The 72089-nt window shown below is 33.9% G+C and overlaps 1 protein-coding gene across 1 annotated transcript; it reads left to right on the top strand.

Annotated features, from left to right (window-relative positions):
* Positions 1 to 31108: 31108 nt before the first annotated feature.
* Positions 31109 to 71491, top strand: COL3A1 (collagen type III alpha 1 chain). Its single transcript, XM_045846260.1, has 51 exons — positions 31109 to 31325; positions 41145 to 41347; positions 41608 to 41658; positions 42086 to 42199; positions 43478 to 43558; positions 45513 to 45566; positions 46031 to 46084; positions 46863 to 46916; positions 47681 to 47734; positions 47902 to 47955; positions 48563 to 48616; positions 49052 to 49096; positions 49233 to 49286; positions 49731 to 49775; positions 50319 to 50372; positions 50966 to 51064; positions 51604 to 51648; positions 51802 to 51900; positions 52098 to 52151; positions 52274 to 52381; positions 52603 to 52656; positions 53482 to 53580; positions 53882 to 53935; positions 54090 to 54188; positions 54523 to 54576; positions 54675 to 54728; positions 55057 to 55110; positions 55626 to 55679; positions 56007 to 56051; positions 56815 to 56913; positions 57009 to 57116; positions 57378 to 57431; positions 59179 to 59232; positions 59321 to 59374; positions 60058 to 60111; positions 61004 to 61111; positions 61436 to 61489; positions 61765 to 61818; positions 62016 to 62177; positions 62296 to 62403; positions 62849 to 62956; positions 63622 to 63675; positions 63765 to 63872; positions 64345 to 64398; positions 64989 to 65096; positions 65392 to 65445; positions 65542 to 65649; positions 66708 to 66996; positions 68040 to 68227; positions 68748 to 68990; positions 70366 to 71491. Exons 1-51 carry the CDS (start codon positions 31241 to 31243, stop codon positions 70510 to 70512), a joined length of 4398 nt encoding a protein of 1465 aa, XP_045702216.1. The 5' UTR covers positions 31109 to 31240; the 3' UTR covers positions 70513 to 71491.
* The last annotated feature ends 598 nt before the right edge of the window (positions 71492 to 72089 follow it).

The raw sequence follows: 72089 nt of genomic DNA, 5'->3' as shown, positions 1-72089 counted from the left end.
CTGTTGTTTTAAGTTCTTTGTATCTTTTGGATAGAAGTGTTCTATCAAATATGTGATCTGCAAGTATTTTCTCCCAGTCTGTGATTCATGTTTTACTCTCTTAAAAGTTTCTTTTACAGAGCACAAGTTCTTTATTTTAATAAAGTATATTTTTCTTTAATAATTGGTGATTTTGGTATTGTGTCTGAACATTTATAGCCAAACACAAGATCATATTTTCTTCTATTTTTATAGTGTTGCACTTTACATTTATGTCTTTTGTCTATTTTGAGTTGATTTTGTGTAAGTTGTGAGATCTGTGTATAGGTTCATATTTTTGCATAAGGATATCAAATTACTTCAACACCATTTGTTGAAAAGCATTTGTGTCAAAAATCAGCTATATCCATGTGGGTCTATTCTGGGGCTCTCCATTCTTATCATTAGTCAATGCTTGTATTTCTTTGTCAATATCAGACTGTTTTATTCCAGTAGCTTTATAATAAATCTCAAAATATAGTAATGGTAGTACTCCAAATTTTTTCCTTTTTTTCAGACTTGTAATGGCTATTCTCAGCCCTTTGTCTTTCCATATAAATTCTATAATGCTTTTTTTAAGGTTTATTTTATTTTCATTCAAAAGATAGGAAAGGGAAAAGAGACAGAGAAACATTAATGTAAGAGAGAAACACCAATTGACTGCCTCTTGCACATGCCCCAACTGAGGATTGAGGCCACAGCCCGGGCATGTGCCCTGACTGGGAATAGAACCAGCAACCCTTTGGTTAAGGGATGATGCTCTGACTAACTGAGCCATGCCAGCCAGGGCAGAATACTTGTTTTTATATCTACAAAAAAGCTTGTAGGAATTTTGATTGAGATTCATAAATCCACAGATCAATTTTGAATGAACTGGCATCTTAACAATATTAAATGTTTCAATCCATGTACATGTAAATAGTTTTTCTTTTCAACTTTTTTGAAATTATTTGGTTTCTTTCATCAATAATTTATAGTATTCCACACAGATTCTGTACTTACTTTGCAGATTTAAGACTAATTATTTCATTTTTTCTTGTTGGTGCTATTATGTTTTTTTTATATTAAACTTCCAATGGTTTATTGCTGATATATAGGAAAACAACTGCCTGTGTCTTTGTTGTTTTAAACCATTGAAATTTGAGGGTTATTTGTTACCAACTATCTTGATGCATATAAAAATTGTACCTGAAGCATTTTGATTCCCTTATAAAAACCTAAAATATGTCTTACTGTCTTAGGGATCTAATAGCTGGTGGTGGGGAAATGTACTGGAGACCAAAAAGATGGAGGAATTGTGCTCCACAGCATGGTGAAACATTTGCTAGGTCCTATTAAATCATGAAAGGGAGTTCATGTTCTCAATGCACTTGTAGCTCTAGGGGAATGTATTGGAGAGCAATGATGGTCATGTGTTTGGGTTTATTGATAGCTTGGCAATAAATTGCAAGAAACAAATAAACAAAAGAACTAGCCAGTTTCCAAAGCTGAGGGTAAAGGATATAGAGTAAGTCCAGAAACTACTTTTTCATCCCAAGCAGTGAAAGATAAGGATTAAGAAATACTTTGTGGAACAAAAATCCATTAAAACCTTTCAATTGGTTAAATTAGCTATGGGCAAGGAGGAGTACATTAAGGATGTAAAACTCCGAGGTCTTTTCAATGAGAAAAGAATCATTATTAGATTCTTACTGGCCCAAGGAGCTGACTAAAGGCAGAGAGATAATTATCTTACTGAATTTCTGAAGAGTCAGTCACTCTTGCAGACTTTAAGGGATCTCCAGGCACTTTACCTTATACTATAGGCAGGAAATGAGTTGAGAAAACAGTACTATATATTCCTCTGTGTCCACTTAAGATGTAGTCAAGAAATATAATGAGAAAAGAATACTTCTCAGATGGTGTAGCTAGTGACCTGAAAAACAATGAACACAGCAATTTCTCCCAAGGAATAGAATCAGGGCATAATCAAATGTTCACTCCATAATCCCAGGGTAAGGAACTCAAAGCATCTTCCCACTGAAATTTTAGAATTGCTGTGAACCAGTTTGTAGAAAGTTCCCCATTCTTTCCCTTTCTGAATGGGAATATTTATTGTTCTTTTTGTTCTTTTTTGTCATCATTGCATAGTGTGTGTGCATCTGGTTGGTAAGGTGGTGTATTTTAGCTCTTTTTAGCTCACTATTCTTCATATCAAAGGAAGACACATTAAGACATGATGAATAAACCAGTGTACATCACTCAGAGATCCTAGATTTAAGTTTCATTGCATGACTAGAATGGACTTTTAGATTGTCTCTTTTGAGTGGTGATGGGAAGAAAAATAAATAGAATGCTTGGTAATCGATAAAGCCAACTGTGACAGATTTTATTTTCCCAGAGATAATCCTCCTCTCCTCCAGGAACTTTCATTTTTAGAGTTACATGTAGCTGTAAGACTTGCTTTAGCCAATGAAATATGAGTAAAAGTGATGTGTTGCTCCTGAGCAGAAGCACTCAAGAAATTCAGTTCTCTGTGTTCTTGATGCCTATGGCCTGAAACCTTATGATTGGGACGACAACAGAGCCTTAGTTAATGTGCAACTGAGCAACTTTAGGAAACAAGTTGCCTTTTGCCTACCTGGATTACACACATAACATAACAAAGAAACAGATGTCTTTTATTTAAAGTCACTACTGAAAGGTGGTGGATCTTAGTTTTCTAGCGTAAGGTAATATATCTTGATTATTGTACCAGACAAATCACATAATGACACCTGACACTTTGATGGATTAAAACTTAACAACATTGTAGATAAACAACAATGTTCAAATTCTGCAAGAAATTCTCAGGGGAAAAAAAGGATTTCAGTCAAGTGTTTATATAGAGCCTTTCAAAATGCAGTATTCACAATCAGCATACAAGGACAAGGTATACTGCTCTGGATCAAGGCAACCTTGTGCAGTTCACTTTTGGAGCCCTGTGCCTTCCCTTTCTGTGGCTGCTCAGTCTTCAGAGAGCCCTAATCTCCACCCACCAGCCCCAGTCTCTAAATACACACTTGTACACAATTTAGAGCATGATGGTTTCAGAGAATATGTGAAAGTGGTGCAATTTGGAGTTAGTGCAAATTATCTCTATTATTTCGTTTAGAAAACTTGGAGAAAATGATATGGGGTGGGAAAAATAATGAACAGGTTTATCCACATCTACACTAGAAGCATATTTTCTCATATTTTCCCTCCTCTTCACTCTCTTACCTCCTTATTTTCTCTTCTTTTTTTCATAGCTTCTTCTTTTATGTTCTCTTTAATTTTTTGCCTTAAAAAAGATAGTTTAAAGGTAAAATACAATGATTTGAGGTGATATCAGAACAATAAATGTGATGATATGTTCATGTAAGTTTTTTTTCCCTAAGAAATCCATGTTTTAAGATGTCACATCTACATGTTAAACAATAATCAGAATAAATTCTATTTTAGGACTTGAAAATTGAAACACAGAGGACTTCATTTGTCTGAAGGTTTGTAATGGGGAAGTTCAGGTATGGCAGCTGGTGAAAACAAATATGACTAAATGGTAATGTATAATCTCAAATTGTATAAGCATAAAGTATGCTTACTCATTATACGGAGGATTTCCACTAAATGTTAAAGAAAATGAATGTTAGCATTTTATTCTACAACAAAGGCAGAAAAATATCCTAATTCTCCTATTTTCCAAGATATTATTAAGAATTATCCAGTAAACCATTTTCTTACGAGTTCTGTAACACCCAAATATGGTTTGAAATTTCTAATGTCCTTTGAGTATAAGAAATTTAATGTATAATATACTAATTTCCAGTGACAATAAATTTAAAAATGCCTATTTGTTTGCAGTATTTTAATATCATTTTAACATTAAATGGCGTACATATGGAGTTTGATAAAGCATGATGAAAAAGTTTGAATTTATAGAGCTATGAAGTGTCTTTAACACAAAATATACAGAACAAAGGAAGTCTGTCAGTGAAGCAGGCATTCTGATTCTTTCAGGAACATGTTCCCAGGATCAGACCACTGCCTGAGGGCTCTTTTCCATGACTGTGATGAGACTCAGCTGGGCTGCTAACAGTCCCCTACAGGGAGCTGGCAAATGGAAAGGAGATTGCTGCAACTGCCTTCCCTGCCCCCACCTCCACTCCGCTGCGCTGGGTGAAACTGACCGTCTGGGAAGACAAAAGTGTACAAACAGAGAATTCGACATCCAGTTGAAAGCAGTGCCAAAACCCACTTTATTTAATGTAGGCAGTGACTTTCCACCCACAGCTTCTATCTCCTCTAAACGTTCCAGTGCTGTCGGCTCATGAACAATCTTTTCCTGTGGACCACTGCCAGCTCCTTGTTTATTATATTTTACTTTCTAACTTTTGAACTGAATTATCTTTCACTGGTTGAAAATCTTTCAGAAATATCCCCCAGTAAAAGTTAACTCTTTTAATCTTTTCCTTTACTTGTGGAAAACTCAAGAATATCAAGCTAGCTAGCATTAAAGTGAAATTAAAGTTTAAAAAAGAAGAGTTGAATCTATGTATTTTGTTGTCATGGAGGAAACTGGTTGATGTAAGGGAAGTGGTTGATATTTGATATTACATATCATTTCTTCCAATGTATCCCTCAACGTCTGATGCCATACTTGCTTAAAAAACTTTTTGGATGGTTGCATTTAATCTATTCTCATATTCATTAGTATAGACACACAGAAGCTGCTTTTCTCCAACGTAAGTTTTTTCCTTGGCATTCTTCATTATAGCTCATCTTAACTTATGTAGAATGTACTGTATGCAACTTTATGTATAATTCAATATGGCTATGTTATAATAGAATGAAGAAAGTTTAACCGAATTCATTAAAATCTTATTACACTGACATTTATTTCCACCAAGTAAACATGAAAATAACAGGTGACAATGAGGAACTTCAAACCCTGGACATAATTATCAAATCAAGAGAAAATACATGAATATTCTTGAATTCTCATCTGCCTTAAAAAAGTATAATAAAAATAAATCACCAGGTCTAGTTACCTAGACCAACTGGTATTTTGTTCAGAGCATAGTCCACATTTTTAAACTATATTTCATTAGGAAGTAATTGAGGCTCAAATCTCATAAAGGATTGACAAATTGTTGGGTTCTTTGGATATGTGTATAAATATTGATCCATACATAAAATATCCAACCAATATGAAAAATAGCATAAGTTTGTCCTACCTTTTATGTAAAAATGTTTTATTGACTATATTTGACATATACATTGTATAAATTTAAGGTATACAACATGTTGATTTGAAACATTTATTTTGTAATATGCTGTCATACCAATATTTAGCAACTCTATTATAGCAAATAATTTTTTTAGTGGTGGCTAAGATGAAAAATTTTAAGACACAATTCTATAACAGTGAAGTTCTTTGGAATAAACAATATTTCCAAAAGAAACACTCTTTGTCACATCCCAATGACACATCCCATTTCTAGTTCTCGTGTAATTGCTTCCATTTCATTTGAGGACAGGTGCCATCTGAGGTCAAGAGGAGGGTGGTTAGAACACGTATTACACATTGGCAGTGGTTGACGTGACTTCTGGGTAAAATAATGAGAAATTAATGTATTTCCATTCAAAGTGTCAGTTAAAAAATCAGCCTCTGGTGGAGATGACGAGTGGGTGGAGAAGGCCTTCTATGGTTTTCTTTCTCTTGCTATGGTTTTTAGAATGTTTCAAGAAATATATCTATTGCTCCAAAATAAACCACATAGTTTTTAATAAGATAATTGGAAGATTTTGCAAATTTGAATGATCCTCCTTACTTTTATATAAAAAAATCTGCAAAGAAAAAGAAATGTGGCTCTCTATAGGTAACTGAGGCATGAAAATAGTAGAGGTAATACTAATGATGATGATGACATTAGATTTATTTAAAAGGAACACGTATGGAAACTCTAAACAAATTGCATCTGCCAAGGTGGCAGATCTCTGTTCATCTGGGAGGTGACAACAAGATTTATTTTCATTAAAATTTAAGACATTTTCTCATATTCACTAGAGCAGCTGTTGCCAAAATCCACCAAAACTCTTGAGCAAGGGCACTAGATAGAAATCTTTATTTAGTCAATTAAATGATTTTTGAAGTTATATTGATTACTTGTCATTTTTTGTCTCCTCTTTTGTTTAGCTCGTAAATTTTGAGATAACTAGTTTAAGCTTGACAAATACTGTATAAAGAGTATTTAGTTTATCATGTGATGAGGAAAACTGTCTTCATACATTCATTTATAAAACATAAAAGCCCAGGATGGTAATTTCTTGGCAGGCAGAGCCATAGTCTTTTACATTGATCAAAAGTGTGGAGACTGTATAAGATTTTTATAGCTGCTGTAACAAATTACCATACACTTAGTGGCTTAAAACAACATACATGGATTATTTTACAATTCTAGAGATTAGGAATCCAAAGCATGTCTCACAGGCTAATATCAAGACATTGACATGGCTGTGTTTCTTTCAGAAAGCTCTCAATGGGAATGTTTCCTGGCCCTTCAAGTGTCCAGAGGCTGCCTGTATTACTTGATTGTGGCTTCCTTCCATCTTCAAAGCAAACAATGGCTGGTCAACTCTTCTCCACATCGTATCACTCTGACACTAACTCTTCCACATTTAAGGATCCTTGTGATTACTTTATGCCCTTGCAGATAATCCAGAATAATCTCCTTATTTAAAGTCATTTGGTTAGCCACCTAAATTCCCTCCACTTCTTGAATTCCTTTTGCATTGTAATTTAACATATTCACAGGTTCTAGAAATTAGAATATAACATCTTTAGTAGTACATTTTGTAGATTTAGAGGTGGCTCACAAAAAGCAGATTCTTTATACATTTGTGAAACTGAGCATCTTAAGGAGGTGATTTCCAGTATAAACTTGGTTACTAATATATTTCCATGAACTTCCCCAGCAATTAAAACTATCTGCTTCTTTTTCTAAGGCCATATTTTCATTATATCTAGCATTTTTATTTTCCTTAGAGAAGTTATTTGCTAGGAATATATTCAGGCATGCAAATTAATTGACAGGTTTGTAGAAAAAGTTATGGAATTTCTCTCTTTTAAAAATGGCATGTGGCTCAGCAATAGTTTCAGTAGAATAAGTGATTCTATAGTGATTGATTTCTAAGGATCCTCCAAAACTACAGCTCTCACCTATAAAACTTTGTCTTATATACTAAAGTCCTTTCTTTTATACATTAAAAGAGGACATTGCATACAAGTATATTGTTTTAATATAAGAAATAGCAAATTTAAGATATGAGCAATTTTTTGTTTATTATTTATCTCTCAATATGTTGAACCTACTCATTCTAACAAATCACCAAAACATAACCATTCCCCCTTTGAAGATGAGGAAACAAGGAGCTCAGATCATACTAAGGATTACCTAACCACTCATTTAGAGAAGGATACAAAGCCAGCCTTCAGACACAGGGATTCCGATGATTCATGGTCAAGAGTGCTTTGTGCCATAGCATTTGTTATTGGGGAAAATATAATAGGAAACACTCATGTTGAAATAGAAATAAGATTGGCAGAGCCCATGCTCATAAGACTGATTTTATGAGCTTTTTAGTCAAAATGAGTTTACATAGGTAGGTTTTAGTTTTTTATTATAATAAGTTCAGTCATTTGATTAATTCTATGATTTTGTTTATTTTTATTGTATGTCCTGAATCTTTGTTATGAATCATTTTATTTACATGAATATATATTTTCTTATATTCATGGTTGGTATGAGCTGGGGTGAGAACATAGTAAAAAATAGCTACTGATTTAAAATTTAATTTCAGATAAAAAGACCTCACAATAATGTCAGTAAGTTTATGAAAGATAGCCTTAGTAAAAATTCTGAATGTGAAGGGAGTTTTTCTGAAGTCCTTCTATTTATAATGTTGAAAGCATTGGTAGAAATTGGTGAACCAAATTATCCCAATGTAAATATTTATGTTGAATATCAAAAATTTTGCCTAAGAGCTCAGAATTAAATTCTGTCTCTTGCTATGTTTACTTAATTGCTCTTTTCTCTATAACTGAATAGTCTTCCTTTATGTACCTAAGGAAATAATTCCTGCCAAGGTCACTCATGATCACACTTTATCCAAGCCCAAAGAGGGCTTCTGTTTTTTTCCTATATTATTTCTAGAGGTTATGGGTAATAATTATGACCTTGTCTCAATTTCTCTAGTCCTCTCCCCTCCTATTTTTGTTCTAATTTATCTCAAGGAAAAATTGAGAGAAGATCAGTTTGCTCATATAAAGTTTTTTTCTATATACCCATAGTATTTTTGTAGCACTCTTTCTGTGTATCATATACAATTAATGTGATTCAAAGTAGATATGTTATTTTAAAGATTTTATTTATTTATGTGTAGGGAAAGGGAGGGAGAAAGAGCAAGAGAGAAACATCAATGCGTGGTTACCTCTCACGCACCCCCAACTTGGGCCTGACCTGCAACCCAGGCATGTGCCCTGACTAGAAATTGAACCAATGACCCTTTGGTTCTCAGGCCAACACTCAAACCACTGAGCCACACCAACCAGGCAAAGTAGATATGTTTTAATAGGTCTATTATTTCTCCTGAACTCTTATCAGGATACTATAGTCCACAAAAGGATATTTACCTCATGTATACTCATTTATCTCATACATATAGTATATTATTATATATATGACTACCACCTTATGCCTTTGATAACATGAAAAAATTATACAACCAAAGCTAAACAAAAATAAGAAATAAACAGCTTGATCATTAATTAAAGCAAAACGAAAATTACAGTGACATTTATCACATGCACAATGAGAGTCTGTTCTGAAGATTAAGGAGAAAAACTGCAAGAGGGAGAAGTTGTGATTTTTTTTTTTGGTCAAGGCTATTTTATCATCTCTAGTACAATTTTCCCTTTTCACTCATCATTGCCTTTCCTCCCTTTAGGAGAAACACATATGTCACAAAAATGAGATATAGTACTAAAATTAAACACCAAGCATTCTTACCTCTCTTTACTTGCCCCCCCAAAAATGGGATGAATCTAGTATGACATTAAAACAAACAGTTTTCAAAGATATGATGATTCATTGTAAGTTACTGATTTCATGGCTTTAGAGAAATCAGTAACTTCAGTGTGCCTCAGTTTCCTCATTTATAAAAATAGAATATAATGTTTCTCACAAAATTCACAAGAATAAAAAGTATAATATGGTATTAAAATCAATAAGTAATGTAAAGATATACAGTGAACTTAAGATTTTCATTTGAGAAATTTCAAAATTTTTTCTGGAATTTTAAGTTATATTAATACATTTTTTTACTTTAATACAAAGTCAAAAATGAAAACTTATCCTTGTAAAATGAGAAAATTTTATTTCCCATTACCACCAGACTTCTTGTATTTTTCTTGATATAATCTCATTTGTTAGATGTAGATGATCAAATTTTACTACCTTTGGATTCAATTTTTTAAATGTCATCACAAGCAATATGTATAATTCATGGAACAACCCATTGTGTGATAAGAATGTATGTACTTATTTTTCTTTCTGTAGGTATAATTTCATATGCATTTAAGTATTAATGTGGTAAAACTAAATGTCTCTTTTTACTCCATTAGTTGCTCATAATCATATATTTTTTAATTGATCCATAACCTTTAGGTAGAACACTGTATATTTTGGGGGGAGGTTCTAAATTGCCTTCATATTTTTGTTGTTGACAAAAACAATGTACCCTCTTCAATCCCTAAATGTATGTTTTTTAAACAAATTTGCCTTGTTTTTCTGAAGACATTTCTTCTGTGACTCTTCAACACATGCAGCTGTTTCATATACAATCACACACACGTGCACAAACCTTGATTATTCTGCCTGGTATCAGCCCTTTATCACTCTGCTCTTTGTATCTGCAAGCACCAAATTTCCCTGGGACCCCACTGGACAATTAAACTCTGGTCTATCAATATGCACAACTCTATCCTTTGTATGATCTCATGCAGGAGAATAAACAGAGGCCCATGTAACATGTGGCAAAATATTTAAAGGTTATAAATTAAACTAGCAAACTGTTATTAAATTATGCTTTATTCTGTACCTTAACAAATATGTACTCAAAAATATAATTAAATATGTATAAAGATATGGCTAGTATATTACTGAATGTCAAAATAATACCAAGGATAACTGCATTCAGTTACTATTGTGCAGGTAAGCATTCTGTTGATGACCTGACATTTTTCTTGGAAGAAGAATACAATGAAGATGTAATAAACAAATTATCATACACATATATCATAGCAGTCCATAAAATGTGCTTTATTTATTTTTATTTTAGCATAATATTATTGTATGACAATGTTAAAAATACAAAATAAATGTAATTGTATTAAAACTGTAAGTAAAAAACCCCAAATGACTAATTTATATTTATACACTTTCCAAAGTTATTTTTATAAATTATTCAATTTTATCTACAAGTCTTTAGGGGAAAAACACAATTATAATTTATAAATATGTAGTAATTAATTCAAAGTTACTTAAATAAAGCCAAATCTATCATAAATCTTTGGAAGTTAAATACTGTTATATCATTTAATATCCATATAGTTGCCAGTTCAAAGAATCAATAACAATAGCACACTTTAAATGTGGTATATGTAGGCCCCAAAGAGATAAAGTAAAAATAATATGTTTAAGATTGCAAAAAAGTAATATAATTGTTTAAAATCACAAAATGTCCCTCAGCTGCCATGATCAATCCTTGTGAATATCATGCTAATTTGTGACAATCTCCAAAACCTCATATTGGCACATAAAGAAAAGCAAAATAAAATGGGTCTCGGAATCGGCACTACTGGTAAATGATACTTCAGTAGGGAAGAGTCTCTGGCAATCTTGTTATTTACTGAAAGGATGTAACACAATGAATTTGTCTTTTCTAAGCACTTCTGCCATTCAAATCTCTAGGCACTCCTAAACACTGTCCATCCCCAAATTTGGCATCATACAAAATTTTCACAGCAGTAGGACTGGATTGACTTGAGCTTCAAGAACACAGGGCAAGAAAAGCAGAATGTTCACTAGGGGTCTGAATAGTGTTGGTGTAGAGTATGGGTACTTAGAGTAATGGTTTGCTGTGCTCTGGTGCTAAGTGCTAGGTCTTGAGTGGCAGAGGAACTCATGGGTTACTTAATGTGTAGTGGAAAATAAACCCTACTCAAAAAGAGATCTGGTCTTTTTGTGAGCTACTGGGAGGTGATTCCAGTCCCCTGGAATGTCCTGCTTGATAAGCATGTCTTTGTTTACAAGAGGCTTTGTCCACCAGACACTCTAATAATGTAATCTATGTTGAGGGCTATGTTATTCTGGACCCTGGCATATTGGTTCTCACCTTCGAGAAGAGTTGGACACTAATGATAATAGCTGAACTCCTGGTGTGGGTGTGTACTGGAGGTTAAAGGACAGCCATGTGTATAGCATATGAGTGAACCCTAATAAAAATTCTGGGCACCCAAGACCATAGTGAGCTTCCCTGATTGAAATGCTCTGTGAATCATCACATTTCAATGCCAGGAAAGTAACATGTCCCAGAGGACAACAGAAGCTTCATGTTCAGAGCCCTCCTAAATATACCTTATGTGTCTCATCTTTAGCTGGTTCTAACTGGTATCCTCATACTGTGCTAAAGCTATAATTATAAGTATAATACCACCCTGAGTTCTTTGAGCCATTCCAGCAAATTAACAAACATAGGGGGATTCTGGGAACATCTGAATTTTTGGTCAGTTGGTCTTAAGTGAAGGTTGCGCTGGACCCTGAAATTTGGAGTTGGTGTCGGTCAGTATTTCCTTAGACTGCAGTTTGCCTAAACTCCATTGCATTTGATGTATTTGCTTTCAAAGAAAAAGTCAAATTTTATTTTAATTGGAATTTTAAGATAAATTCTCTTAATTACATAAGGGAAGAATGTGACTTGTCCTTAGGCTTTCATATTATAAACATGCACATTGATTTTTGTGGTTTGGGGAGGTCCCTCTGCCCCAGTCAGCTGTGGCTTTGTCCCCCAGATCACTGCTGTATGCATTTTGTTTAACCCATAAATAGTATTTATCCATATTCCTTCTTGCAAAGAAATCTATTGTCTGCTGTTCATCCATCACCCTTTTCTGCAATTGTACGCACTCTTTCACCTTTTCTTTGTTTAACAGTTTTATTTAGGTATAATAAACATAGACTATATACAATTTAAAATTGATAAGATTTGACATATGTATATACCCATGAAACCGACTCCACAATCAGTCACCCACAAAATTTATTTGGGTACCTTTATAGTCCCTCTCCCTGCCCTTCTCCACTGCCTCCATCCCAGGAAATCATTTAATTTCTTTTTGTCACTATAGATGGATTTGACAATAGAGATTTTCATAAGAGGGAAATATCATACATCATATACTCTATTGTCTGTTTTCTTTCACTCAGCATAATTATTTTGATATGCATCAAGATTTGTGAGTAAATCAATAATGTATTGTTGGTTTTTTTTTAAATAACTGAGTAGGATTCTATTGTATACCAAGTTGTATGATTTGTTATCCATTCATTTGTTTTTGGAGATGTGGATTATTTATAGGTTTTGGTTATTACAAACAACATTCATGAACAAGCACAGATATATGCTTTTATTTTTATTGAGTAAATAGCTAGAAATAAAATGACTGGATCAAACACTATGTTTAACTTAAGTTTTTCAAAGCAGTTTATCATTTTTCATTTGGGCCACCAGTCTGTGAGAGCTCTGGTTGTTATACAACCTCATCAACACTTCAACACCTTACCAACATATTAATTTTAGGCTTTCTAGTAGGTGCTATTTAATCGTTGTTCTAATTTCTATTTCTCCAGTGACTAATGTTGATTAACTTTTCATGGATTTATTGTCATCCATACACTTACTTTTATAATATACCTGTTCAAAAATTTTGGGTATATGTTGTTTTATTATTGAACTTGGATAATGATAAATTTATTGCAGACTTAAGTTTTTTATTAGATGGGCAGTTTGTAAATTTTTTTCTCATGTGTGTCTCTTTGTTCATTTTCTTAACAGTGTTCTTCAAAGAGACAAAGTTCTTAATTTTTATGATGTTATATATACCAACTGTTTCTTTGATATGTTGTGATTTTGGTGTTATGCTAAGAAAACTTTACTCAATACAAGTTCAAAAAGGTTTTCTCTCACATTTCTTCTAGTGGTTTTATGGCTTTTTGATGTTATATTTAGGTCCATAAACTATTTTGAGTTTATTTTTGTATATAGAGAAAGGTATGAACAGATTCATTTTTTAAAATAAGTAGATATCCAATTATCCAGCACAATATAGAAATCTATTTTTTCTCCATGGAATTGACCTTGCATTTCTGTTGAATACCAATTGACCATGTACATTTATGTCTATTTCTATAGTTTCTATTCTGTTCCACCAATCTGTTTGTTTTTCTTTACACCATTATCACATTATATTGACTACTATAATTTATTATATACTCTGAAGTCAGATAGTGTTCATAATTCAATTTAATTTTCTTTTTTAAGTTGTTTTGTATATTCTAGGCAATTTGTATTTCTATATGTGCTTTAGAATAAGCAAAAAAAAATCCTTCTAGGATGTTGACTGAAACTGCATTAAATCTACTGTTAAATTTTAGGAGGGCTGATATTTTAACATTATTGTGTGTTCAAAAATAAAATATATATATTACCATTTATTTAGATTTTATTTGAAGTCACTCATCAGAATTTTATAGTATTCAATGTATAGGCCTTATATAGAGTTGTACAGATTTGTTCTTAAGTTTTATATATATATACATATGTATACGTATATATATACACATATATATGTGTATGTGTATAAATATATCTTCATTGTAGAATATGTGTGTGTTTTTTGTTATTAATTGTAGAGAAAGAGGAAGGGAGGGGGGTAGAGAGAGAAGGAGAGAGAGAGTTTGGTAGCCGCCCATACGTACCCTCACTAGGGATCCAACCACAAACTTTTTGGTATATGGGATGATGACCCAACCAACTGAGCACCTTGCCAGGGCAGTATTTTATATTTTAATGCTATTGTGAATGGTATTTATTTAAATTCAAATTTCCAATTTTATGTTATTACCATATACAATACTATAATTGATTTTAATATATTCATGTTTTCTTGCAATGTGTTAAACTCACTAAGCAGTTCTAGTTTCTTATTTTTCAAGCAATATGCTTTTTTTTGCCTTATTGCACTGTCTAGAATTTTCCCATTTATATTAACTTATATTTAAAAATATGGACAATATTACATGCTTTCAGCTGTCAAAGTTATACAAAAGCATATACTCAAGAAAGTGTCACTTTTTCTGCCTTAGGATTTCTACCTCATTCTCCCTTCAAACTTTCCTATTACTCCTGTCTTTTCAAACTAATGTGAAACTTTGATTCATGTATCAAGTCATGACAACATTTGAACTTGGGGAAAATACAACATTGATATATTAATTGTTAACTTGACCTCTGCTGTTTTTCACTGTCTATTAGCTAAGCTCAATTAGAATAGTTTTATATGGCACCAAAAACCTGTAAATACAGGGACTATTGTTTGGTATTACTTGATTATTGAAGGGTCATATGTATTTTCCAGCATACACATAAGTGTGCATGTGGGTGTGTGTTTATCATGAAAATGAGAACACAGAAATATAAAATCTTATAAGAAACTTACTGACCTCTGGGTATGTATCTAGGCATTCAAGTACAAATAACGTGTGTTTTTCCCATTCTTTCTTATGCCTCATGCCGTAATTCAGAAAGAAGAAAAGAAAAATGCTGTCACCTTTATTAACTTATATATAAGCCACTGTTTTTTTCCTCTTCAACAGTGGAAAGTGCTTCAATGGAGAGTGCTTCAATGGAGAGTGCTATTTTGAAAAATTTATAATACATGTAATATATGTAATATATGATGTAATATATGTAGGTTACAGTATATACAATGTATACATGTTCTTAATGGTATGAATGGTAAATGTAAGACAAAAACAACTGAAAAATTATTTTTTTCACATTTTTCATTTGAGTTTTGGAGGGAAGTGTACTTCATTATAAAAGGTTATTTATTAACTGAAGATGAATAGAGATTTCATGATAATAACTATCTTTTCTCTTATACCTTTCTTCTTCCTTCTATTCCACTCCTAAGCCAGTCATCACAAGGGCTCCTAAATCACAAAATTTTTCAATACTTTTTCCATCCCAAAATCTCAGTACAATCAGTTCCTTTTCCAAGTTGTGTTACATGTTAATTTCTTTCCTCTTGTGTCTGTTCTCCCTTAACATATCAAAAATTGTTCATTTTATAATTCTAGATCTCACATTATAATAAATTGACAATGTTGTGGTGAATATATCCAATGTGGTTTATATACCCAATACATTATAAAATCATTTTGGTAATTCCGGATAAAGCTAAAAAACAGTTAAGTACCTAGTATCAGTATTTCACAATTGTCTTTAAATCATAAAATCTGATGAAATCTTAGGTTAATATTTCATAATTTAAGTCCTCTTCCCCACATTTTACTCCTTTATTCTGTTAGGAAATGGTTGACATAGTCATAGTTGTCTCGTAAGTAGAATTAGAAGAAAAGCATTACACTAAAATGTGTGTTGGAGATATTTGGATGAACTAACAAAATTCAAAGCACAATAAAACAAATAAGAAATAAAATATTCCTCTGTAAAAATTTCTCTGTAATATTTTTAATTTTGTTGTTATTGATGTTTTATTTTTTACTGTGTATATAATTTTGCCAATATGGAATGAAAAGAAAGTTCTATAAAATAACACATGAAGGTCCTCATCAGCATACTTTCTTAAGCATGAAGACTGAGTTTAGCTCTCTAATGATACCAGATGGTGTTCTATCCTACAGTATTTGCTCATGGTCTGAAGTGAGTAGTAACACATGGCAGAGTCAGTTTAGAGATGGATTCCAAACTCTTAAGAGTTCTGAAAGATAGCAATAATATTTTGGCAAGGAAAAATCAATATTCGTGGTCTTGGCAGTGTTTTCTCAAGCTCAGACTGGTCCCACCCTTTTTCCTCACCTACCTTTTCAACTTTATTTTAAAATGGTTTCCTGGCTGGTGTAGCTCAGTGAATTGAGTGTGGGCTGCGAACCAAAGCATCGCAGGTTCGATTCCCAGTCAAGGCACATGCCTGGGTTGCAGGCCACGGCCCCCAGCAACCACACATTGATGTTTTTCTCTCTCTCTCTCTTTCTCCCTCCCTTCCCTCTCTAGAAATAAATAAATAAAATCTTTAAAAAAATCTTTAATAAAAAATAAAATGTTGTGGCAGACTTGAGAGAATTGTACAAACAAAAAGCCTCCAGTTAGGCTATCTGTTTGTGAGGGTCCACCAAGCCTTATCGACAGCAGCACTTCTGGGTCCAGGCAGAGTGATAGTTGGAAATACTTGCCTCTACATTGTTGAAAGAGAGGGGCAGATAAATAAATTTGATCAAAGTAAGAAAAATAAGAGAGAAGCTAATGGTTTGGTGGTTTTGAGTTTTTTGAGAAGTCTGAAAGACATTAGAAATATTGGGCATCCTGGAAAGTTTTTAATCCTGAATATATAGTTTTAAAACAATTGAAAAGATTAATAAACACAGTGATTAATAATTTGTAAAACTTAGTTGTCTAAGTTGATGCTCCCTAAAGATGTAACAATTTAATAGTGATTTTGAGGAATATATAGATAATCAAATACAACTAGTTTAGAATTACTTGATTAAAAATCTGTCATATAGAGATGACCTCTGAGAGTCCCCCGTCCATTTCTATCCATGGAGTTACTTAGTTTCACGCTGAGCACTAGGTTGAATGAGCCATATCCTGATCAGCAGGACATTTTGAATGTTTTCACTAAAATACAATGAGCTTACTAACTATCTACATATATTTACACATATTACCTTCTATCTGGCTGTAAAAAATAGGTATTTACCTAGTGCCAGGAAAGGCCTAGGGAATATACTAGGTTAACAATCTTCCTCAGTTTCCTTATTCCATTTGCCCTGGCTCACTGGCATGTCTCATTGGGATAAAGAATTCCTAGATTACTCTAAAATTAGATATTTAAACATAATTCTTTCTCAAATGAACTACAGAATTACCTAACTGCTGTTACAGAATATAGTATGTAACATCTCTTGCTGGGAAGCACTATTGACTTTACCATGAAATAGGGCTGGTTCAGGGACTCATGGCTTTTGTGGATGTGTTTGCTCTGGCTCTGAATGTTCTAAGGATATTGGGATATGATCTAGAAATAATAGAAATAACTAATCTGCCTTTTAGATTTCTTCTATCTCTCCTCCACTTTATCTCCTAAAAGAAAAAATTTGTCTGGAGTACACAGTCTGAATGAAACTCCTGCTCCTATGCAGGAAGGGAAGACGTATTATGAAAGCTCTTTGCTTTTCAGAATGTATCATTGCCCAATTTCACATTCATAAGACTGTTCTGGATGGTTAAGAAAGATAAAAATGGTACCATGTTCAGTCTTTTCCATATAGTATAGAGGAGGAAGAAAGGTAAAGGTCACTACAGAACGGAACACATTTGGGATCTAGATGTAATAGGATGAACATCTCTGTGAGATCGGTGGATAATATAATAGGTATTATTTTTATATCACTTCCTTGGAAAACCTATTTACCCCTATAGACTGAACATATACCCTTCACATATTTTTGTACCACCTTTATCTTAGAATTTATCACTTGGAGTTGAATGTGCTTCTTGTCAGTCCTGCAGACCAGACTGTGAACTGATTAAAAATATTAATGGGTCTGCTTCATCACAAGCTCTGTGCTTAGCAAAATGCTTGGTATGTAATAGGCACTGAATAAATATATGTTTAATTCTTGAATGAGGTCATGGGCCAATTCAGCTGCCATACTTCCTTGCTAGAATCAGTTAAAACCTACCAACCATTATATTTTTTCCTCCATCAACTACTACTATGAAGAGATATTTCTCCTCTCCATATTCTTATGCAGGTTTTCACAGGTGCCTTTACCCTTATCTTTTTACACAATGCTGTTATGTAGCCCACTATCACTATATTCTGAGATTTTTACTTTAATCCTAATGCTATCATGCAATGTCTAGCTTTGTATCACCTACAGTTAGATAAAAATTTCTGCTCTACTAGTCATTGAATATTAGTCAACCTGATTTCACACTTCCTGTTTTAATATTATCCTACCAATAGGTTTTCATTTATCCAGCAAAGGATAATATGAGAAATTTTGCCAAAATTGACTAACATGAACTTTGCAGTGTCAGAAAGCTGAGCATCTTGAATATTAGTCCCAGGCACACAGAACTGTCCAATTTTAAAGTAGTAATTTTGAGATTTATGTCCTTTGCCTTTAAACATATTCACTATTCTCTATATAAATAAGGGTTGCATTGTTGTCAGCATTTTCCTAAGTCAGAGTGCAGCATTTCATTAGAAATGTTAGAAGAATGCATGCATGCAAAATCTTGGGCCTTGTATAGGACAATATGAATCAGACTCAATTGCTTCTACTGAAAAATAAAACAATATGACAGGCAGATGAAAAATATGTCTGCCATAACTCAACAAGGCAGTCACTAATGAGCTAACCATCCCACCTCTGGATCATGAATATTAATAGTTCCAATCATTTATTATAGAGCTTATAACTAATTTTAAAAACCCTATATGGATTCAATGTGAATTTCTTTGATCTTTTGTCATAAGAAACATTATAATTGTTGAGAAGGTAAACTTTGTTCCTATTTTTCTAGGTTTAATTGACTAATCTGTACACAATTAAAAAAAATAGATGTAAGCTACCATTCATGAGAATTTGTAAACACATGACCTTAACCTGAGGCATTGTATTCAAAATTAAGAAATATCAATTAATCAGGCCACTCCAACTGAAAAAAATGAACTCAAGCATAATAAAATAACAACAATAAAGAATTAATCTTGAGAATGTTTAATCCTCTATTTTAAGTATAAAAATGTTTAAGTGAAAAATACCCATACATCAGCTCCAGAGAGAAAATAACATTTGAGAAAACACTTCATGTGCAATTAAAAAAAAGTTTGGTTCTCTTTACCTGTATTTTATAATAATGTGCACCAGGAACAAAGATAATATTCTGTTACATCCAGAGAACAGATGCATGTATTTCTGTGGGAGCTAGTGGGGTGGCCAAAATGTTCATTTAGTCTTTTCCTTAAAATAAACACTTTCCATTTTCAGCAATAACTTTATTGATCTGGATATTGTGAATATGTCGGTTATCTCCCGCTATTGGCTTCTAGTGGGTAGAGGTCAGGGCTGCTGCTAAACATCTTCCAATGCATGACACCCCCACAGCAAAACATTATTTGACTGAAATGTCAATAGTAACAAGGAAATTCACAAACCACTTTTGATACTTTTGATCAGTCATGGCAACTCTTCTATACACTGCACAAATCTCTTATTTTTGCATTTCAGTTGCATTTTCACCTTTCTTTTAATAATAAACCCTAGTATGCTGAAAATATTGCAGATCTTCCATTTTCAATATTAAAATGGCTGTACAGAAATTCACCAATTTTGATAACTTTTTAAAATTTATGTTGATATGACAGTTGTTACAACACAATCTAACAAAATTATTTAGAATGAAATTAAAGACACCTAAGCACTATTAGGGTCATTATATGGAAAAAATAAACAAACTTTTTGGTAAGCCCCATGTTTGGAAAACAGAAACATGTCAATAAATATAGAACACATCACAGAAGAGATAAACAAATTGAGAACACACTTGAAATTTTAACTGGGGGAAAAAAGGCTTACTATATGATTTGTTAGAAAACTATTGAGTGTTCTAACTAAAATAAGCCATAATCAGATTATATTTAACTTTATCATTTCATAAATAAATGTATTCCCAGTGGCCAAATGAGTGGTTCAATATTAAATGAATTATATTCTTTTTAGAGCAAGGGGTTGTACAATACTTTTTGGTTTATACCTTACTTTCCACACAGTAAGTATTTGAATAGCATAATGAATTAATTGAATGAAAACAATTTTAACTATCAATTAGATACCATTATTCACCTAAAGGCACTTATATGAATTGTTGGAAAGTAATTTAGAGCCAAAAAATTGTAGAAAGTGTATATTGTCCTTGAAAATCAAAATCTATAAAGTGAGAACAAATGAGCACTTTCATCAAATAATTAAAGTGAAAAAATTTAAATTAAATAACAATTAGAATTGGGTTAGCTGCTTAAATTTAACTGTTAACAATCCACGATGTCTCCCAATCCAACTGTTTTTCATGTTCTTTGATTGTTTTTTTGACACTGACTAAGGATGTACATGAAAATAAAAATGAGGAAAAATTTTTCTTTCAAATTGAAAATTAATCAAGCTCTCTTTTGAAAAAAAAAGTGGTAAAAAAAGAAAATGATTAATATCAAGCCAAGCTGAGAAATGTTGGAAAATCTAGGGAATAATGTTGTAAAGAAAAGCCTATGATCCTTTTGGAAATATTTGTCTAAGTATGTCATTTTGGGACAGCTCCCTGCCACATATGTGAGTTTTGTTGGAAACTGTGTTCATTTCTGCACTGTCAGGATGGAATCATTTTGTACAGTTTATAACGTGGACAGGTCCCCCAAGGGAGGGACAGCCTAATTTTTCACTTTCTGGTTGCTTGGCTAATCCTTGCTTAATATTGACTACAGTAAAACTTGGATTGACCTAACAGATTCTGAGAAAAACAAAAATAGGATTAAAAGTATAATTTATAAAAATGAGATTCTACTCACATAGACCTGGATCTTCCAATGGGCCTTACATTCTTAATTCAAGACAATAGATTTAAAGAACCCTTCCACTGACTTTTAAATTCTATAGAGTACTGAGGTTTTTCTTTTCCACTCTTTTCTTTTTACTAACACAACAGATAAACGCATCTTTGGTTATATCCTTGCATTTTCAAAAAACACATTTAGATCCATTCTATAGATTGTCTTTAAATAAGAGATTGCAAGAAAATTAGAATCATTATCTTATATTTATATTTTGGGTTTTATTTATGCAATGTCAACCTTGTTTAATTCTATTTATTCACCAGACATTGTAATAAATTATTTTTGGTAGTTTAAAAAATTAAACCTACCTTCGATGAATCTACCAATGAAAACATTCAAAATAATATGCTTTGAGCAAATACGTAATTGAGAAAAAAAACTGAGCTAAAAATACTAACCCCAGTTTTTTCATTGAAGAAGAAAAGACCCATTTGAACATAAAGTTCTGATCTGTTTTAAAGCATTTAGGGCTACTATATCCAACATCATACATGGTGATTTAAAAAAATGGATTTCAGAAACTTCCTGGATTTGAATCTTTGCTTTGCCAGTCCACTAACTGGGGAATTTTTGGAAGTAATTTTACTCATTAGTAAAACAGGTATAAAATAATACATGCTTATAAGATTACATGCTTATGAGTATTACATGAAGTATATGTACTGTATTTTTACATATTTATTTTATATATTATATTAAATGCACACATAATTATTATATTTATAAAGCTTAGACTAGAGCTGGCACATAGAAGTACTACATAAGAATTTCTATTATTATTATTATTGAAAGGCTTTGTTTATTATATTAATTATGGACAATCATCTACAATTATTTTTCCATGGCAATAACCTTCTTCATACTAATACAACCAAAACATGGAAACCTACTTCATAATTCATTCACTAAACAGATAGTTACTGGTGGTCACCTTATGTGCCAAGAACTCCATCAGGCATTAGATATTTAATATTGTTCAGGTTTTATTTTGGGATGACTGAGGTTTTCTGTCTAACACTCTTCGGGGCTGAGTGCTCAAATGGCGTAGTCAAAACACAATTTCTGAGAATATTTTAATTGGAGGACATTCTGCTTCTCTTTCTTACTCAACCCAATTCCTTGCCTTTATCTATGCAAACTAACATTTAAAGGCCAGTTTTTTTTCTTATAAACTTTAAAAAAATTATCTCTTGCATAGTGATCCAAAATAAACAATTCCAAGATATGCTTTGGGAAAATGTTAATAAACTTGCCTCTGGCAAATTATTTAAATTTGCTTGTATTTCTTTCACTTGGCAGGGACTTTATTTTGAGATTTAAAAAATATAAGGAACTAAGAAAAATGTTTTAGGACTTTATATGTGGATACTTTTATTCTAAAGGGACAATTTTCTTATAAAACCATTACCAAAGTTGAGAATTAAGAGGCTTTTAATTTAATTTAATTGTATAGATTAGACTGGAAAAATAATGAAATCACCAGATACCTTAGACTCATTGGTATTGGACTAGATTCTCAACATCTCATCAGCCAATAGGTCCTTACTGAGTGCCTGCTCATCGGGACTCACACACCTGTACTGCAGAAACAATAGCTGCAACAAGCACAACCCTCTCCCAGTGGGTTTTAAAATCTTGCAGGAAATACAGAGTGATGATTTTGAGTAATGAAGTAAATTATTGTAATAAATAAGTAACTGCCAGAAAATAAAGTAAGCTTCTTTGGAATGTGGCCATTTAATATCGCCCATACTTAGGAAATCTTTTTAAGTATTTTAAAATCCTGTGAATTAAGATTTCCTCTTGTCCCAACATCTTAAAGCCTAATTCCCCAAATTCTAAGTTGTTGAGAAGAAGAAATGAGAAGCAGTTTCTTTATCATTTTTAGGCAAAGGGGAGAAAATTTACACCAATATAGTGCTGGGGAGAACAACAAGGAAGAAAGCTAACACCATGATGGGCACACAAGGGCACTGAAGGTGTCGACTGGCCATCATTACTGCTGTTGTTTCCTTTCCTTCACTTGCCTCCTTCAGTTCACTTGTCTCCTTTAGTTCACTTGTCAAGCTTCCATTTTATTAACAGCTAGGAAGGATTTTACTAACAAGTATGGTTGCAATCATTAAAAATTTGGTGAAATTCCAAAATCTACAAGCCCTAGAAATTTTCCTGGATCCCCTACTTGGAGAAATACTGCAAGCAACTTACGACATACTAAATCAGAAAGGTTGGACTGGAAAACCATTTATGTAATTTCTCTGCTTTTGTTTTGGGGAATCTTCCAAAAGAAGTGTCTAGAGAATCCGATATAATTATGAGCAGGGTCTGCTAACGTGGCTTCAACAATGATTTTACTTTTCTTGTAACTTTGCACTCAACTCCACATCATTTTTTCCAATGGTGTGTCATGCTGTCCCAATTGACTGTCTGGCCATATTCTGCCCTGGTGTTGGCTATAGCAAAAAGTGTGGATATAAAATTTCCTTCTTCAACTTGAGATTAATTTCAGTGAAGTATCCCAAGATGTATCCCCTCTCCTTTCCTCCCACTAAATCCATATGATTTCAGAATCCATCAGTTTTTAATTCCATTTTAAATAAGAAATAGTAATTTTGATATTTTAAAATAATCCAAGAGCCTTATTTTAGCTATGAATTTCCTCTTAATTAGTCATCATAACTAGTAACTAGTTACTAGCAAACACATTTCTTTCTTTTTTCTCCCCTCCCCCATGATAAAAGTAATTGCTGGAAAAGAGGGGAGGTCAGGGGATTTTCACACTATCCTACCCAGTCTATCAGTGCCGCCTCAAACTAACATTCAGCTGTTGGCCTCCCACTGTCAGTCACACCCTAACTGAAATGTTAGGAGTGACTGTTTCAGCTCACCCCAGACAGCAATCAAGAGTGAAACAACAATGATGCTGAATCTAGGTCAGTGTGGCTGCCCACTTTGCAGTTAACCTTGCCCCTAACAAGCAAAAAAAAAAAAAGGATCCCAATTTTTACATGCAGGGGGTCTGTCAGTATATCTTGACTTCTATGTATGCATTGACATACTTCATTAAACAGACAGAAGTTTCTGCAAATGTCCAGGGAATTTAAACCAAAAAATCAAGCAATGCAAAACAAAGCTTTAAACATTTGTCTTACATTATGTGTGTGGTATTTATATTTGTGGAAGGGAAGGGAAATTTCAGTATTTTGATTTGATACTGTATTTTTTCCTTTTTAAAAGTCCAACTGCAAGGAAATGGAATCAAGTCAGTTTGAACACAAGGGGTGAGAACTTGTCTTGGAAGCATTTTGTTCTCATGATTCTCATTTACTTGCCACTTTATTTTTACCTCTTAAATAAAACAGACTAGAATTGTGATGCATTTTGATTTCAGTTATTTATACTTATTTTGAAATTAACTTTTGACTTTTCTGTTATTCTCTCTTATAATCCTTGGTAAAATACCTGTTTCTTTCCATTTTATAATTTTTTTGTGTAATCCTTTATTTGTGATCTTGTGGTAAACACAGAGTTTGACTGCTTTCAATTTGTTTGCTAACCAGTTCTATTGTTTATTTTTTCTATTTTAGAAATAAATTCATAACATCTGGAAGTTTTAAAAATCCATCATAAATCCAAAGACTTCCTATGCTGGAGAGAGTGACCTCCCTTTTTTCAGAATGATGGAAACACTGAAAGTAATTAACTTACTGAAAATTACACGAGTTCTAAAGGATACAAAAGAAATAGATTACTTTTTCATATTTTGCTAGATTAAGTGTTTCATATTTTAAATCACATGCCATTTGATATTTACAAATTGTCTACTATATGCAAGGCCATGTAATAGCAACTATGGTGCATAAAGTGAAGAATGAACTTAAATGTTGCCCTCAACTAGCTTTCAGTCTAGTAAAGGAGATAAAAGCTGTAAGTGAAAAGAAACTAAGAGGCACAAGAAAGGCAAAGGAGATTAGAAGAGGAAGAGAATGATCCCAAAAGGGAGGATCCAACAGATTTCCTATATTAGGTGATCTTTGGGCTGAGTCTTGAAAATCATGTAGGATTTGAGCATGTAGAGGTGAGCAAAGATAGTTTCAGATAGAGAGTCAGCATAAGCAAAGGCATGGAAACAAATAAATATGTTAGGTATTGGAAAAAGAGAGCCACTCAATTTATTAAACAGGTAGTGCCTAAAACAGGATGAACTGCATATCAGAAATTGCTTAAAAGAGTCTCTTGTTGGCATGAGGGTAGAAAACAGAGAGGATGGCTGGACATGGAAGAGTAGAAATAAAGTAATAGTAATCTATTCAATATCACTCAAAGATGAACATTTGAATAGTTAAGATGGCATAATTTCTATGTGGAAATTTCCTACTTGGAATGGTTTGCTTTCATTAGTCAGACTTAATCAGTTCATGAAATGTAGCTAACATCTGTAAAATGGTGAAGGGTAGAGGCAGACTCCTGGTCTGGGTCTTGTAAATTTTAAGAAATGCCTATATTATTAAACACCTAATTTTCCCCCACAATTTTATTTATTTGCTTTTCAATAAGTTGAAATCCGTGAAGGGTACATAATCACATGGATTCTGTGTCCAAAGGCCTTAGCAGGAAGATTGATTCAGAATTTGGCACAAACCATGCCTCTGTTTCCATGGGCACAAGTTTGTTACCTTTCCCTAAATTACTCTGGTTTTATTCGGTTTGCCACCAGAAGTCACTCTGTTGTTCTTTGCTATGTACACATAAACACATTCCTTGCACAAATAGAATTCAATTTTATCTCAAGCATAAGCATATTCAAGCTTAAGAAGAACTGTGTGTTCCTTCTGTTTTAAAGATGCTACTTAAGCCAACAAAAATGACTTTGGACCATAGCCCTCCAGACATGTCTGCCATTTGAGAAGTCCTGTTTCCAGCAGGTTTCCACAGGCCCCAAGATGGCAGAAGGAGAACACCTAATATTTTAAATACTCCATTTCAATCCACTCATTTTTTCACATTAATATCTATTATGTACAAGAGACTATGCTTGCTACTGTGTATGATTTTAAAAAGGATGTTGGTATAAAAAGTAGGAATGGCATATAAGAAGGAATAATATAAACAAATAAATGTAAATATAAAGCAAAGCTGCTACAATGGACATTGCCGCATGAAAATGAAGACTCCAGAGGGCAACACCTAGATCCCTGGGAACAAAAGGAACCTATTTGCCATAGCCTCCTTTTACCCCAAATCTAATGTTGGTGTGATTCCATAGACCAACAGGGTACATAGATATAGAGATTTTTCAAACGAAGATGATTCTGCTAAATCATCTAGACAAACATAAAATCTTCAGACAATTCAGCAGAATATTTTTTCCATGAACATAATGCTGATCTGAAGAGGAGTTAGTCATATAGATTAATAGTCATGATAAGCAAAACATGGAAAAGCCACATTTACTTTCATTTATTTGGGGGGAGAGGGGCTCTAAACCTCTGTGTCCTTAAGAATTACTTGTACTACAATAGTTCCAACCCCCATTGAGTATATGAATATTAAAAATATTAATAGGAAGTAAAACCAGCCTCCATTTGAAGCATGCAAATCCAGTAAGTCGGGCTTTGGCTTATCTCACGCTCCTATCAGAAGATTATGATTTGGGCTTTCTTTTTATCTGCAGACAGAATTGGCTACATTTGAAAAGCTATTGCAGCTGTGTTGGATACTGCTGAAAATTCCTAAGCATGACTCAGATGACAAATTATATTTGATGGAGAGTCTAGTGGGATGTGCAGAGTGGAGCTTCAACCCTGAGAATGATTAAGTTAACGAAAGACCCAACAAGCAACTCCTAAACTCCTATAAAATGTATGCCAGCCTCTGTGTCACCTTTGTGGTAAAATTTATAGACTAATTACCCTGTTCGTGGATGAGTCAGTATGTTAGGTAATGAGATGAATTCCAACTTTCTATGAATTTTCAAATATGATTACAATAATAATTATGATAGAAAAGCATTATCATTGAAACATAAGTATATAAAGACTTCATTCAGGAGGACATAATTGTAATACATCAAAAACTTTTACAATTCAAACATGTACATTAAGGCAATTTGCAGGAAATTTTACTGGCTCAAATTTTGTCAACCTTTAAAAATATATATGTATATTACATATATATATATTTATATATCTATATAAATATGCATAGAGCCACACAAATAAACACACACAAACACATGTAAATTCTCTTGCTTCTCCTAAGAATGGACTTCATTGGTCAGTATAAGTTAATGAGTATTGGCTCAATTTTTTTTAAATTTAAGCAGTCCTGGAAATTACTTAAAAATTAATGATAAGCCAAAGATCAGATGAATAGTGTTTTTTAAAATTGGCCATTAACTCTATAACTTCACCCTTTTTCTTCTTTCTATCCTTCACAATCCTCTATTAGAAAAGAATACAAGATTAAGTGTCAATTTGTATTCATACAATTCCTAAATTGTATAAAAATATTGTTACAGCAATCAGTGACTAATCTAAGTGAAGAACATGGTGAAAAAATTTTGGAAAGTGTGCTATTAAGTTTCAATCCTAATGAGTAATTTTAAGAGTCCTAAAACCTTTTTGAACTTTCTGTTTAATCTTGGGGTAATTTTTAGCTGAAAAATAACAGGAAAGAAATGCAAAGCTTCAGGCTTAACAACAAACTATTTAAAATATAAAATATATATGTATATATAGCAAAAGAGATATTTCATGTTTCCAAAATGATTACATTGTAGCATGCTTTATTTTACTAAATGTCAAGGAAATTTGAGTCTTGCCCAAAGTAAAATTTCTAAGCTCAAGGGAAGTGGTTATCAATATAGTTTTATAGCAACAGGGGGCAACTAGTTAACTCTACTTGGGAACTAAGAGGGAATTAAAGAAAAGTTTTGAAAAAGACCTTTTTCACTCAAACACTTGCCTATCACATCCCACTACCAATGTCATCACCTCAATCTTGGTTATCTATGGTTAGACATGCCTAAGTCCTTCAACTACTACATGACATCTAACAACTATATGTCTGGCTCTACTAACACACATATTGGTATTTGTTCAAATTCTTCTAAGGGGAACACAATTCTCCAAATGTGATTTTATCCATGTAAACTAAGTGAATTGATCCACTTCTCTAGAAATAGTGAAGAAAATATGCATTCTATTTTACAAATTTTTTGTAAGTTATCCTAATTTAGGTGACTATTCTGCTCTGGATTTAGTTTATTTTTAAGTGTATCTTATCATAAATGCATTTTAAAGGGGCTTACAGTTATTTAAAAGCATACAATAATAATGCATCTCCTTGGCTAAAGAAAGAAAACCACACATGAAGCAGTACGATGAGAGAGAGAGAGAGAGGGAGGAAGAGAGAGAGAGGGAAAGAGACAGACAGACAGAGAGAGGGAATTTTCTTCCATGTGTTTTCCGAGATGGAGGTGATTGATTTTCTATTGCTATTGTAGAGAGCACTGCTGACATTCACTGGCCTAGTGAGTTCATCACAGCTGTGCTTATGCATCTCCCCAAGCTCTGTTTTTTACTGAACTGGAAAAGATTTGAATTTTTGGCTGATAATTCACCACACCCTTGCTTTGCCTCATCTCTCCAGTCACTTTCTTTGTTAGGGGAGAGCCTTAAGATTAATCAAAGCTTTAGCTGGTGCAGGTGTTTAGAATTGTGTTAAAACTCGAAATGTAATCCAGAGAGCAAACTGGAATGTTTGTGTCAGCTGGTTAATGTCAGTGAAGCTAGGGATGTATAGAAAGAAATGTGTCTAGATTCACCACTGTGTCAACTCAGACACACACCCATCTCGACACCAAATTAGAAAACGCATTGATATGACAAAGGAGATGAGGTTCTGGGACAGGGGATGCAAAGGATCCTGATGCAGGACCTCTAGATATGCTTGAGGTATCGAAGAATGTTAAATCAGAAAATCTGGAGTCTGAGATTTCTTATCTGTGGATCTCCCATGGATGCCTTAAGAAATCAACAACACTGTTATGTGCAAAATATCGTCTAACTTTGCTTAAATGAAGATATCAGTCATGAATTTTTCTTAGAGTATAAATAAGTACAAAAGTTTTATTTGAATAGCTAAAAACAAAAATAGAATAGAAATTATACACACAATGCCTGAAATAAAGCATAAAAGCATTATTTTTAAAATATCTATTTTTCACAGTAGAAAATAATTCTAATAAAGAAATTCAATAAATTTCAACTTTATTAGCCATCTAAAACAATAAGGTAATGAATATACATATATGAATTTTTATGCAAGTGTCAAACACATCAGGAGAAAAATAAATCATGTTTCCAAAGTGGTTTGAACACAAGGAAATTTTTTAAGGATAAAATGAAGATGGTTGGAAGATAGGAAGATGTAACAGTCTTTTCCCTCAATATCTTCTGTATGATCCAGAAGAAAAGCTTATTTTTATGACCATTCAATAGTTAATTTTTCCCCCTCAAGTAGTGACTCTCCAATCTAAAATCAGCAGATGCAGAATGATTGGTCCAAGCAGTTCTCTTTTTCTGTCATCAGATGATGTCATCTACACTGGGACGTCTTTGTGCTTTTGTAACTGAGCCTGTAGGGAAGCCAGATTTCCACTGTCCATGCTTGTAGAATAGATGCTTACCTGGGACTATATATAAACATATGAATTGAGGAAAGATTAAGTAACAGGAATTGGGAGAAAGAGAAAGATGAAATAAGTTTAAAGGAAAAAAGCTTTGGGCTGGGTCTTAAAGAAGTGACTTCAGTATATTGGTGTGATGCAGGGAGCATGTTATGTGCACATATGTGCATGGATGTGGGCCTGGTTAAAGTTAACATGGAAAAAAATAAATGAAGGTGACCTTGACTGGAGTGGAAAAGCCTGTGCAGAATATGGAGACAAAAGAAGGAATAATGGACTGATGACTAGGGTGTCAAGAAATATCTTGTTTATTAGAAATATATTGATTACTAGAACTATTTTGATATTTTGGACAGCATAACTTTCTTGCAAAGAGTTATTAAAGAACTACAAATGGCATATGCCCCTTTTTCAAATATGTCCCAGAATTATTCCTTAGATCCAGAAATACACTGAAAATCTATGTTAATATGACTAGAACTTCATACATATGAAAGTCTAAATTTGGAAATATTTATCTTTATATGAATTCAGATGAAATGACAACTTCTCTTGATATTTCATTTGATAAGCTCTTTCTTTTCCTGTTTCTTAAAAAGAAATCAAGACATGTAAACGCTAACTTTTTCTCTAGAAAATTCTGTTCTGGCTTTCACAAGCAGCATAAAAATTTTATCTCTCACAAGAAATCACCCTTTGGCTACCTAAAGAAATGTGTGAGAAATAGAAACTGCAATAGATAAGTATTTGACTCTTAAAATGCCATTCAAACATAGCTCAGATACTTATCTTTTGACATTTGCCTGAAATTAAACTTCCAGTCCCCAGGGTAGGTGGGTGAGTAAAAGGAACAACAGGCTTTTCTTTCAGTTAATCTTTACATTTTCCTCTTTACATTGAGTTAGAGTGGAATCTGGCAAAATCCATGTATGTGTATATATATATATATATATATATATCCACACACATGCACATATAAAAAACTCCTAAGAAGATAAGGTTTGCAAATTAGCTATGTGAAAGCAAAGGGCACCAGGCATTTTCCCAAAATTATGCAGGTAATGTTACAAGGGAAAAATTTTTTAAAATGCATACATTTAATTATTTTATTAAAATGCAAGGCACAGCATTTTGATATATATTCTTAAGTTATATAAACATATATGTAACAAACTTATATGTAAACAGATGCACACAAGCTCCAGATGTGCTGTTTTTCTCTGTGGCTTGTGTCTTCTATAAGGGAAAAAGACATATTAATCATTTCTCTTTCTGCTAAGGGGATGGGTGCTGCTCTCATATTTCAGAAAGGGGCTGGAAAGTAAGGGAAGCCAAACTTTTTCCTATTTAAGGCCAAAGCAAAGGAATCTCAGTGGCTGACTTTTATGACGGGCCCGGTGCTGAAGGGCAGGGAACAACTGATGGTGCTACTTTGAACTGCTTTACTTTTCTCCTTTTTGCACAAAGAGTCTCATGTCTGATATTTAGACATGATGAGCTTTGTGCAAAAGGGGACCTGGTTACTTCTCACTCTGCTTCATTCCACTGTTATTTTGGCACAACAGCTCGTGGAAGGTGAGTAGATACTGACTGAAAAAAAAAAAGCAAACTTTATGGGCTTTTTTCTTTACTTCTGCTTGCAAAAAAGTTATCAAGGAGACATTAGTCTCCTAAATGATAATTTCCTCTGTAAGTTCCCAATTGTGAAGCATAGAACTGACTATGATAGTACTTTTTTATTACATTTGCTCAGAAAGTATATTGTCATTTTTGTATTTAAAAGTTCGCTGGTTGTTTAAGATAAATATGTTTTTGTACTAATTTTTTTTTCATGTTAATGGCACTGGAAACTCTTAAAATGGCCTTAAAAAGTTCCCCACTTGTATTGTTAATGTCTTGGAATGCTTCCCTAGGCAGTCTGGAAGTTATTGGTCTCCTGCAGTACGTTTATGCTTTCCTTTGTATGCTGGGCTCTTTGTAAGGACAAAATATTGAGCATTGTTTTTCCAATAAGATAATGCATTAAAAAAATAGCATGCATTAAGAATGGTCTAAAAGAAAATACTACACATCATTAGAATTACTGAAGAAATTTCTGTAAAATGGCAACAAGATAATAATACCTCAAACCTTTAAATAAGTTCAAACTGCTCAAAATCTTTCATGGTTCCTATCTCTATTCTGTTTCAAGCACTTACATGGTTGATTAATACCTATTTTCTAATGGTTTGTTGTTAAAAATCTAGTGTTTTATGTAAGTTCTACGTTTTTACCTACATTTGTATTAATAAAGAGAATACTTTACATCATATCTGCCACAGAAATGTTTAACTTCTGAAAACAAGGTAAAGACACTAATACTGTTTGACTTCAAACAGATTAATTTGTTGTATTTTCTAATAAGTACAATGATTTTTATGCTCCAATTTCCCCAAAACCACATTTGTCTCATTATTTGATTGTTGAAAATATTCCTCTTAATTCATATGTTTCCCTTAGTCATAAAAATACTAGGCATATTGGAATACAAACTTAAATACAAATAAATACTTAAATGTCATGTTTGAGGGTGCTAGAGGAAGGCATTACACATCAATTTCTATTTTCACATAATCAAAAATGCCTACATTTAAACCTATAGTTTTTGCAAACATGGTATCTGAAAATGGTTTTCTTTGTTTTTAGTATCAAATATTTTTGATGTCCTCACAGGTCATATATGTAGATAGAGGGAAACACCCAATGACATTTCTTCAGTGATATTCGGTCTATCTTCACAAAAGAAAAGAAACACCCATTATTTCTCGCTCCTTTCATCCTCTCACCCCCCTTATTCCTCTTCCCCCTTCCTTTCCCCCCTTCTTATCACTCCACCCCTTTTGGCTCCTTTGCACTTCCTCCCTCTTTTAATTCTTTCACTCATCACCCCACCCACTTCCTAGGGAAGCCTGTCTCTCCTCAACTCTCCCCCTCTTTTCCCTCTCTATCACCCCTCCCTCATCATCACATGTCCTCCCTATGCCTCCATCTCTTCTCTTGTCTCCTCTTGCCTCCTCCTCCTTTCTTTCCTAGAATCCCCAGTCCTCCATCTTCTCTTATGACTCTTTTCTTCCCCATTCTGTCTCTCACAGAAGATGCTACAACTCCCAGTGCTTGGCTAGATTACCAAGTGACTATTACCACACCCCCATCTCAATAAAGACTTTTATTTTTTCCAAGCTCTTAAGTTTTTCTGATTTCTGAAAAAAAATCATGGAGTTCCCATTTATTGGAAAGTGTACAAACCTTTGGTGTTAAGTTTAAAGACTAGACAAAATATTTGTAATTGCCTAGTAGTTACAATTTTTATAAGCACTATGGCTATTTTTCTTCTAAATCCAAACTTAGGGAGCAAAAAATGTTTGATACCTACATTATGTTTATATCACATGATTTTTTAATTTTCCCTTTTCTCTTTAGCTGCTGAAAATAACAACTATAAAATTTTGCTGACACACTTGTATGCTATTAAGTTCAAAAGAAGTTTAAAGGGATTTTGTTCAGCTTATTGTTTTTGTTTGTCATGAAAAAAAAGCTTAGGTATTTTAAGATAGGGCATCTTATGTTCCTTATAGGTTTTACAAGAAAATTCGGCTGGTGGATTAGCTTTGAGAAGGTTACAGGAGGTAGCTGAATACACAGCATGCAAAGAACAGTCATATCTAGCTCTGGGATATGGGTTTCTTCTGTATGCCCTGAGAATCTCAGAAAGAAACAGCACAGCCCTGAGGAATGCTTCCTTCTAGTCTACTGACATGAATTTCCTGGAGCATAAAACACAGCCTCACAAAGAATTGTAATATTTTTATAAATTTGTGAAAGTTCTATTTAATTCATGTATTTCATCCCACCAATGGAGAAATGTGGTCTGTTTTATATTTCCTGTAGTTTATAAACACGCCAAATTTTAAGCACAAAGAGTCACCGCCTAGTGGCTGACAGGCAGAGTAGCATAACCAATGTCAACATAAATGTTACAGCTGGGTTCCTTATTTTATAATGAGATTTAAAAATATTACATGTATGAATTTTAAATACTAAATACTACTTTCCTAGGAATATAAATGTATTACTGATAACATATTGACAAATACATATACTTACACACAATAGTAACAATATTTAAAGACTATTGGGAAATGAATTTGATATTATGGCCATTTTCAAAATTCCACATATAAGTGTTCCATGTATAGTATATAATGACTTTTTAAAAAATATTTTCAAATTTTGAATGTAGCCCTCATTTGTTATAAGTATTTTAGTATCACTTATTAGATAGATAAATGGAAAGATGTTACTAAATAATAATTCTTCATTAGAGCAGGGAGATAAACTATATTTTAATTTAAAATGTTCTAACTTTTGAGTTTATATTTTTATATTCTTATAATACCACTGTGAAAACAGACTGTGGGCCTTCAATTGTTTTATAATTATAAACTTGTAAATGGACTCAGAGAATCAGTTTCTTACTACAGGTTAGAAGAATCTTACAGAATAGAATCTTCTAACCTGTAGTAAGAAAAAGAGATCTTGTAACAGATCAAGTAGAATTCCTAGAAAATACGTGAGCTAATGCATTTCTAAAGGTACCAAAAAAAGGTAGATTTTTCTGTTGTTAAGCACTCCACTTTGAATTGGTAAATCTATTTTTTAAACAAGAGACTTGCTTATAACTTAACCAGTAAATATTCAATTCTGTAATATAAATTCTAAGTAAATAAAGTACTAATACAAAATATTGTGTTTTTCATTTATGACGACTTGCATTTCCTTATCACCGCCAGAGTATTCAATATCAGATGATCTAAAGCCCTGTAGGTAAATAGATACTCTGATTAAATTCTGGAATTAAACTTCTCAGTATTGTAAGAGCCAGCACATCCATTGGAAAAATTCTGGGAAAGACGAGTGTGATTATGTGCCTTTTAACTACTGAAGTTTCTTGGATCGATGTATTATCTACAGTCTTATTTTTAAAAATCTAGAACCATTGGCTCTTTTTTCCAGTAAAGCTGAGACTTTAGATAGCTCCTCAGAATAGCCCCTGTCCCACACCTACAGAGCTGCATGCCAGACCTGGGATTGTCACGCAGAGAGAAGAGTGCCATCTACTGAAACCCGATGGTTTTCATTGTGGATGATGATTCCTCTTTGGTGCAGAGTTCCAAAGGTTTTGTAGCCCAGTTCTTTCATTCTGCAACATCAAAAGATATCATCGTCTTGAAGTGATTAAAGTGGATTGCTTAAGAGTTATAGTTTAAACATGAAAGATGTTATTGCCTTTACTGGACATGAAGAACATTTGTAAAGTTTTCAGGTCTACAGTAACTTTCTGGAAACGTCTCAGTGGACTGTTTCTTGTAAAACAGTTTTCCCTGGAAAAAGTTCAGTCCCACGGTTTTCCAAATTCAAAATGTGGGGGGCAGAGGGAGAGGTATAGTGTAAAAAAAAATCCAGAGTTTTGAAAAGGGAAACTTTGTCTGTTTCATGTCAAGATGACAACGGAAAAAATGAGATAGCTATTCTTACACAAATCATTTGTTAACTGCAGTTTGGGGAGTTACATTAACCACTAGAATGTCTGTCTGTGCTTAATGAAAACACAGCAGAAGTGGATTCCTTTCAGATTAACTAACAAATCCCTTGCACTTTCCATAACTGAGGTCAAGAACTGCCATTTAAAATGTAATCTTAATGAACAAAAGGAAAAGTTCAAATAAGAGGGCAAAATTAAAATGCTCAAGAGATGTAAAAATCAAAGATAAAAGATCCAGAAACTTAAAAATTCAAATTGCTGTTTTAAAACTCACATTGAGAAATAGCTGCTTCAGTAAGATAGCATTTACTTTTCTGAGACTTTGTTTGCTGTAGTATTTGGTGTGGAGGATGGCAAACAGATTGGGTTTCTCAAGTTAATGAGAATGAGAGAGATTCTCTTTGGAGCTGCATCTTCAGTTCATAATGTCTAACTTAGAAGGGAAGCATCTAATGAAGTTAGCAGTTTATTAATAATAATTATTTAGTAAGTATTTTCTGAAAATCAATGTCTTAGCATGACATTCTAACAATGTTTTTGACATTGGATACAGAAGTATTATTGTCAGTTTGTTGTTGTTGCTGTTGGAATCCTACTTTTCTGTATATAGCAAAATATATGCTAGGTTTTCCAGTCACATTTAATCTTGGTGGTGGTCTGGATGTGATTAGGGTGGCCTTGGAGATATCATTCTTTTTCATAAGGTCAGGAGAAAATAAACAACGGAATTTAACTCCAGATGTTAGCTTCTTGGTTTGAGACTAGACAAGAAAGATAGTCTGCGGAAAACTGGTATCCCTTTGTTAAAAAAAAAACTACACTTTTTAGACTCTGATTTAAACTTGCAGGGTTTGGAAACGATAAAGAGACAGAGCTTTGAAGTTGGCACCGTTAAGCCTATCCTGCCCTGGAACCTGCAGAAAGGGAATGGAACACAGTAGTTGAGAGTATCAAATTTAGAGACAGCTTTCTGGGATTCAAATCCCAGCTCTACCCCTTACTGTATAATGTTGGGAAAATTACTTAATGTCTCTGTGTCTCAGATTCTTCATCTGTAAAATGAGGATTATGATAGCATTTGTATCTGAGGGCCTTTGGGAAGAGTGGGTAAATAGATAGGCAAGACACTCAGAACACTGGCTACAACATAGGAGATACTGTATAAGCTCTGTCTAATGTGTTTTACTATTACTGGAAAATAAAATTACTGTAAGGGAAAAATTAAAGCACTTAGTGACTTGGTGGTAATAAAGGTAAGATATAAGATTTTGACTATCAAATATAACATTTAAAGATATTTGAAAACTATGATAAAAAAGTAGTATGTATTTTATTAAGAATTATACAATTTATCACTAATCCAATGATATTGCAATACCATTGCTGATTGTCAGGTTTATGATGCCTTTCATTTTAATTTTCTAATTATTTTTATTTTCTCAGGACAAAATATTAGTCACCTAAAAGGAAATTTCTAATTGGAGATACAAAAATCATATGTTTATAAAAGTAAAATGAGAAAACATCTAGGATTGATGATTTATAAAGTTTCTTCAGTATTTTTGGTGGGAATAAGAATAAGCAGAATCTACCTTGTTCATGCAAACATTTTAAAATTAAAGTTATCCATCTATATAGGTCTATAATTTTGTCCTTCAAAGCTCTTTTTGTTAACTGACATATTTAAAGATAGTCCAACCAAAATATAAGCAGCAGAAACATATTTAATAAAATATATGTTCTCCAAACATTAGTGTCATTTAAAAGTCAAACATTTCAGTTGGAAACTATATGAATGTCATATATTCACTTACAGAATGTTCAACCTTCTAAAGTAACAGAAAAACATGTTATGATAACTGACATACCTCATCTATCAGTAAAAAAGGAAGACAAAATATTAAACTTGTCATTCAAGCTAAATTAATAATTTGTATGCTTTTAGGAAATATTATTTTACCACAAAAAGGAAGTTTGACAAACAATTTGCATTTTTTCAGTCACAACAATAAGATCAGCATAAATTAACATTTGAAGAATGAAAAAAAAAAGGAAAGCTTTAAGTATATCTAAAAATATTAGATTATGTTACTTGGTTTTATTTTTCTCCAAAGTTCCAAAACAGAGAGCTAGGAAATAAAAGAAGCTACGAATCAATTATGTCATATATTAGCTTCATTTTGTTTTGTAATTTAAATCCCAGTAAGAAGGTGATTTTGACTAATGAATTGCTCATGTGACCATAAATAAATTTCAGGGCTGTACTTGGTAACAGGAACCAGAGACATCAAGTAACATGAGAGGTGGAGTTAAAAATTAATTACAAATTGGAACAGGGAGAATTAGCTTAAGCAGGTACAATAAGGAAAGCAACTGGAAAATCTATTACTTGCCCAGCAGTGAAGATGGGATTATTTGATTTTTTACTTAACATTTTTGAAAAAGTAGTTAACCTTTTTTTAATCAAAGTAGCTCTGAGTTTAGATGTCTCAGAAAAGAAGGGAATGCTATGAGACTATTCTTTATAGATTTAATTTTGTATTCGCCATTTCTACATGCTGCAAGTGGCTTCCTGGATTATTTTATCCCTCTTGAAAACAAAACATTTTTTCCCCTTAACTGCTATGGTTTCCCCTTGTAATTACTAGGCTACAAGACTAAAACTGAGGGCCATGAGACATCTGTGTGAGAGTTTTAGCTTCCGGGAGAACATATTGCCAACCATATTTTGTCATGCGCAGAACAAAGAATTAGAGGAAACTGCAAAAACCTCACCATTCTTTAAAAAACTACCTGAGGTAATGCAATAGAGAAAAGTCTGACTTTCAGCCACACGTTTCTACAGGAACTAACTCTTCAGGGGAGCCAAATTTCTTTCAAATGTCTGTGAAATAAGTTATGGCATACATAAAACTGCATTAATTCTTAATTTTAAAGCATTCCAACTTTCTTTTATTACTAAGACCAGCATCACTTTTTAAAAAAAATATATATACTTTAAAATAACTTAACTTTTATATGGAGATGTCTATCTTTTCAAAAACATAATGCACATGGTTTTTAATAAAATTTGGAAGCAGGAGGTTAAATAACAGTTTTTGATTATATAACATTGCATTTAACTGAATTCTAATAAATTTGTTTACAATTTTAATAAGTTGATCATTGTGCCCATTTATTTAGTAGTTTTAGATCAAATGGAAGATACTTTCTAGTGATGTGATGACACTTCAATGGGGCGTAAACACTGGAAAATGTATACAAAAGGGAAAAATTATGTCAACTTTAAGGCACTTTAAGAACACAGGAAGAGAAGATATTTAAAATATGAGCTACTTGATCCAAGTGTAAACTATTATCCTCATTTGTTTTTAATGTCATTGGAATTCAATGACTAATTTTTATAACAAGTCCTGTGTTAAACATAGAAAAATATTTCTGATCCAGAGACAAACAGCTGAAAGAATCATTAGTATAAATCAGTAGTATTTTACTGAGCTTTAATGAAGTATCATTGACATATAATTGTATATATTTAAAGAGTACAATGTGATGATTTGATATACATATACATTGTGGAATGATTACCATAATCAACTTATAAAATGCATCCATCACCACATATAGTTACTTTTGTTTGTGTATATAGTGAAAACACTTAAGATCTAGTCTCTAGGCAGATTTCAAGTACAAATACAGTATTATTAACAATAGTCGATGTTCTGTATTCTAGTAGTATTCTCAAGGGAAAGGGAAGCCTGAAATCCACATTATTAATGGGGAAATATTGAGCTAAAACTAATCTATTGGAACATTTCATAAAGTTAATTTAGAGAAAAATTTTAAATGATTCATTTTAAGAAAAAGAAGCCAATGCAAAGATCAAAGAAAGTATTTCATGCAATTTTACTAAACAGGCTTCCATCTCATTAAAAACTCTCAGCTCTTTTCTGGAAATACAGTGAACTTAGTTCTTAAAATGTCAGCTATGTTTAGAGAACAATGAGTTTAATACTTAGACCCTCTTATATTATTACTGTTCATAATAATATGAAAACTTGTGTTTGTACCTCTCTTAAGCATATCCTTCTTAACACTATTTAAATAGGCCTCCTTCATTTGCAGTAGGTAAGTATTTGGAATTCAGCTTTTATGCTTACTGAGTAAAAGGGAATGATCCTTTAAAAGCTTAGACAATATTTCTTCCTAATAGTCCCATATATTTGTTTCAAACATGAAAGAAGAACTAGAGTAACTTTTCCTAGTTAAAATTACAATAAAACAATTATGCTTTCCTATATTAGCTGTAGACCACATTGGATAATTGTAACACAAAGAAAGAATTTTTAAACTTCTTGAATCCATCAAGGGTATTGCACAAAATCATGAAAGCTGAATCTGCATGCATAAATGGAAGCAGGAGTGGAGGCAATTTTAGGAGAATGTAGAGTCCACAGGTTTTGAAAATATCCTTTGCTGTGGACTTTTACCAAACCAACTAAACCTGTAAATCCAAAGTATTTTAGCATAAACTTAAATCAGTTACTTCAGATATGGAGGGAACATAGAAAAGGGAACTTAAAAATGTGATATGTATTTATGTGACTGTATATAGTATTCAGATACAAAAATCTCAGGACCCACTCAAAGGCCTCTTGGGACAAGGCAGCAAAGTGTGGTTGTTAACTACTTACCTACTCCAGGGAGGCCTCTTTCAGCAGACATTTAAGATCTTGGCTCTTAGAAAATAAGATGAAAGTTCACTTTTTACAAAAATACAAATACTCAGCAGTAAGTACATCCTTCGTTGTTTGCAAAAATTTTTGCAGATATTTAGAAACTTCTTACTTATTTACTCAATGCTGGCAAGCTATCATAGTAATCCTCAAGAACTAAAGTTGTACTTAACCACAACCACAACTAATGCTTTAAGAATTGAGACCAGGTTCTCTTTTGGCAACCCCTAAGCTGATTCATTGGTAATAGCTGCTGAAACCATCTAAAATTATGGTTGAAGCAAATTTTTGACCATTTTAAGCTTCAAATACATGGTCGTGATTCATATTTTTCCTATTATTTTTACTTATTTCTTACCAATATTTGCTTATAAAAACACCTCCTTTTTGTAATTTGGAAATCTTTGTGCATCCATATGTGATATCCAATATATTATGTTATATCATGTTGACCTAAAAGCTCAAAAGACGTGACAGCAATACTCAATATACACAATGAGCTTTGTTAATGCTTTCCCAGGATTCTGGGAGAGTGTTATGTTGCCTAGAGCAGCTGAGTTTTCTCCTGAATTTCTCAATGAGATTAATAAAATCCAGAAAGTCTAAAGAGGTGGTAACAAAATTATCTTATAGTTTAATGCTCCCATCTACTGTTAAAGTAAAGAATAACAATTGGGTCAAAAGGTTTGTTTTTGATTACACAATTAATAAATAAATGTTTGTTAGTGTGATTTTCATTGTTGTTAAATTCTTACTGTGAATGAAATTAGAATACTTCCTGCCTTAAGAAAAACTTAGTATGGTGTGCCAAAGTGATGTTAATAAACAGATTTGGTATTTCAATCTCTTACTACTTAGCAAATTATGAAGGAAGAATATGATATTCTTGGTAATTTAATTTGTGGATGTTTTTTGAATAGGCATATTCATAAGAAGATGCACATTAGTTCAATAAAAATATATTATGTGTTTCAAATTGTCTCTACTTTGCCTATTAGAAATAGTCATGATAACATTTTTAAAATCAAATTTCAGTAAAACATGAGAAAATATAATACTATCTTGTTTATTTTCCAGTTATTGACGGAGGATGTTCCCATCTCGGTCAGGCTTATGCGGACAGAGATGTCTGGAAGCCAGAACCATGCCAAATATGCGTCTGTGACTCAGGATCTGTTCTCTGTGATGACATAATATGTGATGACCAAGAATTAGACTGCCCCAACCCAGAGATCCCATTTGGAGAATGTTGTGCAGTTTGCCCACAGCCTCCAACAGCTGTGAGTGTAAAGAAAATGTATAGATCTTCAATATTTATATTTAAATATATGACTGGTTCCTATATTTTTAAGGTCTAAAAAGAAGTGAAAGTAATGTCTGTCAAAAAATCATGTCATATTACAAATAAAAGGTGTATGTTCTGTTTTAAAACTAGAGATTGGATGCAATTTAGGATAAGAAATAAATGTGCAAATTGGAACACACTTCATGGAAAAACTGATCTTATGTCTTTTTCATCTGTATCTTTTCCGTTCACTAGCCTCCTCCCCCTACTAATGGTCATATACGTCAAGGCCCCAAAGGAGATCCAGTAAGTAAACATTTTTCAGTGGAATGAAATTAGTTCCTTAAGTGGTTTGTTTTTTTCCCCTGGTAGCTTATTTATATTTCAACTTTCATTATGTATACATTTCCTTTGGTAGCACATATTTAAATAATGATGCAAAGTAAACTAATAATCCATGATTGTACATATAAAGATTCAAGTTTCCCAAACTCTACATAATGTCTTCATCTCCATTATCAGTTTGAAAAAATAAAATAAAGGTCAATGACAATGGAATAAATGACAGTGAAAGTTTTCATATGATTTGGTTTAAAAGGTATATATTCCCAAGAAAATGTATTACTTATATTGATTCCTCATATTACAAAGCAGAGGAGCTACAGTTTGATAATGATTCTGAGACACTAGGACTTTTCACTGTTTCATTAATTTTTATCTATGATATTTTTAGGGCCCTCCTGGTATTCCTGGGAGAAATGGTGATCCTGGTATTCCAGGACAACCAGGTTCCCCTGGTTCTCCTGGCCCCCCTGGAATCTGTGAATCATGCCCTACCGCTGGTCAGGTAATAAATTCCTGGATAAAAAGTTTCCCTGTGTTAAAATACCCACTTATTTCCTTTTCTTTAGCCTATATTACATCTCACTTTTATGGGTTCCTTATATCTATTTTCTGATTTTATATATTTAACAAATTCTTATCTAGTGCTAATAAGTGTTGGCCACTGTTCCAAGCATCTTATAAATATTTACTCTTCCTTATAATGCTAATGTTATTGCTACAATATCCTTGCAAAATTTCCAACTTCCTAGCAGTTGTATAATGTATGCACCATGTTTGAAAAATGAACCATCAACTTCCAAAAGAATTAACCTAGAGAATTTAGGAATTGCTGGAACTGTGCCCATTTTCCTTATAACCGCCACAGTAAACCATCTTAAACTTTGATCAAAAATCAGTTGAAGAGCTGTGAACACTCCTTATTGACTTCAAATCAATGGGATTTTTCATACTATGCATTTACTCTTGCCAAGCCTTCACAGCACAACCTGCTTCTTGAAAGCATGCCAGTGAACTAACTCTGCATGTAAAACAAATAACCAAACAAATAAATGAAACGAGAGTTCATTGTGCTAGAGTAAGGAGAAATTTAAAAACACATACAGAAATTACTACAAGTTGTAAAAAAAAATTTCAAATATCAACTTAACAGGAAGCAAAGGATATCATCTAATTATTCTTATCCTGGGATCAACAGAACCCAATGCTTAACCTAGAATTCAAAATAGAACGATCACTCCAAGGAAATTCAATAAACATATGAGCCTTTCTTTTATTCATCTGCTTATATTCTATGTAGATGTTTGTTTTGGGGTGACTATGTTGGGCACACTAACCAAAAGCCAGGGTATATAAATTTTAGTTATTAACTGTCAGGAAAATAATATGACCTTATTTTTCTGCTCAAAATGAGGTCAGATTACACATGCTCTGAAACCTCTTTCAGCCTCAAACAGTCTATGATCTTATGCTTCTAATGCTGTGGATATAGCTTAGAAATAATATTTTAGGTAAGTGCATATAGAAACAAATTATTTCAGATTAATATTGCATGTAGTAAGTTGAATGATTTGTGGAATACAAAGCAATGATTTCTGTAGAATATCTAATGCTACAGGGAAACAAGATAAGCAAGATAATTAAATAATACATATCACATCCCCTGGCATGCAGAAAGTTCTTAGTGAATGGTAGGTGTTGCATTCACTTCTAAATACTTATGTAAAAAAACACGTGATTTACATATCAAAATGATTGTGTCTGTCTGGTCTTTTTGCTACAGAACTATTCTCCCCAGTTCGAATCCTATGATGTCAAGTCTGGAGTGGGAGGAGCAGGGATCGCTGGCTTTCCTGGACCAGCTGTACGTACAAGTGTTTCTCAGCATTTTAGAGCATTATTTACTCTTCCATTTGGTTAAAACTTGAATGTTGTTCTAGTTGTTCTAGTGATATAGCATATAACACAATTGTAGAAAATAGCTTGTTCTCTATTAAGGCTGGGGAAGAAAGTGGTAGGATTATCATGATCCTTCCATCCCAATTTTCCCCTCATCACCTCTCATTTCATCCTGTTTGCCCCCTCATTTCTTCCTTATACAACCACCTACACTAGTGAGCCCCACCTACCTTCATGCTTAGATTTCACACTAATATGTTCTTAATTTCAACCAACTCTTGTGTTTTTACTACTTCCTCTTTTTCTCTTTCTCACCTCAGTTTTTTCAGAATCTTCTTTCAATGGCTTTTCATTAACTAGTGATGAATATCCAATAACACAATCTGTCTCACTTTAAATCCTGGAATCAAATACAATTACTTCCAGAATTCATCAAATCTTTAGGTTCACCTACCATAATAATAGCTTTTCCCATTGCACCCAAAGGATTTATAGAAGAAAACAGCAAAAATCATTGAAATCTGGACACAGGGATGTGATGCATGGTGTCCCACATACAGGACCCTGTTGTAGACAGCCTCTCAGGAGGAACAACGCTAAGAAAGGTTATCATTTTACTTCCAGGAAAAGGTACATAAGTATAAATAAAACAGGATGCTGTCTTCTCAAGGATTATGGAAGACTGTTGCTCAGATCACTGGACCCTATGTTTGTGACTTCTAAAATGAGAAAGGACAAAGTCTAACTAATATATCCAAATGAGCAGTTAAGGAATGAACAATAAAATTCACACAAAGTAAATTGCGAAAAGAATTGTACTAGTCTCTAAAGTTTTAGGGGCTGTGATTTTTTATGGGGATATCTTTCAAAGCCAGAAGAATTATATTAACTGTGTTAGTATCTGGTCTTACTCAGCTATATTCATATTATGAATCCTATTATTAAATCAGATACACAGTTTTTACTTTAAAAGACCTAAAAAGCCACTCCAGCTGGTGTGGCTCAGTGGATGGAGTGCCGGCCTGTGAACCAAAGGGTCGCCAGTTCAATTCCCAGTCAGGGCACATGCCTGGGTTTCAGGCCAGGTCCCAAGTAGGGGGCACATGAGAGGCAATCACACATTGATGTTTCTCTCCCTCTCTTTCTCCCTCCCTCCCCCTCTCTCTAAAAATAAATAAATAAAATCTTTACAAAAGAAAACCTAAAAAGCCACTAATTAACATTCCATAAAAGTTGTTACAAGAGAAAATTTAATTACAGCTTGGTTTTATAAATTTAATAACAGTCTAAAAAAATAGGTGACAACACTGAACTCGTTTCCTAGTTTATGGTTCTGAAAAATAATGGCAATTGATTATAATTGCAATTCATTATGTTGATGATTCTCATATGCCCATTTAATCTTTATGTCTACATAAATTAGTTATGTAATTAAGAATTTTGGGGTTAATTTACACCATTATTTTTAGAACCTAGGTTGTGTAGTATGCAGATAACTATTTTTCCACAATGTGTTGGACTACCAGTCCAAAGAGAAAAAATGCTTCTTCACTTCTACCAGCATCTTAACAATGAAAAGGTTTTCATAATATTTTGCATGTATTTTTTCAGATTTTGAATCCCCATTTGGAGGGTTCAGGCCAACATTTTATAATATTTATGAATAATTTTTGTTGATTGTGTGGGAATTTCATTTAGAGTGACATTTTGGTAATATCTTTATTGTAAATAAGTACAATAAAATACAATAAAATGACTATAATAAAATAGCCATGAATAGTTATTATATAATAAGGTAGATTGTTCACATTTTTAGAAGTATTAGTATCTTTCCTAAACAAAGGCCTCTCTTTGATGCTCCAATAAGGAGTATTTCAGATGCATTTACTTTGTATTTATTCTTCAAATTTACATTCCAGGGCCCCCCAGGCCCTCCTGGCCCCCCTGGTGCGTCTGGTCACCCTGGCTCCCCTGTAAGTATAGCCATCATTGGTGTCTTCTTCTTCATGCACATTATATAAATCAAGTTTAATGCAGAGCCTGCCATGATTTAGCCATTCGAGCATGCGCAATTCCAACTGAGTACAGAAGTCACAACCAGGAAACTCATTCCTGCAAAGATGTTGGAATTTCATATGTAATTCCTTTCTACCAACAACTACTAGATCAACTAATTAGAAAACTTCTATAAAGTTAAATCACATGTTTCATTTGCAGGTAACATGATTAAGTTTGAAACAATTCAGTTTCAATGGACTGAAGTAGATGAAATAACTTTATGCTGATCTGAAAAATTTTTATTTTAATCATTGTAAACTGGAACAAACTTTGCTTGCTACATGTAAAAATATTGATGTCATACTGTCTTCAAAGTCTAAATGAATTATATGAAGGTTAAGTTACTTTAAAAATATTTACATATTATTTTACTCACTAGGGTTCTCCAGGATACCAAGGTGCCCCTGGTGAACCTGGGCAAGCTGGTCCTGCCGTAAGTAACAATTATATCTATATTTAATAAATTGAAAATTCTATATAGAAACCACCTTCATTTTCTAAAATATAACTATAGGTTCTACAAAGTATAGATTAAGTTTATACTTTCAATTTATAATAATAAATGGTATTTTAATGATAGTTGAATGGGTTTCGCAGATCTTTTGAATTCTTTTAATGGTTTAAATATCTTGAAGATACTATTTACTCTAGGAAATCTCTGGCTAATTAACTATCACAATAGTCCACTTACTAGTGTGGCTACAAATCCTCTGTCTCTTAAATATAGATTTAATTTTCTTATAGCCACTCAGTTCACCTTTTTATCTACTCTTCTGATATATAATTTTTAAAACTTAATTGAGTAGAAATAAGCATAATTTAATAGGCTTCTCCAAGAAAACATGCTGTGTAAATAAGCAAGTAAGGTGAAGTTTTTTTAATATTTCAAAAATATTAGAAAATACTTATATAATTAAAAATTCAATATCTCAAAAATGTAGAAGTGCATCTAAGTTTATAAATACACACATATGATAGAAAACATAGATGCACAATATTTTTAATTTTTATTAAAAAAATTTAACAAACAGTAAAAACTTGATATAATATAGGTACAATACTAACTTAATGTGTTATTTTCTTGATGAGAAATACTGAGAGTATTTTCTAAAAGGAGGTTGTTTCCATTAATACATATAATGTGTCATAAAAGATTGACCATAACAGAAAAATCTACAGATTTATTTGCTTTTTTATTTCCTTATTTTCAGGGCCCTCCTGGACCTCCTGGTGCTATGGGTCCAGTTGGTCCTGCTGGAAAAGATGTAAGTTTTTAAAAATTGAATGAGGATACAGCAAAATCCAATTTAGAATATTCTAAACAGCATATACCATATGCAATAGTTTCAGAGAGAAAACCCTTACTCAAAAGTTGTTAATATCTTAATGGCATTTTAGCTCATATCAATTAATCTTTGGATATCTATATAGTATTTGCATAATTACATACACCATTTAAGTCCCAAACTAGCAGAACCCACAGAAGTGCTTCTTGACTCTGCTGAGAACATATATCCAGTGACTATACTACTTAATGGGAGAAGATAAAACTTTCTTCTCTTTGCTTCTTGTAATGGAGAAATTAATATCAGTACTTCATGAATTTCAAAACTTATAAACACCTTTATTTACTATTATGCTTTTTCTTTCCCATTTAATTTTCTTAATTTTAATTTTCTGTTTATTTTTATTGTATTTTTTTCCCATTACCCTTCCTCCCCCCTTACATCCCACTCCCCCCACAATCACCATCACATTTAATTTTCAATTGCCAATTCTTCTCAATAGATTGAGAGATGGTCATATTAATTCAGTGATGAAAGATGCCTACATTATTCATAAGTTTACACCAAGGTGGGAAAAGCCCTCCTTATTCCTTCTGTTAAGAAAGTTGATCTCACTGTCATGTTTACCCCAACTCATTTTCATGAGTTCTTGGTGAGAAAAGTACAAATTAATCAGTTTGTTAACTGGCTATAATGTGTTTTCACTTATACAAACACTATGTATTGTTTATTTCTCTGCCTAGGGGGAATCAGGAAGACCCGGGCGAACTGGAGAGAGAGGACTGCCTGGGCCTCCGGTAAGTCTTCAGCATCCACTGAATTAGTTGGAGTACTCACAATGGTCTTAGCTTGGAAATTATTACATAGTTAAATTATACTAAACTTTAAAATAGAAGGCATTTTAGTACTGGATTGTGATTCTCTTTGATGCTTCATTAAAATCTTTTGTATTCATTAATTTTAGGGTATGAAAGGTCCAGCTGGTATGCCTGGTTTCCCGGGTATGAAAGGACATAGAGTAAGTAGAGTTTCTAAATTAACTATAAGCTGTTTCATTTGGCAACATGTACTTGCCTAACCAACACTGAATATGTGCCAAAAATGGTTGACTCAAACAACAAACTAGTTATTTTATAAAAAGTAAGTAAGCTGATTTTAAGTGCATAAAAGACTTAGGAAAAAATAATTTAATTTTCTTATCACAATTGTCAGACAAAAATACAAGAATGTATTACTTATGTGTATCATGGACTTAGTCAATATAATTTACAGATAGAATTAAGCAGTTTTATTCTATGCAAAATATTAAGCAGATCCAACCAACTGAACCAAAAATCTATCAACTTAATATAAATAAATATCTATGAAACTGATATTTGCTACTCTACAGCTAAGGCAACATCTTGATTGGACTAAATTATAATTTCTAATTAGGTCAGGTTTTTTACTATAAAATCAATGTCAAATGTCTTCAATGTAATTAAAGAAGTTTTAAATTATTTATGTTAATGTTGAAAATATTGTTATGTGGAAAACTAGTAACAAAAAACTCAATGTAAAGTTTTCAAGTATCATGTAGTATTAGTAGATTTTTAATATTTTTACTATTTTTACATATTTCATAGGGCTTTGATGGACGAGATGGAGAAAAGGGTGAAACAGGTGCTCCTGGATTAAAGGTGAATTACAACAATATCATATTTTCATAAGTAGTAAATTTATTTAAATGTTATAACTAAATTTAAGATTTATATTTTGGGATTTAACTTTTTCTGAAAAAAGTTAAATGAATTTTGCATTATAAGAAGTGCATAGTAGTGACTAACCAAGATGTTCTATTGAAGCTTTCATGAAAGTTGTAACTTGAACTGTCTAGATTAAAAGTAAATGAACATCTCTGAGTTATCATTAATTACTCCTGTTTAGTGCATACATTTTTAAAATACAGAAACTGAGATTTCTGGTAAGTACAAAATGATACAAAAATTTAATATTTTTAAAATGTGTCTCTTTTTTTTCTTGGGTTCCACAACATTTTTCACAACATGCTGTGATTAAAAAACTAAAAATTTTCTTCCTGTTACATACAGTGGTAATACATTTTATGTTTCTAGGGTGAAAATGGTCTTCCTGGTGAAAATGGAGCTCCTGGACCCATGGTAATTATGTTCCCTACATAATTCTCAGTCTTACTCTTAGCCTCTATCGAACCCCAAAGTTGCTTTGCTCTCTCAGCAACTGTTCTTTGGCATCTCAGGTTTAGCGTATAACCATACTTTCCATTGTATTCTGTAGGGTCCAAGAGGGGCTCCTGGTGAGAGAGGACGGCCAGGACTTCCTGGAGCTGCAGTGAGTGTTGTTAGCAGCATAGCTATCACAGCCCAGAGTCACAAAGGGTCTCAGCCAGTTTTACAGGCTGTGACAAACTGCTGAAAAACTGCTTTTCTTCAGTATCACACTTAAAGTTACCTCCATAAAATTCTAGTCCTAATTATAAGGAAATGAGTGTTTTATAGTTATTATCCTTGTTGAGGATATTTTTTAAGTATGAACTTTGCATATGTTACAGAAACATTAACTTAGTTTGTAAAATATAAAATCCAATACTTCTTTTAGATCATTGTTTTATGTATGGGTTTTAACAATTTGACTTTTAAACATATGTAACCAGTAAGCAGATTTTAATATATTCAAGGAAAATTAACTCAATTGAGTGAGAATTTTAGTCGAAGTATTACTTGGCACCAGTCTCTCAGAATTTAGAAGATATTTAAGGCAAACTTCTCTTCTTAGGGGGCTCGAGGGAATGATGGTGCTCGAGGAAGTGATGGACAACCCGTAAGTAACTTTCTATCTAACTCTGATTTGCTTCAGGGTAATGAGCGATTACCCTGGGTTGTGGAATATTGGAATACGGATTAGAGACCCAAAACTCAGCATTGTTCATAAATATTTGATTCAAAATGACACTAAACCCATAAATAAAAAATCTAGAACCAGTTCATTAGAAATGCTAACCCCGTAACCAAACTTCTGATACTCCTACACTTAGCTGATGCTAGCATCCATGCAGTACTTGCAGTGCCTGTGTTCGCTCTGCTTTATCAATGAGAGCTCAGGGCGAAGTGACCTGCCTTCAGTCATAGAATTTGGGGCAGAGGTCTGGAGCAGGGCGAGATTCAAATTTTCTAACTTTAGAATTTACTCCCTTTTTATATTACCACATTATTTCTCCACATAATATTCATTCACAAGTGATAATTATGCATGATTTTTACATGCATAATTGTCTTTCATACTGGGTATATTGATTATTCACTATTAGCATTTGTTTTTGTATACTTGATTCAGAGGTCTTGAAATGGTATTTAATGTTTTCAGGGCCCACCTGGTCCCCCTGGAACTGCTGGATTCCCTGGTTCCCCTGGTGCTAAGGTAAGCATGTATTTCTATAGAAGAATATAAAATACACCTTGTAGACAACCAAATTATTGGGTGGCTTCTTGAAGATAATTTTTTACCAGTCAAGTGGATATCTTCTATCTATACAGATCTTTAGAGTCCTATTCTTTCTTTAAAATATTAAACTTATTGGGGGTAATATTGATTAATAACATGTAAATTTCAGATGTTCAACTTTATAATATGATATCTGTATACTTTATTGTGTGCTCACCATTAGAAACCCAGTCTCCTTTTGTCGCTTTGTGTTTGTGCCCTTTTGCTCTCTCTTTCTGGATTCCAAGGTGTCTTATACCTGGCACTCAGCTATCCTGATATCTCTTCTGATGTCATTTCCCTTTGCCCAGTCATTTCTGGAACACAGAGATAACACAGTCACACACAGTTACTATTTTTCTCTGTTGTTATTATTAATGATTCACAGAGTATATATAGACGTCCCTTAGAGCATGTGTAGTCATTCTACTCTAGCCTTTGAGAAATGGGTTTAAATAGGACTGAAAAGTAATTTGGCTAAGAAATTAGAAATGGCAAGGGAAATTAACTATTTAGGGCTTATCCCTTAGGGTGAAGTTGGACCTGCGGGATCTCCTGGTACAAATGGCTCCCCTGGACAACGAGGAGAACCTGGACCTCAGGGACATGCTGGTGCCCCAGGTCCTCCTGTGAGTAGCAGACATGGCTATTGACAGGGAATGTGTTGCTACACTCATATCATGAAAGCATATGTTCTAATACTGCTATTAATTGAAATTGCTTTTTTGAAAAAATCTTGCTTAATGCTCTGCAATGACTTTAATGTTACAAATGCTGATTTGATTGGTACTGAAAATGGTAGTTTTTCAGGTTTGCACTCTTCAAATCTACAAATTTAATATTTATAAGACACAGAACAAATTAGAAGATAGTTTTTTGACACTTAAAAGCATATGCCCCAAACTAATCATCAATAAAAAATTCAGAGAAGAAACTAGACTAAACCTCTTCTATTTGTTCATTTAATAATTCAGAAAAATTCACATTATCTCTAATTTATTCAGGTAGTGATAATATTTTTCCTACATTTTATGTGTTGTGCTATAATTGGAGGAACCACCTATAAAACACAACACCAACCAGTAAATTTATTTTGGAAATATATAAACAACTTCTAATACATATGCACTATTGGCATTATTATCAATATGCATCATTTCCCCTTTAGGGCCCTGCTGGGACCAATGGCATTCCTGGTGGTAAAGGTGAAATGGTAAGATGCCCCCACCCCTCACTTTCATCTCACCCAACACATGTTTTGGCTTCCATTATTTTGCATGACAATACATTTGTGGTGCTTAAGTTAGCTATTCAGAAAAGAAAGTTCTTGTTTGGCTAAGGCTTGTCTTTTTTGGGTTGGTTTTAGGGTCCCGCTGGTATTCCTGGAGCTCCTGGACTGTCAGGAGCCCGGGGGCCTCCAGGACCAGCTGGTACCAATGGCATTCCTGGGCAGCGAGGTTCTCCAGTAAGTTACCTATTTTTCTTTTGTCACCTGAAAAGTGTGGCTTTATTTTAACAATAAGAGCATAAACAGCAAGCTTTTTACTCTTGTTCAGTTGAGTTTATGTTGATTTCACTCTCATTTTATAATTGAATGTTACTGGTGATGATTTTGTTAGTCTGTTCTCCCTGTTTTTTAAACCAAGATTTTATTTAATTTAGGGTGAACCCGGTAAGAATGGTGCCAAAGGAGACCCAGGACCACGTGGTGAACGTGTAAGTATTACCCCAACAGGTTTGGCTATCTCTTAGAAAAATAAAACATACTTAGAAAGTAAACAGGTAAGAATTTTGCAGTCTCATTCAGTCACTATTCCTCTGTTGGCTTCCTTCCTTAGGGCGAAGCTGGTACCCCAGGTACTCCAGGAACTAAAGGTGAAGATGGCAAAGATGGTTCGCCTGGAGAACCTGGTTCAAATGGACTTCCTGGAGCTGCAGGAGAAAGGGTATCTTTTCCATGGACATCTAAAAGGAAAACAGCATCACTATCACCCATATAGAACTTCACCTTCAGGGTGAAGCAACCATGATTTTCTTTATAATGAATACCCAGTCCCATATATTGTTTTAAAGCATTTTATAACATGAAAATATCTCTATTGCCATTCAAGAATTATGAAAAGTTTTAATGCTTTGGACTGAAATATTTGCCTTTCACAATTTTCAGGGTCAACCTGGATTTCGAGGACCTGCTGGACCAAATGGCCTTCCAGGAGAAAAGGTAGAAAACTTGACTTTCTATTTTCATAAATGCTAGTACTGCAAATAGGCATATTCTTCTATATAGTTTCCCATAACTAAAACCTAAATATCTCCAAGAAATATAATAGAGTTTAAAAAATATTCCCAGTATAAAACAATGGCTCCAGCCCTTGACAAGCCATCTTTCTACCTTTGTAACTAAAGTCACTTAATCTCTATAAGAATCCTTTAACTTACCAGTCAGTTGGGAACTATTTATCTCAGCCTCATGCCTAAAAGTTCTTTGAACACTTTGTATAGCATACTTTCATATTGCTATGCAAATATGATTTCATGCCATCAAAGATATTTACCTTTATATTCATAGAAATATATTGTTAAGCCACTAAATATTGCTTTTTAAAACATGTGATGTTTATCAAAGTTGCCTCAAAATATTTCAAATATAACAATCCAATTTATAGTTAACAGTGATTTTATACTGAACATGTCAGCAACACATCTGCTCTTTATTTTTAAAGGTTTTATTTATTTATTTTTAGAGAGATGGGAAGGGAGGGAAAAAAAGAAGGAGAGAAACATGGATAAGCTAGAGATACACCAACTAGTGGCCTTTCACACACTCACTACTGGGGACCTGGCCTGCAATCCAGGCATGTGCACTGACTGGAAATTGAACTGGTGTTCATAGGCCAGCATTCAGTCCACTGAGCCACACCAACCAGGGCTGGCTAGCTCTTTTTAAGAGACCAAATGAAGTTCTCTAGTTGAAACCCAAATATTGTCAATATCTAGGTCAACAAAGGCTTTTTTGACATATTTGTTGATCCCTTTCACCATGTAGGGTCCCGCTGGGGAGCGCGGTAATCCAGGCCCCGCAGGGCCCAGAGGAGCTGCTGGAGAGCCTGGCCGAGATGGTGCCCCTGGACCTCAAGGAATGAGGGTAAAGAGAAACACTACTACTTATTAAGAAAAAAAAAGGCAAATTAAGAAGATTCAAAGTCATCTTAATCAGACTACACTTTTTATAGGCTCACAACAAAACAAAACAAAATTTTTAAGAAAACTTAAGCTAGTATAGATTTTAAAAAACAGAAAATAGAACACTTTGACTAAGACACTTTATTGAAAGGAAAAAATGTGCATATATAAGGCTTCTTATGTAAATGGAAATCTCAAAATTTTATAAATGGATATATGTTTTTTAAATTATTTTTAAAGTACCTGAATGACTTTCAATTTAGGGTATGCCCGGAAGCCCAGGAGGACCAGGCAGCGATGGAAAACCAGGGCCAGCCGTATGTATACTCTTAACATCTCATTTTACAAGCCCAGTGAATAATGGCATGCATGGTACCTCTCCTTGATGTACATTTTATAGCCTTGATATGCACATTATATATTTTTATCATATTTTATCAAACCTATATTAATATATTTTTTTTTCATTAGGGAAGTCCAGGAGAATCTGGTCGTGCAGGTCCTTCAGGCCCACCTGGTCCCCGGGGTCAGCCTGGTGTCATGGGCTTCCCTGGTCCTAAAGGAAATGATGTGAGCTCCTGCCTTTACTTCTTCAATAACTTTTTGACAGAAGGCCTTTTACTTTCCAAATGGGAGTACTGAAATGGTCAAAATTTGACCTGTGCTTCAAAGCACAGAAGAACATATGAAAATCAAAACACTATGGGAGAAGGGAGTTAAAAATATTTTTTGGTAGAGTTCTTGGGGAAAAGTGGCAACATTCATGTAAACCTAGTTTTAGAAAGCAGTTTTTGGTTATGAGTGTGTATGTGGTGTGTGTATAAGAGGCAGGTCAAAATTCTGAGGGAACAATATGATGAATTACATCCTTTTGAGAATTAGTAAATACTGGCCATGTTTTTAGGGTGCTCCTGGAAAAAATGGAGAACGAGGTAGCCCTGGAGGTCCTGGACCTCAGGTATGAACTTTCATCAACTTCTTTCTAACCTTAAAATACAGGCACTTATCTCCAACCCTATGGCTTTGCTCTACTTCCTTAACTGCTTTTCTGTTTAGGGTCTTCCTGGAAAGGGTGGTGAAAGTGGACCTCCAGGACCCGCTGGACCTTCTGTAGGTTTACTCACATAAATTGCACATGGAGGTGGGTGGGAGTAGGCAGAGGGACAACTTTGGGAATTACATAATCTCTGATACTATATCATATTAATTCATCGAAACAATTATTATGTTTGCTTATTTAGTTAACTAGCTAAATGCTGACATTAAGTAAAGTTTATGTTGTACATGTTTCTCTTGCATCGCTTCCACAGGCCAGACCCTACCCTTCTTTCACACGTTAATTTTTAAATCAAACAACTGGCCTGCTGAAATGAAAACTGTGCAAACTACGCATGAAAGTGTCTTATAATGGAGGAACTCATTACATTTTTCTACCTAGGGGCCGAGTGGTGACAAAGGGGAAGCAGGACCCCCGGGTCCACCAGGACCACAAGTAAGAACGTGTCATTTAAATTGTCATTGAGCATCTGCTTCTACCAGACAATTAAGTACTTCCCTTTGGTAGCTGTATTTGTTAATTTTTTGTGACCCCAGTAGATTGCAATTCATCTTAAACTTAAAAGTTCTGGATCTGTGTTCTACCCTGAAATACAGTGATAGACAATCAATACAGTGAATAGACAGGCATAATTAATAACTAAAAAATAAAGTTTATATAATTCTTTATGTTTACTCATATTTTCACTGATATTTAAATTTATATAGCTAAATCCATTTTACCATCATCATCAACTCATTTTATAGAAAGAAAGAATAGAAGGAAATGAACACTGGTTTGTTAGACATGGTTATCACATCTCTGTCATTGAATTTTGAGTGTCACAAGTTTTTTACCTCAGAAAAGACCATTGAAACCATTTTTTAATACTTCGAAGAGACAAATGAATGAGAGTTCTTTTGGAAGCAATATTTGAAGTAACTGCACACTACACATGTGATTCTTTGTAGGGCATACCTGGAACCAATGGTCCTCCAGGAGAAAACGGAAAACCTGGTGAACCAGTAAGTTGCATGTTATTTTTTCATAATTCATAAACCAAAAGAATAAATGGTAATTATTTATTAATTATTAATTTTTATTTTCTCATGCCATGGTGTCTGAATTTTAATATTTAGTTGTGAAATATTCATAAACAAAACAGAAAAATTATTCAATCATAACAATTACATTGTTTGAATTTTACCATAGAATAAAAGCAACTAAAGAAAGAGTACATGGCTTGCGATTTGACAAATTGTACATTATGAAAACAAGACAAATGTGTATTTCTTATATTTATATAATATGTATTCTGATATAGGCCTAATCATAGCATGTAAATCTCCTAGGGTCCAAAGGGTGAAGCTGGTGGACCTGGAACTCCAGGAGGCAAGGTAAATATTTTAATTTATTTTCTAATGTTTCAGCAAGTTATAGAACAATTGATTAGTGGCACATTTTTAGTATATTACATCAAAATGCTCTTTTTAAGAATAACAATATTGTAAATGTTTGATGAATACGCTTAGAATAACTCAAGACATTTTGAATACATTAAATTTGCTTCATTAGGAAAATCAAGTTCGCTGACATTAATAAACAATATAGAATCAGGGCCTGAAATTTCAAAGAAAAATCTTTCCAGTGCATTGATTTTATATTTTTTAAACAAACCTGTTTTGGTAGAAGAACCTTAAAAATTTGCTTTTGTGAAAAAAAATCATTATGATAGTTTCAAAGCTAATTCATCAGGTCAGGTATCAAAGTTTCCTTGTTTAGATTAACTTTACATTTTCAATTCCCACTCAGATGATCAAATGTCTTTTACTAAAAAATTCTAGCCCTGGCTGGCGTAGCTCAGTGGATTGAGCGCAGGCTGCGAACCAAAGTGTCCCAGGTTCGATTCCCAGCCAGGGTACATGCCTGGGTTGCAGGCCATAACCCCCAGCAACTGCACATTGATGTTTCTCTCTCTCTCTATCTCCCTCTCTTCCCTCTCTAAAAATAAATAAATAAAATCTAAAAAAAATTCCAAATGGTTCAAAAATATTATTTAGGAACCTGGTGGTCTGCATCAAAACAATACAATTTAGGGTGTTTGGGGTTTATTTTTAGCGTTGGGTTTTCTAACAGGAACATTACGCTTTCTTCCTCCAGGGTGATCCTGGTGCCCCTGGTGAACGAGGAGCTCCTGGATCACCAGGGGCCGCCGGACCTAAAGGTGCAAATGGTTCTCCTGGTCCTGCAGGAGCAAAGGTAAAATGCCACATAATTCAATTCACCTAGATTTTACAATGCAAAATGCATTGCATTTCCTTCTTGTGATTTACTATTTTTTTTTTTAATTTTAGGGTCCTGCTGGTGTTGCTGGGCCACCTGGTCCTCCTGGTAGTACTGGTCTGCAAGGGATGCCTGGAGATAAGGGAGGCGCTGGACCTCCTGGCCCAAAGGGTGACAAGGTACTGACTTACCTTTTATTAATTATGTAACAAAACAGACTTTGTAGACTACAGGGAAATACCACCACTAGAAAGCAATCTACTTTCCAAATTGGTGTTATTTTATAGTAAGTAAAAATTTTATGTATTCCTTGAGCAACTATTAATCAGAACATCTAATGTATTGCACATATCACAGCAAATCTTAAAGGTGGCTCATCTTCTTGGCAGATTTTCATTGAGGATACTCCTAAGCTGATGACATTGGCTTTTGTTTGACAGGGTGATCCAGGCAGTGCAGGTGCTGATGGTGCTCCCGGGAAAGATGGTCCAAGGGTGAGTACTCATTTTGGGGAGAAACATGACTTTTCTATATGTGACATACAATAGTTTCCTCACCTCAACTTCCATTTGTTCCCAAAACTTTTCATGGTACATTAAACCATACTTTGCTACCTTCTGGGCATTAAAAAGACCTAATGATTTGATAGTTAAAATTTCTGATTTATATCTCTTACTACTTGACAATTCAACCATGACCTGAGAATGGAAAATCCTCAAAGTATAACAAAGGTTACAAGCTAAAATCATACTGAGTCACTAAAATCCAAGGTAATCAATACTGCTCATGGAGGAACTTTTTGATTTTAAAAAACATTGCAATTCTGTGGTAAAGTCATACCATGAAATACTACTTAGCAGTGAAAAAGAAAGAACTATCAATATCTGCAGCCATTTATACAGACCTCAGGGGCATCATGCTGGAGTGGAGAAAAGTCAAATGAAAAAGATACAAACTGCATGATTCCATTCAGGTAGCATTGTGAACTAACATAACATAGAGATATAGAACAGCTTTATGGTTTCCAGGAGTTAGGAATGGGGGAGTGGGAGCAGGCTATAGCTGTAGCAAGGTAACAGGAGGGAGTTATATGATGATCATACCTTTTGAGTATCTTGATTATTGTGGTGGTCATGCAGGGCTACATGTGATAACATCACATAGAGTTATATACACAAATAGTGCTTGCATAACTGGAGAAACCTAAGTGCTATGGATTATACCAGTGTCAGTTTCTTGTTTTTGATATTGTGCTACAGTTGTGTGAGGTATAACATTATGGGAAGCTGGGAGAAAGGTGTACAGGATTTTCCTGTATGTTTCTTTGCAAACTTCTATGAATCTGCAACTATTTCAAAGTAAATGTTAGAAAAAACAAACATTATATTCAATTCTATTCACATTAGCAAACAACTTCTAGATCACAGGTGGCAAACACAAGACCCATGGGCTTAATCTGGCCCTCCACCTTCTTTTACCCCGCCCGGCACCTTGTCTCTACCCGACAGCAGCACTGAGCTCTTGCTTAACTGTTAAGGAGTAGTTACATTCATACAGTCCTAAAATTACATTCAGCCCTTCAAAGGCAACTGCGGGGCTGATGTGGACCCTGGTGAAAATGAGTTTGACACCCCTGTACTAGATATAGTCATATATACATAATAAGCATGCTAAATAAACATGACAACTTAAGCCATTACATAGATGATATATTTATTGGAGTTGCTTTGAAAAAAACTCATAAATACTTCACATTTGACAGACTAGATGAGTAAGCCATCATCTAATTTTTTAAAATAATCAAATCTTTTATTTATGTAAATAAGGAAAACTTTAATACTTGAAAATGTCAATTTGAAAACTTTATATGTGCAATGACATTTTGAGCAGTGAAATGACACATTTTGAATTATTAAGCAGTTGAATAAAGAAATGTATTTGAATTTTTAAGTTATGATAGTAAGATCTTACATCACATCTTATTTACTTCCTGCAATAGAAAGAAGAATGAATCAATAAATTTCCACTGAATCTTATAGTCCTTTAGAGTCATCCCACAGGATCTTATGTTTACTAAGCTCTGAAGATTAAGCACACTCTGAAGAAAGTATCATTCAAGTCATAAAAGAAACCATGTTTGTAGTTTATTAGATGAATAATATGTCTGTATGCTCTCTGATGGTTAATAGGAAAATAATGCTTTTATCTGCAAAATTAAAAATATATTTCTGTTTTCTCTAGGGTCTTGCTGGTCCCATTGGTTCCCCTGGCCCAAGTGGTCCGCCTGGAGATAAGGTAACACTTCACACTATTTAGAAACAAAAACAAAATTTCTTTGGCTTTTTGGATGATGGGAATATTATTTTTCATTTCTCTTTTAAAGGGTGAAAGTGGTTCCCCTGGACCTCCGGGTGTAGCTGGTCCTCGAGGTGGCCCTGTGAGTGTTAAAGACATTTTCAACATACTTTTCAACCCCACACAGGCAGCAAGTACTTACATTTAGTAACTCTACCTAGTAGCCCTGAGTTTCAATGATGGGATACTGTCTTTAGAAGTCATGTGACATTCAACAAGAGTTAAAGTTTTCAAATCCAAAATTCACAAGAAAAATGTTAAATCATGGCTTCTTTGTTAAATAATTTTGGAAAAAAATATAAAAATTGCTCAAGTAATATACATTGGTAAATGAGTCTTCTAAATCTATAGAATCTTTGCCTGAGGCTTCTTGTAGATCTACACTTCTCCACCTTCAAGGTCTGTGACTCAGAAGAGATATATAGTAAATGTTTTTAAGTAATTTTAGTGATTTATTGATTTCTCAGCCCTTTTACCATATCTTTAAAATCCTTACATATTTTAGAAGTTATACAGTTAAATGTGTTCAATACACCAGAATTCTCAAGCAAATGATATCATAGTCAGAGGCAGAAGGAATCAATGGTTCTGGTGTTGTTCACTATTAATTTTGTTCAGAAACTGAAAAGTCTTCAGATGGTAAACCACATTAGTTACGTTTGTACACTTTCCTCTTCAAGAAAAGATAAGATGATGCAGAGGATGATGTGTGGTCCCCGTGAGAACATATCTTCCTGTGCTTAACAAGGATATTTTTCCCTTCAGGGTGAGAGAGGTGAACCCGGGCCCCCAGGACCTGCGGGCTTCCCTGGTACTCCTGTAAGTATGAACATCAACTGATAAGGAGAAGGGATTGAGAACTACAAATTGGTAGTCACAAAACAGTCTCAGGAATGTAAAGCACAGCATAGGGAATACAGTAAAAAACATTGTAGTAACTCTGTATGGTGACAGGTAGATACTTAAACTATCAGGGGGAACACTTTGTAAAGTATATGACAGTCTAACCACTATGCTGCACACCTGAAACTAATACAGAATAATATTAAATGTAAACTGTAATTTAAAAATATATGTGTCCAGCCCAGAATCACTATCTTGCTGAAAAATGGCAGAAGTATAAATTAAGTCTGGACATTGCCCTGCCTCAGTCACTCATTCCCTATCTGGTTATTTTAGACACCCGCCCCCCCCCTTTTTCACTTTATCTCTCTTCTTACTCTTTAAAAGATGCAGATAAAAAATACTCGCCCTATCTTTATGCCAGAGTAATGAGGCTAACATGATACCACAGATCTAAAAGAACTCTGCAGTTTTAAAAGTTCTTTCATTATAAAATGGTACCATTTAAATTTAGCTCTAAACACCATCCTTCTCAAACAGTATCACTGGTGCTCACTTTCAACACATCCTCGGAGATACATTCTCCCTTATGACAAATAATAAACATACTCATGCTTTTTTGATAATATCCTTTCAAAATATAATCTTTATTATATATTTCTATATTTTTCCATTACTATTGAAAATATTCTTTTATCAGGGAAATATTTTGAATGACTTTGTTTTGCCATGTCTTTTAAGAGCCTTCTTTTCCGATTTTATTTCAGCATCTCTCTCCCTGAGTAATTCCATTTTCTGAATATAAGTAGTGATAAGCCAGTGCACTGTGTGATGCAGTCAGCTCACAGGCTGTTGTTTCTGAATGCAGGGACAGAATGGTGAGCCTGGTGCTAAAGGGGACAGAGGCGGTCCTGGTGAAAAAGGTGAAGGAGGCCCTCCTGGACCCATGGGACCCTCTGGAGGTTCTGGGCCTGCTGTAAGTGTTCTCTCTTTCTTGAAGGCTTCTAGTAGAAGGCGTTTAGTTTATCAAGAATTTAATATGTCATACTGTGGGAGCTTGACATGGTGACAAGTACAGTCTTCATAAGAATATTGTTCTGAGTTTGAAGCTTGGTTCAAACAGTCTAAATGTCATGTCGATCAACTCTTCATAGAGTTACTCTACTTTTTTGTTTTGGGAGATGATTTTGGTAGATGTTGTCACTTGTATTGTAGTTTTTTCCCCCTAGTTTTATTGACATATATTTGATAGACAATATTGTATTGTATTGAATATCCTTTTCACCTCAATTCCACATAGGGTCCTCCTGGTCCCCCAGGTGTCAAAGGTGAACGTGGCAGTCCTGGTGGTCCTGTAAGTACTAATCTTCTTAATTAACTATTATTGAAAAGAATTAATTAATATCAATCTGTATAAAAACTGCATTTAGAGCACTAGATCCCTAAATAGAGTATAAAGATTATAATTACTTACTCATATATGGGTTATATGTAAAGTCCAAGAGGAAAAATAAAGCACAAGTGACTCAGAGTAGAAGGCAGATCCTACTACATTTTTTGTACTTTGTTTCTAGTGGTTATTTGTTCTCCTTAGTTTTTGAAATTCAAAAATATGTTTTCATTTCACAGGGTGCTGCTGGATTCCCTGGTGGTCGTGGGCTTCCTGGTCCTCCTGGTAGTAGTGTAAGTACTTTTTAAATGAATTTTTTTTTTACCACATTCCAAAAAGAGCATTCATGTATGCACAGGATAAGAAACTACCCATTGCTATATTTCCTTGTATTAAATATTATATAAAGTTCTTTGAATGCAAGTAAAACAAGCAAGAAATATTTACTATTTTTATTATAAAATACTCAAATTTCAAACACATTTTATAGGGTAACCCAGGCCCCCCTGGTGTCAGTGGTGCTCCAGGCAAGGACGGACCCCCAGGCCCACCTGGTAGCAATGGTGCTCCTGGCATCCCTGGGAGTACTGGGCCAAAAGGTGATGCTGGTCCACCAGGTGAGAAGGGATCACCTGGTTCCCAGGGCCCTCCGGTGAGTAGATTTGTTTCTCTAATAATTGATGAAACTGTCTTCTTTTTCATCATAAATTCAATAGAGGAAAATACACTCACATAAAGAAGAACTGAAACTTCATTATCTGTCACAACAGGGAGCTCCAGGCCCACTTGGAATTGCAGGAATCACCGGAGCACGGGGCCTGGCAGGACCACCAGGCATGCCAGGTCCTAGAGGAAGTCCTGGCCCGCAAGGCATCAAGGTGAGTGTAGCTGTCCTTGTATCCCTGCACTCTTGTTTCTTTTGATAGCCTTGGGAGGTCACTTAGCTACAGCAAGTATGTAATGAACAAGTTTTCCTGTAATAAATGAAAATTCTTGATATTTTCACATTTTTGGAAAGATTGTAATGGTCACCATAAGTCTACAGTTTCATGATGGCTCATAGCCATTTTTTTCTTGTGACAGCCATGTCTGTTTCCACATCTCATGTGAGAATGCATTCTGAATAAGATAATCAGTGGAATTACTCAGCCCTTTGGTGTCCAGAGTCTCTGGTCAAGTTAGAAAACACAAGAAGCTTGCTTGTACAAAACTTTTCCCATCTGGTGGAGATAGTTTTAGGAGCAGATTCAATAAAAATTGACTCAAACAAGGATTTTCCTTGGTCTTAAGTTCTTTAAAAAATGTCTTTTATTTTTTACACAGGGTGAAAGTGGGAAACCAGGACCTAGTGGACAAAATGGAGAACGTGGTCCTCCTGGACCCCAGGGTCTTCCTGGTCTGTCTGGTACAGCTGGTGAACCTGGAAGAGATGTGAGTGATAGTTCTTAGGAACTATCTAATCAGCCAAGCAGTATCTGATAACTTATTTAAGCAAGAGTCAAATTGGGCCTTTATGGTTAAGAGTGTAAATATTGCCATATGCCAAAGTGCTCCTTTTTCTAATAATAGATACTCCTTCTATTATAACTTAGAATAACTGTAAATGTTCATGTTCATTAATATTTCTCAATGAATGATCATTCATGGAGAAGAATATAATCCCTAGCTAAATAAAGAAACAAGTTGGGTGTGGGGAGAGCCCCAATTTACAACATTCCTTCTGCGTGAAAATATACTACATGTTATTTGTGATTAGTCTTTCCTTAAATTGTAGGTTTCTCTTATGAGCTTGAATTAATTTTACTGAAGCTTTTATTATTATATCTCCCCTAAGGATCTCTTTTAGACATTTTAAAAAAATCATTTCTCCCTTTCTCACCTCGTGAAACTTGAGTACCGCAGATACACTGCATTTAGGCATTGCCACCCTTTGAAGGGCCACACCCATTTGTTGTATCTACAGTTTTTTATTCCCAAGAACCAATTCTTATCCTCTTTAGGATGACATTGTTTCCATTGAGATAGCATGGCTTAAATGGTAATTGAATACATCCAAAGAGGTTGATTTCATTTCTGCTTTTTCTTTCTTTAATCAGGGAAACCCTGGATCAGATGGTCTGCCAGGCCGTGATGGAACTCCGGGTACCAAGGTATAAAAAGACACATCTACAATAGGCTTATGCGATTAAAACAATAGCTGCTGATGGTATTTATTTTGGATCTGTGAATTTTCCCACAGGGTGATCGTGGTGAAAATGGCTCTCCTGGTGCCCCTGGAGCTCCTGGTCATCCAGGCCCACCTGGTCCTGTCGGTCCATCTGGAAAGAATGGTGATCGAGGAGAAAGTGTGAGTTCTAATAAGCACCATCCTTCTTTACTTGTCTACTTTCCTCAGTAAAGAGATTAGTAGGTAGAAGAAAGAATTTCATATCTTTCAACCTAAAGGTCTACTACACTTGTTTTACAGTTTTTATGCTAGTCATTCCATAGGCAACTGTGGTAGTAAAGCTATATGAGAAGTTTCTAGCAGTCGTCAATGAAGAATTCATTAGTCAAATTCAAAATGGTATTAATCAGACCAAGTGTACATTCACCAGGTAAATGTAAGGCCAGATTAATGGGACATTCTGAGCTGGTCTGTTTAGAGCCCCCAGCAAAGATATAAACATGGAAAGGACATTGAAGGAGAAAATAATAGTAATGTTCAGTAATAGTAGGCATATGCCCTCACAATGAAATTATTAACTTTTAAATCAAAAAAAGCTATATCAATAAACTAACAATTCCTTGTGTTATTTGTTTGTTAATTTTTCTTTTAGGGTCCTGCTGGCCCTGCTGGTGCTCCAGGTCCTGCTGGTGTCCGAGGTCCTCCTGTAAGTTGTTTTTTTTTTCCTCTTATTAATTCCTGAGAGAGAGGAAGGGAAGGAGAAAGAGAAAGAGAGAGAAACATTGATTGGTTGCCTCTTGCTAGTGCCCTAGTTGGGGACCAAACCCCCAACCCTGGCATGTACCCTGACTGGAAGTTGAACCCATGACCTTCCAGTTTGCAGAATGTCACCCTATGAACTGAGCCATAATGGCCAGGGCCTTTTTTTTTTTAACTCAATTCTACAATGTAGAAAATATTCTATTTTCTGGCATGTTTGAGAAAAGGGAATGCCAAAATACATCACTGGAACAGAATTTAAACTTTCCTTCAATTATATAGAATGCAATTCAGGACCCAAAAGTTCCTTGGGGCTGAGGATATGCACATGGATTATTGGGGTTTCATGCAGTTATCATCCCAGAATGAAAACAACCACAAGAACAATGTTTTATTGTTCCATGTACATAGTGTCTGTTGACAAAATTTCTAACTAATAGGATGTCAGAAAATAAACTTAATTGGTATAAATTCTATTTTGTTTTTCCAATGTGTATGTGTGGTTATGACCTTAATTTGAAACGTGTTTTTATAAAGGGTCCTCAAGGCCCACGAGGTGACAAAGGTGAAGCAGGTGAACGTGGTTCCACAGGCATCAAAGGACACCGAGGCTTCCCTGGTAGCCCAGGTGCCCCAGGTTCTCCAGTAAGTGCACCCATTCTGTTAGAATATCCCCTTCAAAGCATTTAAACAGATGAAACAAGCAAATTTTAGACACCAATTATATAAAATATTCATTTCTAAAAGTATATGCTAAAAGAGATGAGAAACGGATTCAAGGACTTATTTAAAATAGTAGTTGGCATGAGACAATGGGAGATTAAAAGAAAAGGAAATTATATTTTATCATGATCCCCATGTTTCTTGACCTGATCTTAAATGTACAGTTTCCTAATCTTCTTAAAATCTTCACTTATATTCACTCTTTCTATCCTTTCAGGGTGCTGCTGGTCACCAAGGTGCGGTTGGTAGTCCAGGACCTGCAGGCCCCAGAGTAAGTACCACAGAAAGGTATTGGAAGGTCCACATTTTTTCACTGTTTTCATGGGAGGAAGGTGTTCTAGCTCTGTGATATTATGATAATTTTTAGGGACCCGTTGGACCTAGTGGGCCCCCAGGCAAAGATGGAACCAGTGGACATCCAGGTCCCATTGGACCACCAGGGCCTCGAGGAAACAGAGGTGAAAGAGGATCTGAGGTAAAATATCACTTAGAAATATATGGATTTAATTTGCTATAATCTTCACATTTTTTGAAACATTTTGCAATATTCTCAAACTGAGAGTGAGATAAATGTAATGCAATCACCCAAGTTGATTTGGAATATGAACAATGACTTTAAGACATTCTCCACCACATGAAGACTTTCTCCAACACCCCATAACAACAAGGAGAAAAAAAAAACAACCTTTTTTTATAGTTTGATCAGATAGCAGTTATATCAAAATAAAGACATAAACCCATTTAACCAAATAAACTCTACCTGTGTTGATCTCACACTGGAGTCTCACAACTATGATAAACATAGTGATTTGCAAATACAGGGGTGGGTAAAAGTAGGTTTATAGTTGTTCGTAGGATACAGGTAAGGATTATTACAATAGGCTTATTAACTCTGCATGTTGCATCCTCACAACTATAATCCAGCTTTCATCCACCCAGTATGTAGTACATCCTACTTCTCAAATAGCCTCCATGATTCCTTTTTTGCTACTGATAACTTCATTCCTAATATCTTTCTATTCTACATCTTTGGGGTTCATGGAATAAAAACGATCACCCCAATAAGTCACACATGTGTCAGTTAAAACACAAATAAGTTAAATGATCAGCTCAAAAATACAAAGTTAATGACAAATCTGGAACTAGAATTCTTATGCTAACACAACATCCCCTGTGTCATAATACTGATCTCATTTATACAGAAGGAGTCATGATGGAGTAAAATGCTCTAACACCACTGATTCTTACAATGAATTTCACTGAATGAATGAAATGAAAGACTATTCATTGATAGACTACAATGAATAGCCTAACAATTCATAGTCTAACAATGAATTTCATGAGAATGAATTGTAGTCATTATGAATTTGTTATCATTTAATCACAAAACAGCTCAAATAATCCTCTATTAAAATAATTATGATGTCACAAGGTATTAGTTGTCTTTAATATCTTTTCCTTGGCTAACAACACATTCTTTTAGTGAAGACCAAACAAGTACACCTCAGTGATGTATGTTCTTCCCCTTCCTAGGGCGCCCCAGGAAACCCAGGACACCCAGGCCCTCCAGGACCACCTGGGGCCCCTGGTCCATGCTGTGGTGGTGTTGGGGCTGCTGCCATCGCTGGCATTGGAGGTGAAAAAGCTGGCTCATATTATGGAGATGACCCACTGGATCTCAAAATCAACACCGAAGAGATTATGACTTCACTCAAATCAGTCAGTGGACAAGTCGAAAGCCTCATCAGCCCTGATGGGTCTCGTAAAAACCCTGCTCGGAATTGCCGAGACCTGAAATTCTGTCATCCTGAACTCAAGAGTGGTATGTTGGTGAATATTTCAGACTTGTGGCCACAGAACTACAGAGAAAGATGCTTATATCAGTATTTAGGAAAAAGGAAAATATTACTATGAGTAGAAAATATTTTATAGCAGAAATAGTACCTAAAGAATGTTAGTTGTATGGAAATCACTTGACACATGAGAAGAAAACATGAACTTTGTAGGTGTTCTTAAAATGTAACATGAATAACTTGAAAATATTCTAAATGTTTCTACATTTAAAGACAGTTTTGTAGAAACTTTAATGAAACTCATAGTTTGGTGTATTTCTGTGTATCATCACAAATTTATTTGAGTGAGAAAGCAATGTTTATCACTGTGTTCTTAGGAACAAAAGTATGTAATTTTATGCAAACAAAGTTTGCAATTTATTGAAATATTCATTTATTACAATTTAATTTGTGTAATGAATCAAATTATTAAATTTTTCAAATTAAAAATGATTAAATAAAAATTTCAGAATATTATATGGGACTAAATCTAACATTATAAGAGTGTAGGGTTTTGCATATATGGGTTAATTCTTTCTAAAAGGCAAAATTATTTCAAGTTCTTAAATATGTTGACATGGAACATTGCCTTGGAGTCATTTCTAAAAATTACTTAAAAAGAAGAACAATCATCAATTATGGAGACTTTAAATTTAGACTTCTTGACATAAACCTACATTAGACAAAGAGTTTACATTAAGAAAAACCACATTAGATAGGTAGTCATCTTTTAAAAAAGAGAGAGATTTCAGTAAATACAATACATAATTAAAAGTTTTTGGCTTAATATATCTTCATTGTTCAATATCAAGATGCTATTTTGTACCTCAGTGCTTTCTAATTGTTGTATCTAACTGTTTTACCTCAATAATTTCAATCTAAAAGTTTCTCTGTTACACTATACTATAATATACAAATACACTAGTAGTCAACATTATGAATGTTTTACCAGGCAAACAAAATCATTCTGGTCCAGATTTCATTACAGGATTTTATAACCAATTTCCATTGTCTTTTTTTTGTGATCATTCAGGAGAATATTGGGTTGATCCTAACCAAGGTTGCAAGTTGGATGCTATTAAAGTGTTCTGTAATATGGAAACTGGGGAAACATGCATAAATGCCAGTCCTTTGAGTGTTCCGCGTAAGAACTGGTGGACAGATTCTGGTGCTGAGAAGAAACATGTTTGGTTTGGTGAAACCATGGATGGTGGTTTTCAGGTAAGAAAGAGTATACCAATTTTTTTTTAACTGAATCACCCTTATCTCGTGACTTTCTTGGTTTCAGCTATCTGTTCATCACACAGCAAAGTTAGTTAATCAATAAAGAGCCCAAATAATTTTATATATGCAGATGACTACTTATAACTTTCATAACTTGTCTCTCAAGAGCTAAGTTAGACTGAATTATTCATGTGACCACCTTTATTTCAAGTCTCAAAGACCTTTTACTCTAACATTTTATGTTATATGTGCAATAAAAACATGTTCATACAGTGACAGATGGTTAATTAACTTACCTTGGTGATCACATTGTGAGGTATACAAAAGTAGAATCCCTATTTATACATCTGAAATTAATATAATATTATGTGTCAACCATAAAAAAACTTTGCATATAAAATATTCCTATATAAAATATATGAACAACCTACATTACAATGACCAGACTATTCTGCACGAATCCCTTACATAGAGTTATAACTAATGCTTGATCAGTTTTATTTGTTTCCTATTACAGTTTAGCTATGGCAATCCTGAACTTCCTGAAGATATCCTTGATGTCCAGCTGGCATTCCTCCGACTTCTCTCCAGTCGGGCCTCCCAGAACATCACATATCACTGCAAGAATAGCATTGCGTACATGGACCATGCCAGTGGGAATGTGAAGAAAGCCCTGAGGCTGATGGGGTCGAATGAAGGTGAATTCAAGGCTGAAGGAAATAGCAAATTTACATACACAGTTCTGGAGGACGGTTGCACTGTAAGTAACAACATTTTTATAAGCATGGATCATAATGAGCTCAGCATGTCTGGTTTAATCACACTGTTTAGAAAAGAAAAAATAAAAATAATGTGGGTGAACAAATGAAAGCATTTGGTGCGAGTTATATAAAATCTACTGATTCATTGCAGGAAATGTTAAATATCACAAAAATAAATAAATTTTGTCAGCCAGGAGATAAAAAGCAGTTAAAGTGAAAACAATTGAAATTTAAATCCATAATATAAATGTTATCAGATAATTCGCATGGTTACTATACAGTCTACATAATAGCCATCGTAGGGACACAATCTAAAAATCTCTGCCTTCTTTTTTAACTTTTAAGGTTAACTTTAAATGCACTCTGTGTTATTATCATTTATGACAGAAGGGGAATTCACTTCTAATATTAACAAATTCTGTAGTGAAGGATCTTCCACTTCTTGGTAAATGAGCTATGTACTGTTAGCAATGGCCAGAACTAAGGCCTCTGAGAGTGCATTGGCCTATGATAATCTCCCTGCTGAGATTACCCTGAAGACCTACAAGGCTTTTCATAAACAATATGGACTATCCACAGGGAGGATGTAGTTTTGAAATGGAATGGACCTCATGTGTATGGAAGATAGCATGGCAAAGTTGGTAACTTCCTTCAAGCAAGTTAAAAATAAAAAATGTGGTCCATCACAGCAATGTCTAAGCACAGTCATGTATCACATAATGACATTTGGGTCAATTATGGACCACATATATGACAGTGTTCCATAAGATTATAATGGTGCCAAAAACTTCTATCACCTACTGACATGGTAGCCATCATAAGGTCAAAGCACAAGGCATTACTCACATGTTTGTGGTGATGCTGGTATAAACAAACCTACTGCACTGCCAGTTCTAGAAAAGTATAGTACATACAATAATGTAGAGTCAGTACTTACTACTTGACAATGATAGTAAATGACTGTGTTACTGGTTTATATATTTACTCTACCTTACTTTTTATTGTTATTTTGGAGTGTACTCTTTCTACTTACAAAAAAAATTGCCATTAAGACAGTATGCTGTTTATGCTGGCAGCAACCTCATACATCTCTTGTTTACCACATCTGTTGGTTGTATGGTTTTCCCTTGTACTTGATTTAATTTCATGTTGTTTTGTACAGTAGCATGTTGTACAGGCTTGTAGCCTAGGAGCAATAGACCATACCATGTATCCTCGCTGTGCAGTAGGCTATTCCATCTCAGTTGGTGTAAGTGAATACTATGATGTTCACACAATGAAATCATTGGACGCACTTCTTAGAAGGGAGTAAAGCAGCATATGAATGTAATTGTAATGTCATGATCACTTACATAATTTTGCTCTTTTTCACAGAAACACACTGGGGAATGGGGCAAAACAGTCTTTGAATATCGAACACGCAAGGCTGTGAGACTACCTATTGTAGATATCGCGCCATATGATGTTGGTGGTCCTGATCAAGAATTCGGCGTGGACATTGGCCCTGTCTGCTTTTTATAAACCAAACTCTATCTAAAATCCCAGCAAAAAATTTCACACTCCATATGTGTTCCTCTTGTTCTAATCTTGTCAACCAGTACAAGTGACCAACTAAATTCCAGTTATTTATTTCCAAAATTTTTGGAAAAAGTGTAATTTGACAAAAAGGATACTTTTTTTATTTTTGCTGTTACACCAAATACAGTTCAAATGCTTTTTGTTCTATTTTTTTAAAAATTTCAATTTCAAAATGTCTCAATGGTGCTATAATAAATAAACTTCAACACTCTTATGATTATACTGAGTTACATTCTTTGAATCCCAGCCCATTTGCAGAGCGATGACTATGCTTACCATTAAAAGACAACCTTTCTTTCTGAAACAGTCAAACATGAGATTTGAAAAGACCTCCCTGTTTCAACTACCTCAACCTGGTCAGAAACACAGATGAATTCTCTAAGTTTCAGAAGATGAAAAAATTGTACAAATTGGTAAAACTTAAGAATTTCATCAATTTATTTCCTAAAATATTTGTTTTAAAAAAGTAGAGTGTAGTGAAAGAATTTAAAGAAATAGTTTAAAATCACAATTATTTTAACCTTGGATATCAACTGCTTTTAAAGGTGCTTTTCTCTTTTCTTGTCATTGCTAAAATTGTCAAGATTACCAATATTTGGGAAGACTTTAAAGACATATCTTATGGTGCTAATGTACTTTCACTTTTAAAACTCTAGGTCAGAATTGTTGCCTTTCATTCAAAACACCAAATGCACACCGTCTGTACATGTCTCCTCTCAAAAAGATTTACTGGCATGTCACTTCAGAGGACTCTGTCCTTCATCATGTAAAAGTCAACAACAACAACAAAAAAACAAATTATGGGGCTGATTTGTCACAATAACACAGGGAATGTATTGAAATTTAACTTTGTAAGCTTGTATGTGGTTGTTGATCTTTTTTTTCCTTACAGACACCCATAATAAAATGTCATGATGAAACATTTCTGGCTTTTGTCACTTTTCATAAATATAACAAATGTATGCTTGTACTCAGGATTTCTAGTGATGTTCTGCAAAAAGGAATATTAAACTCTAACTCTCTGACTTAATAAGGCAATAGCTTTCAGAAACACGGTATTAGTTAATATAACCTATGTTCAGTGCAGAGATAATGCCCAGTGGGGAATATTGCAGATATTTAGATTATATTTAGTAGAACCCCTGAGGCATATTGAAAATGGAATTGGCTCATTCTGTTTGAGTCAATCCCTGGAAATAGTAACATCATAAATCAGATTGCATCCAGTGTGGACGTAATCAGGGAGGAAGATGCTGGTAATTTATAAGGATGTAAGGAGAATTGGAAAAACAGACATTAAGAATAATTGCAAGTTTAGGCTTTTTGTATCACCTTTGCATACTGCCTCTTTGCCCTCTTTAGCCAGCCCCTTCTCTACCACTGAGTTCTTATTTTTTTAGTTACTATAAAGAAAAATAGTATTACCTTGCACATTTGGCTTTATAGTTTGAAATTTGCTCACTGTGTATGGGTTATAAAAATTACACTTTCAAAAATAAAAATTTTATCATTCAAATGTC

Source organism: Phyllostomus hastatus, unplaced genomic scaffold (assembly GCF_019186645.2).
Source record: "Phyllostomus hastatus isolate PE091 unplaced genomic scaffold, TTU_PhHast_1.1 phas_contig_1, whole genome shotgun sequence".
NCBI lineage: Eukaryota > Metazoa > Chordata > Mammalia > Chiroptera > Phyllostomidae > Phyllostomus > Phyllostomus hastatus.
The sequence above is the reverse complement of the archived record's forward strand: the minus strand, read 5'-3'. Positions and strand labels throughout refer to the sequence as shown.

Bases quoted from the DNA above. Each gene is read 5' to 3' on its own strand.
- COL3A1 (XM_045846260.1), top strand. From the start codon at position 31,241: ATGATGAGCTTTGTGCAAAAGGGGACCTGGTTACTTCTCACTCTGCTT. The intron at 62,404-62,848 runs GTGAGTGTAGCT...TTTTTTACACAG, and splicing joins CTGGCCCGCAAGGCATCAAG to GGTGAAAGTGGGAAACCAGG. The intron at 62,957-63,621 runs GTGAGTGATAGT...TTCTTTAATCAG, and splicing joins CTGGTGAACCTGGAAGAGAT to GGAAACCCTGGATCAGATGG.